The sequence below is a fragment of the Dermacentor andersoni genome, chromosome 4, assembly GCF_023375885.2.
Source record: "Dermacentor andersoni chromosome 4, qqDerAnde1_hic_scaffold, whole genome shotgun sequence".
In the NCBI taxonomy this organism is placed as follows: Eukaryota; Metazoa; Arthropoda; class Arachnida; order Ixodida; family Ixodidae; genus Dermacentor; species Dermacentor andersoni.
In genome coordinates this window covers 147,657,641-147,729,729 of record NC_092817.1, presented here as the reverse complement: position 1 = coordinate 147,729,729, position 72,089 = coordinate 147,657,641, and the positions used below count along the sequence as shown (strand labels likewise).

Here is a 72,089-nt window from a genome sequence, read left to right as displayed (position 1 = left end):
TTAGTGCCGGCTTAGAGTCAAGCATTTGAATGGGCCACTGGGACAATAACGCGTATGCAGTACTGTCCTGCGGTCTGTTTTCATCATAACTCGTCATAATTCATTTTTCGGACTCTTTCCATTCCCTCTGCAGATGTGCCAAACAGGCTACAGGACCCCTCTGCGTTTGCTCCTTAAATTCTCCTCTCTCTCTCTCTCTCTCTCTCTCTCTCTCTCTCTCTAATTAAAGCTTCGCTTCACATTGAGTCCAGTCAGCCTTCCTAGCCATACGATGCTCAATACACTGGTTCTTGCCCCAGCATAGGTGTTGGATCTGCATATTGTCTTTGTAATTATTAACTACCTCCGGTCTGAAGAAAAACACGTAACCTTACCATTCCGCTTATCATAGGTGCTGAGCTTTCTTACAAAATAAATTTTATGCAGCTTTGCCCTCATTATTCTTGGGGTAAGCGAATCAAGTCAGACCGGTTAGAGCCGATTTGAACTTGACTTTTTCGCTGCGGAGTTCAACCGGAACAGACCCGCTTTCGCCAAGCCGGAGCGAAAAGCTAGCGAAAACCAGAAGACACTGCTCGTTTCTTATTTTTTATCTCATAGTTTGCAGTAAAAACTGAAGGGATCATGTACAAAGGTCGAACAAAGATTGTGTACAAAAGAGCCAGAGTTAGTGCTGTACATTCGCAGCGTTGCTCCTGATTTTAATAAAGTCGCAATGAGGTACGATGTACCAGGGTCCCCTTCGTCTAGTGTTACGGTTGGCGTGTAGCACCCCGTGCAAAAAGGATGCTCGACCACCAAGCCTCATCGAAACGAACGGCGAATTCACAATTTGTTCTGGTTGTCTCGAGGGGTTGCCGGTCTGGCTGGCGCCCCGCAGTGCTTACAGGTCCCTTTGTGTGTGCGACTTTATAGGACTCTTTCCACGAACTGTCAAGCTCTACAGGAGAACCTTTAAAAATACGAAGATCTTAAAAATACCGAAGAGCTCTAAAGAAATCGTACAGACTGCATAGTAGCCGCAGTCGTATGTACTTGCAGCCAGTATTTTTTTACACACGAAGTATCACTTAATTACTTTTAATTAGTGAACTTCTTAATTATTGCTTTAATCGCCAACATATCAACTACAAAGATGTAGTGCGCCTTAAATAACCTCCGAATAAAGCATTTATTTCATGCTGAAGTTGGCCTGGTTGTTTTTTGTTTTTTTTCCGAACAGACACAGCCCGCGGAATACGAAACAGATGCGCACTAGCACGCCGCTACTCAAGCGCCTTCAAGCAAACCATTGAAAGATGTAGGACTGCATTCTCTTATCGCCACATCGTACAAGGCTCCGCTGCGCTTATCAATGCGTCAGCGGCATGTTCTCTTCATGCCGCGACCATCACATAGCGTGAAGCCCTGTATTGAGCTGCCGCCGCTAGCTAGCAAAGCCGCGCATCCGTAGCTATTAGCTTGGGAGCGCTTGAGTAGCGGCGCGCGAGCGCGTATCTATTTCGTATTGTCACGTGGTCGTGACGTCAAAGAACACAGTAGCAATACTGTGAAAGGCAAAAACTAGCTTTTGTTGGGCTAACCTGTGCCCACAAAACAGGCTACACTTAAAGCACAACGAGAGCGGCGAACACAGTCGGCGATCGTCGGAAATCTGATCAGCGGGTCAAGCGCGTCGGCTTTTATAGAGCAGTCGTCGAATGTTCCAGACTAATCGTTCGGACCCGCGTGCCTTCCACAAAGTTCACCATTCGCGTCAGGTGATGAAATCAGATAACATAAGGTTCGGCGACAACAGACAGCGGATAGAAGCATCGATAACTTTCCGGAAACTTCGAGTACATGCAGGCGCGTCCAACGCTGTGCGATTACATTTGTTAGGCGGCGAAACGTGGTTGCCCGATAAAGATAAGTACACGTGTCAGTATTATGAGTGTTTCGCGCGCTTTTGTTTTTTTTTTGTGGAAAAACCAACGAGGCAAAGCTGAGCACTAAACAAATGCTTGATTCGGAGGTTATTTGAGGTGCCCTACAACTTTGTGATTTCTATGCTTCCGATTCAAGCAATAAATAAAAAGTTCAATAATTAAAAGTATTTAATTAAGTAATACTTCGTGATGAAAGAAATACTGGACATAAGTACATACCATTACGGCTACTATGCAGTCGGTACGATTTCTCTAGAGCTCTGGGGTATTTTTAAAGTCTTGGTCCAAGTTAGCTGGGACACCATGTATATATTGGTTAAAACGACAGCAGCACTTTTGGGAAGACAGTGAAGACTGTTTCTGCATTGTCGTACATGCTAATAACGAGTTTTTTTATTAATATTGTTAGAAGGAAGAAGAAAACGATGTACGTGATCGTGAACACATCAAAAATGTATTCGTTTCAAACGTGATTCATTTGGAAATTACACATTGGTCACCGTACGGCTCTCAGAACCAATTTGTATCCAGCAAAATAAAAAAATAACCCAATCAAATAAACAAGAAATAAACGACGCGTCTAAGTCACGCGTAAATCCGCGCGAAAGGTCTGTTTTAAGCGACGGTAACTATTCAGTGTCACTAATGAACTCTCTTGTGTACGGCATTACAAAGCCGAGCTCTTTCTCAAAGGTCAGAAAGTAAGAACACAGTTTGAATGTTTGTGACTCCCGCCGGCTGCGTACTACTTTCAAGTACGGCTGGGCGGAGTGATCGGCCCAGACTACCCATGCTGCCATCTAACGGAAAGCCGAGGCAATTGGAGAGCCAGCGCGTATTACCCGGCGCATGGCAGGAGCGGCGCCGTTTGGCTACCTCTCCTATTTTACCACCGTGGTCGTGCTTTAGATTTTCGATTTCGCAACTTTGTTGGTTTACTGTTGCTATAAACTTTTGACGCCAAAGGTGCGTTAACTTTTCTAAAGTAGTACATCGGACCATACAACGAGACAAGCCTAATCAACACACTATCAGACAAGTTGACAAAGCACGCAGCGAGGTCCGATGAGGTGAAGCGTTCTGGTGGTTTATTTGTGCCGTCATGTCACAGACAAGAATATCAAAATTTTTTGCACCGGCGCCTAAGCATCCATATCAAGACACTATAGCCAGCAAAGGTACCTACGTTCTTATTTATTTTTCTACTTTGACTTTTATTCGCGAGGACAGATTGAGCCTCTTCAATTTTGTTGTTCTCACTACCCGCGGGCTGCCAGAGCTAGCCAGAGGGCATGTGTTTTTCTCGTGTTGCTCCGACCACCGCGCGGAGCACTTCGGTGCGCGTTCGTTTTTGTCTGGCCGACTGGATTTTCGCCTGGCAGAGTTTTCGATGCATTCTAGCCAGCAGAAGAGTAAATAAACAATGGTCGCTCGCCGCCATCGCCGCGGGGACCCGCCGGATTGCAACGCGTTCACTAGAGCGCAAGCTCTCCGGAATGTCACGCCGGTGTAGGATACGGAGCAAAATGAGTATGGTTCTCGGTGGACTAAGCGTCTCACGTTTTCTTCGATATTCCTTCGTTAGCAACATTAGGTGCCCAAGTAGGCATTCGATTGTGGCCAGCATGCTTTCCGTCACGGGTTTCTCTTTTTAAATTTTGGTGCTCCGGCCCCACAAAAGAAAAAAAAAAGACATTGTTGCGTCGCAGCGAATTGCCGCATGGTGAACGTTCGATTTCGTTATTTCTTTTGCGGAAAGTAAAAGGCCACGGGACGCTTCAGTTGCCGGATACTCTTATTATATTATTGGGATAGCAAGTATGTGGACACTCTAGGCGCATTCCTGCCGTCGCCGTCATGTTCCGTGTAAAATCCGAGGGCGATAACATCGTGACCGCGCGCCGCATGCTGTATGTGCAAGTGAAAGCGTAGGGGAGGGGGGGTGGCATGGGTGAGCCGACGATGGTGGCTCGGTCTTATGTGCGCAAGGTAGAAACGCGGGGAGGGAGCGCGGCGCCTTCCGTCGCGCGCGATACATCGGGGGGAGTGAAGGGATGGGGAGGGGGGCGGGTCTAGGATTCTGCGATCTGCGAATATGCGATTGCCCGACATACTTATTTGACTTGTTTGACGCATTATATACAGTGACTGTTTCTTAGATATGTAGATTTACTGGAGACTAATACGTACATTTAAATATATTGTTGCGAGGTTTTGTGTATACGTGCAGTGAACTTTGTCTCCAGTGGCACGTTTTTGCCCTTTATCAAGGTGTATCTTCGCATATGTATATTCGATCGTATCTTCGCATGTCTAATGTGCAAGGGCGAGTGAAATGAAACTGAGCCAACTCACCCTGCGCAATAATGGTTCCGTTCATTATGTGCGAGGCATGCGCGTAGCACACAGGCATCTCTCATTTAGAAAAATGACACGCAGGTGTGAGGACAAATGTTCTTGAATGCTCTCATACACTGGGTTGAACATGATTGCGTGACATAATGGACGCTCCGAAAGTTGAACAGCGTGGTGTCGTGAGGTTTTTGTCAGTTTGAAGGTGTTTCCAGAAAAGAAATTAGTCGACGTATGGCTGCCGTGTATTTTCATTGCATTTTCATTGCATTTCATTGGCCACTGTCATGCATTGGAGCAAACGCTTCAAAGAAAGACGTGAAAGTTGCGAAGGCGATCCAAGACCTGGCCAAAGCTACCATGCTATCACCCTGTTACGTTTCGCCTACGACGCGCGGTATAGCCGGCGCGGATGCAACGGACGCCGGGGCTTCGTTCAAAGCGGCGGACATTTTGGCCCGTTCAGCGCTGCCGCAACGCCTCCCCACCAAGCGCGTCCAGGCATGTTTCAATGCCATGTGTATTCGTGTGTGCGTGTGTGTGTGTGTGCATGTTGGTGCCCACGCTTGTCAAGGCGCGGCAGCCGGGGAGAGGAGCTCCCCAAGTGTGAAGCGAGGAGGTCTGACCGGCGCCGGCCCGGCGATGCGTCACCTTCTAGTCTCAACGTGCCCAAGCGCCGCCGTCACGTGGCCTCACCCAGAGACGTTCCTTCTTGCCCCCGACTCCGAGAGTATAAAAGCAGCTGCCCCCGGACGCCAAGAGAGAGGCTCCGATTTCTTCCGTCGAGTTACGTGCTCTCCTGTCTCTCCACTTCGGTCGGCCTGACCGGCCGCTCTTCTGCGATGCTAGAATAAACAAGTTGTTCTGTTAGCAGTCGACTCATGCTTTGCCAGGACCTTCGGATGCTTCCAGTTGTGCCCCAGGCCGCCAGGCCAACGCTACCCTTGGGGCTTGCGACCCAGATGCAACAACCCCCAACGCAATTGCAAAGGTTGATGAGCTGGTTAGACAAGAACGGAGGATAAGCATCCATGAACTGGCAGAGCGTATGAACGTCAGTCACGGCTCCGTTCACACCATAATTCATTAAGATCTCGGTTATTGGCTCTTATGTGCGCAATAGCTGCCCAAGATTTTGAACCACCACAAGAAGATGGAGAGGTTCGGCGCTGCCTTGACTTATCTGATCCGGTATCACAATGGGGTGACGACTTCTTGTTTGCAATTGTCACCGGGGACGATTTATGGTGCCACTACTACGAGCCTAAAACACGACGGCAATGCTTACAGGGGAAACATTCGAATTCACCACCTCCAAAGAAAGCAGAGGCCGCCATTTCCGCCGGAAAGGTTTTGTCAACTTTTTTTCGATCGTCAGGGGCCATTACTGATCGAATTTGCTAAACCAGGAGAGACTATCAATCGTTTCCGATGTTGTAAAACGCCGGATAGGCTGCGTGTCGCAATCAAGAACAAATAACATGGAAAATTGACGAATGGGTTCATCTGACTCCACGACTCTGTCGCCACGTCATTGATGTGGTTAATACAAAACTGGCAAAGTTCAAGTGGGAAACGCTGCGACATCCGTAATACAGCCCAGAGCTGTCGCCTTGCGACTTCCACAATTTGGGGCACTTGAATAAACAGTTCAACGGAACCAGATTCGTGTAGACGATGACGTGAAAGAGTCAGTGACAGACTTTTTGAAGCAGCAACCCAAGGAGATTTACAAGACGGAAATCACGCGACACGTTAGCCAGTAGGACAAATGTCTCAATGCACATGGAGACTACCTTTAAATCAAGTGCGCTCTTTGTCATATATTCCCATTGACTCACTTTCATTTAACTCGCACTCGTACATTTTGCAACACTCCTGCTTTTTATATGTGCTCTCCGTTGCGACTATAATTTCGATGCAAATACAATACACGACCGGTGACAGCTGCTCCAGCGCAATACACTGGAACAAAGGACAGCGTCACTGACACTTTTCCCTGACCGTTGTATATGTACAAACGATGTAAGGAAGGTCATTGAATGACAAAGTTTCATTAAAATATTTGACCTCGTCTTCTTCATTTCACGGCTTTGATATTTTTCATTTCAGCAGCATGCACTGCTTTGCTGGTTTCGAACTGATATATTTCTAAAGTTCGTGTGATATGTTCTTTACTATTGGATAGACAAAAAACATGGAAGCATTGATATCAGTTATTTCGGGCACCATTTTTAGGACATACGAGTACATTCCTTTATGAAAAAAAAATACATATTTTCCTTGTCTTGACAGTGCGTAGCGTTCAAAAATTAGTTTGCAGCATATTTGGCAACTTGCGATGCAGGTACTATTCATGTATCTGATCGCTCGACAAATTCTATAAGGAGGAGACCGAGCTGCAAGCCCTCCGAATGAAATTTCTAGCTACGCCACTGCGGAAGCCCAGTCCTAAACAGTCAAGAACAGCAAGCATGCAGAAAGTGCACATGTTCTTGTACTGCACCCAAAAGTTCTATAGTTCATACAGCACGGGCAGTTGTCCAACGTAGCGTCACGACTTCATTCGTGGTGAATTCAAGCATGAACACTCTGCCCAGTGTCATTCGTAAAACTGTCCGTATATGAGGCAAACCGCGGACCCCGCGTCTTCTGCCATGAGCAGTTCCTCATCTTCCCAAAGAAACGCCGGGCGTACTTGGTGGTTCTGGTCAGTTTTTACAGCCTAAGTTGTAGGGGCTCAATCCAATGGCGGTTTTGTTTGGCGATGTTCTCCGCCAGTTTCTGTCGTAGCTATCGCGAGGGATGAGCAAATAAATACCCGGTTCCCGTCGGGAACTGGGTATTTCTGAGTGAGCTATTCTACTGAGTCAGCTACTCTACAGGTGCGCCACGACAGCGCCAGCAAGCGCTTGCTTGCTGCTGCGGAAGGATGCCATTTACACAGGCGTCCTAGAGAGCGAGGAGTTGCGCGATGTACTACCGCACGTGCACACTTTGCACGGCAGTTGCGTTGTATGCCACCAGGTGTCACGACATGTAGCAGTAGCCTCCCATCGCGCCACGTGTCAAGGGATGCGACGTGTGCGCCGCCTAGTATGAATGCCTGTGAATTTACTCTTGTGTTCGCGTTATGGCGCCTCCTCGCAAGGTACGAACCGCTGTTGACGAAGCGAATCGTAAACCTACGCGCGCGGCTCCAACCAGGCAACGTCGCGTTCAGCAGGCCGCTTTTCAGACAGCAGCACAAGCCGCAGGTCGCCGTCTACGCCGAGCGGACAGTTCAGTTTGTTCTCGTGGAAACGACGCAAATATAGACTTCGCCGCGATCTGCGTACTACCGAAAATGCGTCTTGATTTACATGTTGTGTGCAAGAAGACCTCGGCGTGTTATTTCCGTCCGATACACAATACAGCTCTTCGCGCACTGTGTCTTGTTTGGACATTTTATTTATAAAGAACAAGATATCTGCAGTGCGACCTACTTTTCTGATTATAAAGCATACCTGAGTGTTTCATTGAACGTGTGCAGATAAAAACACTACCTGCAAACCCAGTACTTACAGTTACTATGTTCAAGCAGCTTACGACGGTCTCCTATGGAGCCACTCCTCCAGCGTAAAATGTGACTGTTGAGAGTGTAGCTCTGCCTAAATTTATCGTTATTTTCGTTATTTTCTGGTAATATTACTGGTCAGAACGGTTCAAGACGTCTGTCGACTCGAAAAGGTACCTCCGTATCGGAGACCGATGGGTGCTGCGCCACCCGCCGCCTCACAAGGTGCTAGAAGGAACCAAGCTGGCACCGACGAGCACCCCGCCATGACCTCCCAAGGGCTGACACCGGGTCAGAAACGCCAGCTGGTTTGAACAAGCCAGCCTGACTGCAAGCGATAAGACACTGGTGAATCTGAAGACGAGTCAACTATCATCGAAGACGACAACGTGGCGAACCCTTCAGACCTGGACATGGACCAGGGTGGTTTCCGAATTTTGCGCCATCGTAAAGACAGGGCAGAGGGCATTCCAGTGTTAATCACTGCAGCATCCGAAAGAGATGATTTAAGGCAAGTAAACCCTATTGTCCTGTATTCTGAGCTTGAAAGGATTCTCGGCGGAGCACCAGTGAAGAGCCACTTCACAGCACAGGGAGCATTGCTCTTAGATGTAGAGACAGAAGGACAAGCCAACGTCCTTCTAGAGACCAAGAATATCGGAAGCATAGTCATATTTGCCCGTGTCCCACACAGTTATATGAAAAACACGTGCATTGTTAGAGGAGTCCCTAAATGGTATTCGGATGAAGAGCTGCTCACCTACCTGAGACCTCAGGGAGTATACCATGCAAGAAGAATCATCCGTCGGGTCCAAACCTCGTCATCTGAATGGGAGTCAAGGCGTACTAACTCGGTGGTTCTCACACTTGCTCCAAATTCTGAACGCCCGGAGAAGATCAACCTTGGTTTCACCAGACACGAGTTTGTCGACTACGTGGAGACACCACCACGCTGTTTTAAGTGTCAGCGCTTCAGACATATCGCTAAGTACTGTCGTGGGGAACAAAGGTGCAAGCGCTGTGGGGACCTCATGACTTTAAGACGTGTGCAAGTAAAGACAACTTTGTGTGTGCAAATTGCGGCGGTGACCATCCTGCTAGCTACGGTCGATGTCCTGCGCGGACAGCTGCTCAGCGAAGAAATAAGTTGTTTGTTCTGGGTCCAAAGAGTGCAAGCGCACCATCGAACACGAAGAAGACGTCCAGAGTGCCACAACTAACTGGTTTGGAAACAGAGTACGCATCTCATTTCCCGCGTCTCACACCGATAAACGAAGCTATTGAGCCAACGCAAACGGTCACAGCCACTGAGAAACCTGAGTCCGAAAAACGCACCTATGCGGCCGCAGTAAACCGACCTCAAGTAGCACTTGAAAACAGTCAGCAGGAAAACTGCCAGCATGTTATACGTGCTTTGTTCACGGCACTACGTTCCCACGTTGCGAAGATGCCTGCTAGTTCAACGAAGGATATGCTGGAAGCAGTGCTGGCTCTCGAGTCAGTAATACTCTGCTCTACTTTCACATACCCTCAGTAGCATAATGGCAATTTCTCGCCCACTTGGTCCATTCCGTCGTCCAAAAGTGCCCTTAATAATGCAATGGAACTGCGCCGGTATTCTACAGCGTCTTTCTGAACTCAGCCTTTTCCTTCGAGACATACCTATACCAATTCTAGCCCTCTCGGAGGCCGGTCTCCCAAATGGAAGTACGATCCCAGGGTACATCAGACATGGAAATCCGAGTATACCGTCATTTGCAAATGGAAGTGCGATGATATACATCAGGCGACAAATACCTCACGTCACCTTACCAGTGCAAGACCTTTGTTCTACCTCCTTGGAAGTCACCGCTGTGCTAGTGTGCCTAGGAAAACGAAAACTCAGTGTGGTGTCGGTGTATATAAGTCCGCGCAGGAAGGTCTCCATGGAGGCGTTTATAAAGGACCTTTGCATTCGTTGCCCCTCTCCTAGAATAATGTGTGGCGACTTTAACGCACATCATTCGCTTTGGGGAGATAAGACTGCAGATTCCTGAGGCAGGGAACTTGTCGCAGCCGCGGATGCTGCTGACTTATGTATCGCGAACGATGGCAAACCGACTTTCTTCAGACCACCAGAAACGATGGCAAACCGACTTTCTTCAGACCACCAGATTCATGGAGTGCCATAGACCTCGTGATCCATTCTACAGACCTTGTCGTATCGTCAACAACGGCCCCAGACAGGATGGGCAATGACCACTTTCCCATCTTCACCAACATCACCGGATTTCACACTGCTGGGCGACAATTCTGTGCTGTGACACGCTGGGACTCATACAGAGAAGCGTTGGATGAGTTCCCTGGTGAGCTGTCCGCAGATATGCTGCGGAGCAAAAGAGTGGCTACCTCAATGTTAAAACTGCGAGATCATTTCCCTACTCCTAATTTGAAACTAAAGAACCTTTGCGCAGCGCGTAGTAGAGCAGAGCGAAAGCTAATGAGAAAAACGGGAAATCCATCTGCGAGAACTGAATACAACAGGATAAACGCTGTCATCCGTCGTCACACAAAAAGATTAAGACGAGTTCAATGGGCTGCTTTCTGTGAGAGCTTATCGGCGTTTACTCCCATGACAAGGATATGGGGAGTAATGAATAGCCTATCCGGAAAGATTCGCCTACACAGGCCATTCGAAGCACTTGCTTTAAAGCAAGGAAAAGATTTGCAAACCCTTGCAGAAGATTTTGCAGACGTATACACATCTGGCAGATCAGCAGGAGTATCGAACCCTCTGTTGTCTGAAGCATTCCATACCATGGATACACCGCTCACCTTTCGTGAGTTGGATTTGGCGCTTAGGAAATTAAGAAGACGCTGTGCTGTGGGTCCCGATTCGATCAGCAATCAAATGCTGACAAATCTGCCATATGAACGAAAACGAGCCCTTCTGGACATATTTAATCACGTCTGGAGCACAGGAGAGATCCCAGTAGCGTGAAAGACAGCATTGGTGGTGCCAGTGCTCAAGTCCGGAAAGGATCCTGCAAACCTCACCTCATATCGGCCAGTATCGCTAACATCATGCGTATCAAAGTTCATGGAAAGACTAATATGTACGAGGTTAACATGGTATCTTGAGCAAGGAAATAGACTGCCATCTTGTATGACCGGATTTCGTCCACGGTTGAGTGCCCAGGACAGTGTCTTGGATCTACTAAGCCATATCGAGCACCATCGCCCAGACGGCCTTTCCACATTCGCCATATTTATGGACGTTGCCAAGGCATGCGACTGTGTGCTTCATACAGGCATCATCAACGGACTCCGAGCCATGGACGTCTCGGGAAATGCTCTTCGATTCGTCTATGAATTTCTCAGTGATCGGTGTGTCCAAGTTAAGCTCGGAAGTATAATGAGTGACAAGTGACGAATTTCCCTCGGCATCCCACAAGATAGTGTCCTATCTCCCTTGCTTTTAACGTTGCCATGGCCAGCCTTCCAGATGCCCTGAAAACAGGTCGGACGGCACATAAAAGGTCCATCTACGCAGATGACATCTGCATTTGGATCTCGGGGTGCCAACACAAATGTTTGGCCCGGATAGCCCAGGCCGCAATCTCCACTATCGATCGCCACTTATCGACGCTTCGCCTATCTTTATCAGCCGAAAAATCTGCCTTCATGCTTTTCCCGGGCGTGAGACGCAAGTCAATACGTCTGACGCTGAATATCAGAGGGCATTCAATTCTTCGTGCAACTAGTGTTCGATTCCTGGGCGACACCATCGACAACAAGCTACTATAGCGTGGTGCGGTCGAAAGTGTTGTAGCTGCATCAGTGCAAAGAGTCAACGCACTTCGTCGATTGGCAGGTGTACGTTGGGGAAACAATCCTATATCCATGCTTAAACTGAACGCTGCATTGATAACAAGCCGCATTCTCTATCAGCTCCCTCTGATATCACCGTCATCGAGTCAATTCGAGCGGTTGGAGGCAGTGCACAGAAAGGGACTTCGCTTGGCGATGGGAGTTCCAATGGCGACTTCAAACAAGAAAGTCACTAATGAGGCAGAGTCTCTTCCACTCCGCCTCTTGGCATCTCAGGCCTTGCTGACGCAGCTATTAGGGCTGGGCGAGTCACGCGCAGGCACGGCGCTTCTCCGGCGGCTAAGAGCAAGAACTCGCTCACATTTCCATGCGGCGCTGAACACCTTCCGATTTGTAGGACTGGAATGGCCTAAACGAAGTCGCCTTGACCCGCCATGGTCCTTTTCGGACGTTACCTGCAACCTCAATGTACCCCACCTACCGACGAAACGCACCATTTCAACTGTCGAAGGAAAGTTTATTGTGCTGGACCACTTGAGCACTGTCTTTCAAAGCCATCTACAAGTGTACACAGACGGTTCGGTGTGCGCACAAACAGACAGCTGTGCAGCGGCATTCTGCATACCATCCCTTGATGTGTCATGGTCTGGCCGACTGGATCGCGTAGTTTCCTCTACAACAGTTGAAAGCGCCGCAGTCACCGCGGCTTTGCGAAAACTATGGGCCTTTTCGGCACGAGATGTCGTGGTGCTGACGGATTCCAAGTCAGCATTACAGAGATTACATCGGGGCCTACCTTTAGACAAATTTACAAGGCAGTCTCTGGCACTGTTTACCGACCTAACGAGCAAAGGATTTAACATAAGGTTTCAATGGATTCCATCACACGCAGGAATTGATGGAAACGAGAAAGCTGGCGCCCTTTACGCCTAGCCCCGACATGTGTCCCAAAAGTGAAAGCTCCAAAAGATTTTCAAAACCCTAAGGGTGCAATCCGCCTTCACTTTAGAGAGATGCACAAGAATCCACACGAATCCTGTGTGACTCATGGATTTACACGCGAACAAGCGACGCTTTTATACCGCATCAGGACCGACTCCGCGTACACCCCAGCTTGGATATTCAAGACTGGGCTTCGCGCTTCCCCACTGTGTGTTTTCTGTGGTGACATTGGCGGCATCGAACATTCCATTTGGCTCTGCCCGCAGTTTGACACAGAAAGAAAAGCGATGGTCGACAACCTACAAAAGAGCGGTCTTACGCACAGGACCTTTGAAGACTTTGTTTTCCCCGGAGGGCCCACGGCACTCAGGAAAAGAGCGCAATGACTGCTGATAGCCTTCCTGCGAGACGCGGGGCTCATCGACACCTGGTGACACACCCGTGTTCTCAACTCGAAGGAGGATCAGGCGGAACAATTGCCGGCTATGTATGCCAGGCTAACCCCGCCTGCTTCAACATAACCACCACCACCACCAACAAGGCATGTGACCCTTTTACTTGCGAAAATTTATGTCCAGACGTCTGCCCCGTCAGACTCGTCGCTGTTATCGTTAGAGCTGAGGTTGAACAGCGCGAATAAAACAAGGACACGAGGAAACAAATACCACTGACAGCGCTCGTCTCTGGTATTTGCTTGCTCGTGTCATTCTTTTATTCGCGCTGTTCAACCTCAGTTCTAGATATGAACCAACTAGCCCTCATCAAGATCTTTCTACTGTAATCGTTGGTCGACGCAGTTCTTACTGTCCGCGTCTTTACACTTGCTGTTCATCTCGTAGCCTTTACGCCTACTTGTGCGCTTTGAACTTCGTGGCCAGGTCCCCCACTGCTCACAACAGAAGCGGCGTACATTTTTCCTTCGGCAGGCATTATTACCGAGCTTCCGCATCGTCTGCAAGTCGCGAGCACGTTTGCGACGTACCTCAGTCGTGGTCATGTTGAGATGATTAACGACTCCCAGCTCGCATTTTGAGCACTGCTGGCAGCAGTTGTGGCCTCAAAACATGGCTCGTGCCCCCCAGAGAGATTGGCCACACTGGACAGACTGAAACAGACACCCAGCAACATTCCAAAAGGTTTAAAGGCGAACATTTAAAACGAATCTTTTGGCATTTAACTGGTAACACAGATTTTGAGAGTATCTATACATTAACTAAGTAAATAACAATAAAATTAAACTGACAACTAAAGAAGACGAAGAAAATAAATTGTTCCATGGTCGGTACCCTAGCAGTGAAACCTTCCGGATGCTTCAATGAACTTGCGCAGAGCACTAATCGTCGAACCATGGCTTGTGCCTCATTGACAGGCACGAGAAGACAAAATGTTTGGTGTTGTAAGTGCTAAACCTAGCTTACTACTTGTAAATGTGAGAGACAGTCTGGGCTCACATCTTCTTCATCCTTGTCAGCTAGCAGTAATTTTTTTTAGAAAATTAGTTGTGCGCATTCCTAAAGTTGCAGTTATCGTTTCTGCCCCGCATTTCGACCAGAAATGTTCTCATGAACTCGCCTTCCTGTTGGCGACGCTTGTAGCCCTCTGCTGTCTATTGGCACTTCCGGTCGTAGTACTCGGTTTGAGCTGCGAGTGCTTCGCCATATGTGAGGGAATTCGTTCTTCTAGGTGCAATTACTCCCACTAGCACTTGAACCATCTGCCTGCTGAGTGCTGCAAGGAACCGAGCTCATTGATTTTTCGGGTCAGTAATGCTGATGGCTTCGAGTATGCTTTTGTCCTAATGAGTTGTGGTCTATACTTAAGTCTAGCTTCATGGAACACTGGTAGCTGGAAGCTGGCCATGGCTCTCTTCGATGCTTGACGTTGCAGTAGAACACCGTTCTCAACTAACACCGCTTGGTCGATATCCATGATCGTCCTCAGCGCAATAAACCACTACGCCCAGTGCGGTAGGATGAACGACTGGCTGGCTGATGCCGAACAATAACTTTATTTTAGGGCCGCCGCTGTTATAGTTTACGGGGCGCTGAGAAGTTCCAGGCAAAGCGAGAGGCAACAACCACCTAATCGCTCAGGAAGCAGGGGCTGCGCACGCAGCATGCAGTTGGTCCTCAAACAACGAACCAAATACAACATAACCAAACAAAGCTGGCTGATTACCCAGTTGGTACAATTTGGTTTGTGAGGAGTGACGCGCGTAAGTAATTTGGTCGGTAAAACCTTTTATTGAGTGTCCTGCAGATTGATGGCCCGGGCTCAGGTCACCCAAGTCGGGACCTCCAGGCCTTTCCTGGTCAACGTTTCGCGGGCCAGCTGAACGGCTCAGACTTGGTCAGTGAGCGTGGAGCTGTGCAGGGCATCGGCCCACCGCGCCGAGAGAACATCGGGATTAATGCCTTTACTCTTTGCCTCACCTTCTCGGGGCATGTGTTTTAGTATAGCCGGTTCTAAACCACAGACCTTGCAGGTGCTGCAATGATAGATCTCAGGGAAGAATCTATGATATGCTGGCGAGTTTGGATAAGCATCAGTCTGTAATTGCTGCCAGGCGGTCGCTTGGGCTCTGCATAGCTTGTTGTTAGGTGGAGAGAAACTTCATCGCGCCAGATAGAAAGCCTTAGTTTTTTCATTGTAGCTCGTTAGCCTGTCCTTGCCTGCGTCAACCTCGACGGCTTTTCCGTGACGGTCAATTATGTCGTGTGTAGCGGAGTGTGCCGTCTCGTTAATGTTGGTAAGTTTAGGACAGATTGCATATATGTGGGCGAGGAACCAGACCACGGTGATCGGAGTTTCCAGAGCTTCAGTTGTGCTTTGGACAATTCTGAAAGCTTCCGGCGAAATTCTTCCCTTGGCCTAATTTTGGACAACTGTGCGCGAGTCACTCAGGATAACTTGGGTTTCTATGTCAGTCATAGCAATGGCAATGGCCACTGCCTCAGCCGTTTCGGGTTGTTTGGTCTCGATACTGGCTATGTGCGTAGCTTTGCCGTCGGTGTTGACGACTGCCGCTGCGAATTGTCGGTCATGCGGATAGCCAGCTGCGTCTGTGAATCTTGCCTCTTTGTCATTGTGATATTCCGTATCAGTGTTATTGCCGTGGCCTTTCTGCGTCCCTGATTGTAAGATGGATGCATGTTCCTTGGTATCGAGGTGACTTGGATCTCGACTCGTATCGTTTTTGGCATATCGACTTTGTCGCCGTGTGGAAGTTTAGCGTTTATAAAATGTGTCTTCCTCAGGTGGTAGTGAGTCTTTCGTGGTGCGAGATCATCCGTACTTTTGCCGCCTCATATGGGGCATCTAAGCTGTAGTAGTTTCTCAGTGCTGGTGGCCACTGGGAGTTCAAGTGCAGTCTTGTATACCCTGCGGATGATTATATTAATCTTATCCCTCTCACATCTGTAGCAGTTGTACAAAGTTGTCACTTATGCAATAGGGCAAATGACGAAGGAGTGGATCCCCCTAATAAGGTTGTCTTCCCTCATGCCACTCCTCTTGTGAGTAACTCGTTTAAGGAGTCTAACAGCGTTAGTAGTTTTATGCATAGCTCTTTTAACGGTCTGTCCGTTCATCCCGTTTTTTCGATCAGCATGCCGAGAACTCGAATGTAATTGACAATGGGGATAGTGCCGCCGTTATGCGTAAATAATGCGTGCAGTATTTATTCTATGGTATATTATGTTTCAATAAAAAAATCGTCGCAAGAGGAAGGAAATCTGGGAGAGCGCTGCAGCGAATAGTGTGAAAAGCTTAGATTAAGAAATGCGCAGGCATATAGACTGGGCAGATCAGACTCGGGGCTGTTGCAACTGCTGATCACTGGCAGACACATTTGTCCTACAATAGACATAAAAGGGGCTCCCGATATTTATTGGGACTCATCTTGTAGTTTTTTCAGACTAATGAAAACATAATAATGCTGAAGAGGAGTTACAATCGCCTTACTGGTCAGAATGTCAGCCCAAAGTGCATTTATTATAAGAAGACCACTGTAAATAAGGAAGTTATTAGGACTACTGAATCTTACACGCATGGCCAGTATATGTAAGTATATTCTGATGCACGCATTTCTGTAACTGTAGTATGTAAGGTAGATTCGTTCTACAAAGGTAACAATTGTCTTTGTAAATCGCAAATGTTTATTCACTCTGAATTGTCTTGCTCTGTCACCCTAAACTCAGGTGAAAACGTCTGTATAAGAGAGTTCGCTAACAAGACACAAAGCGGAACAACGATATTTTTACGTATCTGTCGTCAAGTGTAGGCTTGTAGGCTTGTGCGCATCTTAGTATCCTACTCTACTAATATTTTGGTATTTCACAGACACGTTTGCAAAACAGAATTTACTAGTGTAAGTTAAACACTTATCTGTTGTGTTTTGTGCTCTTACTTAAGATACATTCAAGGCTCTTCTACAACAGCTAGCCTTGACCGGTTGGTTGCAGGTGCAGATGTAAATTACCTCGACAAATACTTGACTCATGACGTGTACTGGCATTTTTCTAAACGTCAACATCACGGTCGCCATTGTGCAAGATCCTGGCACCTATTTTTGTGTCTCCTGTTTTTGACAGAATTGGGCCACAGAATGTCAGATAGCGACAATTTCCTAACCCTGAGCTAGCGAGGGCCTGCCCGCTATAGGAGAGTATAAATAAAATTTATTTTAAAGCAAAACCTTCTTTGTCTACAACGCCAGGATTTGGCGTGTCACCACCGTGTGTCGAAGATTTAAGGTTAGCCCTATAGGGAATATCCAAATACACGCCCCAGTGACGGTTGCCTCTTAGTAACAGAAATATATATCGAAGACTGTGCTTTTCCAGACATCACGCGCCGAAAGCGATAGCGAAGCCACAATTTAGGCACCGCTTATTCTAGAGACAGTGCAATTGCAAACTGGGCCGATGTGGGGGGTTTTGTGATAAAGTGTAATAACCTAGTAGGTCGATTACTACAGCAGTACACGATACTTGTCTTCGCAATGGTTTAGTGCGACTTGTAACTCGGTTCAATCCTGGAGGCATTGCCGTCAAATTCGTGAGTCGGGCAATCCTCGAAATTCTATTGCATTACAGTCGCTCAGACGTAACCGTCTGGACCTAGCTTCTTTCCTTCTTTTTGTGGGTTGCGCGTGGAGGTCCCGGCGTGTGGACGTAGCACGGGATCTCTCACACAGCTGTGTTACTGAGATGGAAAGCACAAAGAACATATGCGGCGTTAGCATGGAGGAATTCTGAGAGGAAGCATTTGCGTAGTGGCGCTGGTTTATGCGTCACAAACGGCGGTCGAATTGCAACCCCATTGCAACCCCATTGCAACCATAAGCGGCATTTATCAACGTTTCTATTTGGAGGTACAGGAAATCCAACATTTCTCCCTCTAAACGCTGTCTTCTCATATGGGAAGTGCGAGCACAGAAGGATTCCGAGATTTATTCCTAGAATTTTATGTCCTCGTAGTTATCTCACTGTTGGCGCATTATAAAAATATAATCAAGTTTCCTAGGAGCATGTTATAAGTCCCTGGTGTCCAACTCGTCTCCAGCCGGGCGCAGGCTACCACCCTGCGTCTGCTAGAAACAAACACGTACCCTTCACCCGCCCGCCTCCACCTTATATTCCCAGACGTTTACACTACCCCCAACTGCCGGTGCTATGAACATTCACCCGGCTACGCTTCCGCATATGCTGTGGTAGTGCCCAGCGCAGTGCACACACATTCACACCACGATCCTCTCGTCGAGGTTGCATGAGGCTCTGCGGAGCTCCGCCCTCGACGACCAAACCTGGGCGACCCAGCATGCCCGCGAGGCGGCGGCGAGGCAAGCCCTCGACGTCCCTTCGCGGGAGGCTTAGGCCCGGCCATCATAAAGTGCTGGTTCTACAATAAAAGTTTATCCCCCCCCCCCCCCCCTCCTAGGAGCATGTATGGTTACGCATTATCAGAATGAACGTTTGAAAGACAGTCTTATTAGCCCATTAGAAGTTCTGCATACATTCCATACTACAATGGCAATGGACGTCGACGGCAGCAGAGAAAAAGCACTTATTTCCTAGTTATATTGTCGCTTGATATCGTGCAAGATTATATCAAATAATGTTTCTTACGAGTGTATTGAGAGGTAAACTCAAGCAAATACAGTTTCAGCATTCATGAATAGTACCAAACAATACATATTGCCCAATGTCGTGTTTGAGCACAATATCAGTGTGAATGTGTGCGGTTTAACTCGAATAGTCTGACTCCCGTAACGACAGAGTCTGCTCACGTGAATTCGAGAATTCGTTGCGTCCACTGTGGCAGCGGTGTAGTTTGCTGCTTCTTTGCTTCAGTTACATCATTGATTGTCCACAGCCGGCCATGTGAAGCAATCGAAAACTATTGAAAAAACATTCGCATTTGCTAGTAGTCACTATATTGATTCGAGGACTGAATTAGGTAGGATAATATTGGATTCATTATTTGAATATTCTGAATATTTGCACATCCGTTTACCACCTCCGAACCCCAGTGAGTGGAAAGTTGAGCGCGATTCGGTGACCCTAAAAGCGGGCCTATTTAACGGGCACAATAATTTCTTCTATTATTCTGTTGACTGGAGTTTCTTTTCAAAAACAGCCTTACTAGCGCATGCGAAGCGTCTTTCTTACAGTGGGTCCGAGTGTCAGGACTCTGCAAGGCCTGTACACGCATTAAACAGCAAGCATTATGCTTCGTACTTCTCACAGACCTGCACCTGCAGTTCTACACTCACTGCGAGGCCAGCAGTGTCTCGGTATTCACAGTGCGACGGCAGCCGTCGAGAAATCTTACGTCTTGAGACCTGCTTTGAGATCCCTGAAACATTTTCTTGCTGCCACAACTCACCGGCAGGAAACAGTGAAAGTACCGATACACGATAATCGTGCGACTACAGTATGTCAGTGCCGCGCAATATACCACATCAGCATATACCACAACGGCCGCCTATCGTGGCATTTTCTCACGCATAACACTGTTGCGCTGTGGAGCACACGTACAGCGGCTTTTAAGCGTCGGCAGTGATATATATAAAAATTTAAAAACAAGGGCAGCCTGCCTGACGCATTATAAAATGCAGTGCTTTTCGAGGCTCAACAAACATTTTTTGGTTAACTCAGACTCTTGCGTTGTTTTGCGCAACAAAGGGCTACAGTGTGGCAGAGCTTTGTTTTGTTTGGGCCATTTTTGTAGTGTCTAAGTAGTAACATCCTGAAATAACGAGATACTTTTCTCAGTATATTGTGCTCTATCTCAGATGTGTTCATTTTTTCGTATTTAGTACGCAAACCGTAAATTTGTGCGTAGTACGTCACCATGTCACATGTTTATTTCGTATCTCGTACGCGTCTAAGTATAGCGTGAAGTCACCTTGAATTTTTTTTTCATTTATTCCTTGCTAAGCGACTGCAAATGTCTTTTGTACCTTGTGCATATATCAGTATAACGTGATGTGACCCTGAATTTTTATTTTTATTTCTTGCTAAGCATTTGCAAATTGCTCGGAAAACAATTTGCCATTCCAGCAATAGCAACGAGTGGATGTCAAACCGACTAAGCTAGTGAGCCAGCAGCCACTAGAGCTGTAAAGTGTGGATTGCATTATCATTAAACAAGCCAGTAACTCTGGCTCTGGACCCGGACGTGCTGGGGCCCGTTTATCTTTTCTTACTGTTGCCTTTCGAAGCCTTGCGAGTTTTTGCACTGCGTCTTTGCTGATCGGCCACATAGCGTCCTGAAGATATCCGTTAACCACTACGGCGCCTCTGTGCTCTGGATCATATGATGCGTACAGAGGCATTCTAGATAACGGATGTGGGACTTATAAAGCTACACACGTCAGAGGTTAGGGAGATGTAATTCGGCTTATTTACAACATCACAAGTTTGCCCCAGGCGAGGGCGACACAGCCATAAAATAAGCGATCCCGAGCTGTATAGCCTCGCGGATATATGGCCAGCACTTTGGCTAGCGTCTTCTTCGTCACTGGTACATTGGCTTCCAGGGAAAAGCGGAAACATGCCGGTGCCTCAAGGCTTAGTGTGAATTGGTCGTAGTATGGCTCGATGTGGCAGACGTGGACGACCTCTCGACCACGACGAGTTCCCTCTTGGGACTGTGTCAGAGGCCCGCAATTGGCGAGACAGGTATGGGCAATGGTGCAGTAGGGTCAGCGATATCCGGTTAGCTGTCGGAATCAGGACAGAAGCGGTATGAGCAACCAAAGGTAATGAGAGCACCCGTTGAAAAAGCAGAAGCTCGTTCACCATCATGTCGCAGTTTTCGGAGACCTTCACCATTTGTGTCCAATGAACAGGTCAGTTCTCGACAGTCCTCAGCACATTTTGCGAAAACTTTATTGCGCATTCATTCAGTTGAATGTATGTACAGAAAAGAAAAAGAAAGTGAGAAGGTGGTGGTGAAGTGCGCAGCAGTTTTGTATGCGTATGTTACTAAAGGGAGGACGATGTCGCAGTTTGTCTTGGCAGTTGTTATGTACAGTACAAATGTTATAAATACCGGCTAAACTTTTTATAACTTTTACAGCATCTTTAAAAATCAGGTGTGGCAGGCTGCATAATGATATTCCTTGAGCTGGAATATTAAATCAGGCGGGCATTAGTTGAATGAAAAATCAAAACATATATTCAACGTATTCAAGGAAACTTACTTATTAACCCGTTAATTATTTATTTGTGGCACATATTGCAATTCAATAATTGTAGCCGGTGATTCCGCAAGGCGTATCCACTTAGAATGAACTTTCAAGATGACATAAGTTTTGATATTACCAAAGTGTGCGACGAAATACATGGGCGTTCCAGTAACATTTGCTTTTCGCGTATAAAAGAGCGTCTTGTTAAAAAAAAAAGTAAGTGCCACAACCATGCACATTTACCGCGAATTTGATGACGTGTACCTCGAAAGCCGTGCCACCCTCAAAATTTTGTTCCTAGTTGATATGCTTTGCAAGCAAACAGGTTATAAATCGTAAATTGCGATATGTGCCGTAAAGTAATAAGAATTCATTTCGTGAATTTTCGTCAATTAGTTGGTTATGCTAGAAAATAATTGTAAGACTTTGTTGCACATACAAACTAGAGCTTCACGCACTGACAGGGTAATTCGTCGCCATCACTGCGATGATTACTAGTATGTTAATTAGTACGCTACATCTTCAGTTTATGTTGCATGCCAACTGATTTTGGTTCCAGACAGCCCAAGAAGCCTGAAAAAGCTAAATTTCTTCTGCTGTCTTAAGGGCAGGTTTTGGACACGTGTTGGACACGTTTTAACGACACTTGCATTGTAATTTCTTCTGTTAACATTAATTTAAGAGTGTGCTTGGCAAATGCGCAATATCAAACTTGTGTATCCGCAGGAGTGCGTACAGTGTCAATATTCAGATATCAAAGGGACCCCATCTTGATGATAAACCTACCCTGAAGGCCACACAGAATCAAGGTAATTAAGATGCAACAGTTCGGGTGCATGAAGGTGTGTGGCAGCTTGGAGTGCTCGAGGTGGTGGTTCATCCTGAGGAACGGCTGCAACGAAAAGTCGAGAAAGCACAGAGTGGGCGATTCAGTTTCCGGAATGAGTGAGCGTCTGTTATTCAGTAGCTTTCGGCACCAGCTGTGCTGTACAGAAAAAATATTTTAATGTGAAAGGTGGGAAAGGAAGAATACCACAGAGTGTGGACGTGCTTCGGGTCGGTTCCGCTAATTTTCTATGTTCTTGGCGGATTTTGGCTTCAAGGACTTTTGGCTTCACGGACACCAAGTTTTGTCAGGTGGGCCCATTTTCTGGCCGATTATCAGCGCCTGTTTCCCCTCCACGCAGGCGGGGCAAGCTAAGCCCGGCATCTCCACGTACGCCACTATCGCCCGGCCGCCGCGGCAGCGGGGCGCGCCAAGCCTAACGAATCACCGGACCTCATTGGAACTCCCTATCTCTGACGGCAACGTGCCAGGCCTTTCGCGGCGTTAAATGGAAGTCGTCCAGGTAGAAGGAGCAGATATTAAACCGGAAGATTTCGGCGAGGGAGCGGGATGGTGCGATGTCAAGAGGAAGAAACAGACCGACGGTGCGACCGAGTCAGCGCAATACCAGCAGTTGCACATGCAGCGACGGACGGTAGCCACGTCGACTGCGGGAATCACAACAGGGCAGTGCAAAAGGAAATACGCCCGTCAAGTGCAGCAGCTTGCCATAGCACGCCGAATGCCAGAGTTACCGCCGGACGATTACAAGATCGTCGTACGCCCCCGAGGCGGTTTCAACGTGCGCGATTACGGGACGGATCGCTACAGCTGCCTACGTAACGTGACGGGTGCAGGTAGAAAAAAGGCCGGGGAAGAGAGCATCTTCCTCAACGTTAAAGAACGTCGGGGTGCTCAGCACGCCGTCTGAAGACACAGCCAAACGTTACGGAGCCATTAGCAAGTCTTGCATCAAAGACCGAGAGTTCAAGGCGAACGCCTATTAAGCCGCCCCTGAGAACACTTCGAAGGGCCTGATTAGAAATATTTACAAGACCGAGAGCCCGGCAGGCGTCGTCACTAATTTAGTGACGCAGAAAACCCCAGAGTGTTGCACGCCAAGCGTATAGGCAACATGGCCAAGCAGAAGAAGTATTTTAATGATTGGAAGATGTAGAGAGGTCGGCCGGATAATGGAGCATCTGGCCTGCTACTCTACGTAAGGGAAGGGGAAGAGGGGAAGAAAATGGGTCACAATGGGGGATGATAATGGGAGGAACGAGGTGAAGGACATATTACACAACTGGTATCACAGGCGTGAGTCCAGGCCCGTGTCACCTAGGAAACGTGAAAGTGCACGCATTATCTCTGTCGTCTGCCAACTCTGTGGCCATGCGCCTAGCAAGAGGTCCTCCGAAAGTGGTCCATTGTGTAAATGTCTCAATGTATCTGCCATTGCCAGTCTTTCGCGCGCATACTCAGGGCACACCACGAGCACATGTTCTATAGTCTCTACAGCGCCACACACTGAACAGTCCGGGTAGTCTGTCCGTCCAATAATGTGCAAATATTTTCGCGTGAAGGTGACGCCTAATCGCAGTCTTTGTATCAGGCATGTATGAGGGCGTAGAATTCCATGCAGAATAGGAAATTTCATATCGGGATCCAACCTTTTAAGGCGGACGTGACGAGCGTCTGGCTGGGCCCAGTATCTTCTCGTCGCACTCCTCATTAATTCCGACAAGAGGCAAGTGATGTCCGGTCTGGAGAATGGCACTACGGTTCGCAGGCCATTGCTGAGGGCGCGCCTTGCTGCAGCATCGGCCATCTCATTACCGTTGAGCCCACAGCCCTATGGATCCCGGAACATGGCCAACATAATCGTTTTGTTAGACGGATTCCACGTACCAAGATGCATATACTACGGACCTATGCTTCTCAGATGCTCCCTCTACAGGGAGCAGATCGACGTGTACTACGAGTGCGGGAGGCTGGGACACCGCGCCAACGTGTGCCCCAATCCCAACGACAAGATTTGCCGTGGATGCGGAGGCAACAACTTGAACTTGAGTTATTGGGTATGTGCCGCTGTTTATGTTCCACTCTTCAGTGAACCTCTTTGACGCCAACCTGAATCACTGGTTATGTGCCGCGGGTCGAGCGCGCCAGCATGTTCGATTCTCGCGCTACATGCACGTGAGCCACCTTCTTCTTCACCTGCTCTGGAAGGTGGTGGTGGTAACAACTTTATTGAGACTCTGCTCAGTTATGACCTGGCAGGCCCGAGTCCTAGAATGGCCCCTCACGAGGAGCGACCCTTTCGGCCCAGGCAACGAGGGCTTTTTGTAGTTTTTCATCCGGCGTTCTGAGCAGCTCCTCCCACGTCTGTTGTGAGGGAGCTGGCAGGAACGACCTGGGAGGGGGTAAGCCCTCGCACCCCCAAAGAATGTGATTTTGGGTAGCCAATGTTTGATTTGTGCAGTTTTGACATATTGGGTTCCATTGCCCGTTGGTAATTATGGCTAGCCAATGTGGGCTGGCGAACGATTTAGTTTGGATTCGACGCAGGATCGAGGCTTGCGCTGGCGTGAGGCTTGCGTTTGGAGGCGAGTAGATTCGCCTTTTTTGCTTGTAGTAGTTTGTTATTTCGTGGTATGTCGTCGGTGCCTCATCCATGGGATTTGAGTCTGAGGGGCACACCTCCCAGTTGATTAGATCTCGGAGCGATAGTCACGCCGCTACGCGCAGTTTCTAGCAGAGCAAGTAAGAAACAGCCATTGGAGGCAGCCTCATCGCCTTTTTTCCAGGGTGACCGCTGTTCGCACGTTCACCTTCATGTGTATTTATACGTGTTGCAAAGTTGTTCGTTTACAAGGTACGGAAGACGAGAAAAGTCCTACTCGTTGCGGAGGTGTTTATCCTGCGAGGTGCCAGGACCGGCCTGTACGTATAAAACGCTGCTGATGCGCCTGGCTGAGCGGCACTTCTTCCTGGATAAATTCATAGCGCTGGTGAGACGCCTGTCCTGACGGTGGTTCCTCTTCGTTACATGGTGAACGTGATCTCACTCTTGATGCGTTCGTCCACCCCACTTAAGGCCATGGCGACTCATGTGGCGCATCTTTTGGCCGCTGGTGTCACGTAGTACGTGATTTTCAGGAGTAAGCAGCTGGCTAATAAACTTACCTGAGTCAAGCCTTTCTCATTCTAATTAATCAGAAGAAGGGGAACCGAAGTACCCGATGTTGGTTAGCCAAAACCAAAGCCAGATAATATATTGTAACATTAAATTTGTCATGAGGGTTGTTAGCTTCAATTCAAGTATAGAACATATAAAGTAACGATAACTGAAAGTGATTGAAAAAAATTTTCTTCCGGTTGGAAGCTAGCGCACATTATCGTCATAGTACGTATATGCGACTATGTGGTGTTTTGAGTTCCAAACCCTAAACAAATGGGCGCATTACGCATTTGCCTGCCAGAAAAGCTTTGAGAAACAAGCATGATCGCATGAGGGATGGTCGCACTGGAACTAATCATGTTATGCCCGCGCCCTGGTTTCTCGTCCTGTTAAGCATATACATATGAAGCTCAAATTATTCTTTTCAAGAACAAGTATATTTGCACATGAAAGGAAGTAATACTTACCGCATATATGAATATGCGGAGAGGAATATGCGAATATGAACAGGTGCCGCGTTGGAGACCATATATGCAAAAATTAACAGTAGTAAATGTTCCTGATGCGGCTTATACCTGTTGTGTTGGTTACTAATCAGGGAACGTTGAATCACCAACGGCATGTCTCTTTTTTTTCCAAGGTGCAAAGAAAAACACACGTCTATATTACCTCCAATACTTCGATCAAGACGCCAAGTGCGCTGTGATAACATTTGATGATGGACCAGGTAAGCACGAATCCAAGTTTACTCCATTTGCTCACGGTTTCCATAATGGTTTACTCGTGCAGTGTACAGGAGTAATAACCTGTAATTAGGGACATAAATAACCAGCGTCTGTGCCGGCGGCAAGCTGGAAACGGGCGCGTCTTTTATGGGAAAGTTCCTGTTTTCATCAAATAACTGTTATTAAATATCTACATAAAAAGTACACACTACGTGGCTATGTCAACGTGACGCGTTGGTGGCACTGTGTTTCACTTTTCAAAATGGGTTCCCAATAAATTAATAGGGGTATGATGTAGGAGACTATAGAGCCATTTGAAATAATCAGCTTTCCTTCTTTATGAAAACTAGTTTCCCAGCAAACTGCGGTTTGCAGTGGGATGCGTTTTACAAACTTCAAACATTTAGTTTTCAGCGTTCCATATCGCTGTGTTAAATGTTCTCTTCATGGCGCAGTAACAGAGTTAAACACATAGTCACACACGTTTGCCTTATGAGCCAGTGTGCTCTGTACATTGTTCGCAATTGGAAGTTATGCACCTAAGATTTAAATCATCCATATAACGCCCTACCCTCAGTAAATTTTGTCATAAGCCAGTGGGAAGTGCAAGCGCCAATGTGTTTTAATGCGAAAGACTTATATGCCCCGTTACGCGAAAATCCGTCGTAGTCGTCGGCGAGACCGAATGATGGTACCCAAGATGATGACACCATTCCGCCTAATTACATAGTCTAAAAAAATTAATCTGCTTCTCAAATATTATAATTAGATGAAAAGTGTAAATCAGAAAATTGTAGAGCAGCATGCAAAACGCCCGATACAGCTTTCTGTTGCTGAATCCGTGCTACATAAAAGTATTTTTCGGAGCGTAAGAGAAGCCCGCGAATACATGCAATATTGCCTGTCGCGACTGGCGGCTCCAGGCACTTTGCGTGCATCCGTAGTACATCCGTAGTGCAACCAGGCGTAGTGCAACCACGCCTTGTCTATCAGGCCCAGTTCCAGGATTTGACGAGGGTACAATGGGATCGCCTTGAAGCTGTTAATCGCGAGGCAATGATGGTCATCACTTGCCTTCCCCGCATCACCCCAATCGTGGCTCTCCAAGAAAATGCACAGCTGAACACAGTAGATGAGCTGGTGCAGAAGTGACGTGATGCTCGCCGGCTTAAGACCAGCCTTTCACACGCAACGTGTGCTCTCAGGGCTTACGCTTTCTCGTACTCCATTCTACCACCACCATCGCCAGTTCTTCCTCCCTGGAGTTTTTTACAGCTGAGCGATAACAAGCCAACTGATATACGCCGCCCGACAACAACTCACACGGAGGCGTCACTTCGTGACCGAATTATAGCTCAAGATGCCCACCTGCCGGTTGGCTCCATCGTGCTTTACGTTGATGCAAGCATTCAGGACTGTGAAACGACCACTGTAATTTATTGCCCTTGCGCACCTGCCCTTAATAAGACGACCCGGTTGCAAATCCAAGAGCCTCCTTCCTCCTTTTGCGCTGAGCTCCTTGCTGTTCGAGAAGCGTTGTGCTCCGTGGCCGCCTTTCCCATGGTCCCCACAACCTGCATCGTCATCCGCACTGATGCCCTCCAGGTGACGCGGCTTCTGCGACGCGTCAGTCGCAGCCCTGAAATGTGTCAACAGATCCATCTTCTGGCGGCACGCATCCTGCAGCCAATATCTATCGAGTGGATCCCACGCGACCTTCTGAGCTTCCAAAGCCGTGCGGATTCTGCAACCCGTCTAGCGACTTCTCCGTGGTGACTGCCTCAGCTCTTTCACCTAGATGATGCCAGCCTCTTTTCAGCAAGAAAGGAGCACCTCCAGCGCCACACACGTGATCTCAGACCTCCGTGTGCGCTAAACTTCCCCCGCGGTCTTACCCATGCAGAGGAGGTTGCGCTTCAGAGGATCCGAGTCGGGGTTGCCCTCACTCCTGCCGTGACTCGGAAGTGGCCGCACTTTCGCCGGTTATATCCTCGCCCTGAGTGTCCACTCTGCGAGTCGCGAAATGCTGAAGCCGACATCCACCACCTGCTGCGGGTTTGCCCTGCACTGAAACCGACGAGGCTCCGGCATCTTGCAGTAGCGGGACTTTCGCAGCATAATCCGAGCGATTGCAATGCGTGGACGCAGGGACCACTTTTTCGATCCCTCTTGGACTTATTAGATCAGCAAATCTTTTTTTCATTCACTTAATCATCCTTACTCACCCCCATCCCATACCCCTGTATGCCCTGAGACATTTACCCCCGTATTAAAAAAGAAGCTCCACTGCCTTTGCTTCTGAAGAACCAGAAGAAACTCTAAATTAACGTTATAAAACTCTATATACTGAAATAGGCCATGAAGGGTCTTAAGTTTCATTATTAATGACCTCCTTTAAATTTCATGGTGGTCTGGGGAGTGCAAATTGAGTATTTTCATTACCATTCCTGTTTTCAGTACCTATTCATGTCTCTCATAGATTTTTTCATTAACTGAACCCACATTGCTTAAAAATGGCTATGAAATTAAACGCTTTTAGTAAAGTTGGGACTGTATCTTTTATCTGAGCAATACTAATATTTCATAACGTAACTTCACATAAAGTGCTCAGAGGTGTTTGTCATTACCAGAAGCAAGGTGGGCATAGTTTATCAAATGAGATATGCTGCTGTTATTTGCGCAGAACAAAGTCGGCAAGACATTGATGAATATTTTTCAGTGCGATAATGAGGTTATCTTTAACGAAACACAGCCATATAAATTTTTTATTTCTGTTCTCGTCCAGGGTCAACAAAATGCCAGCTTTACGCATGGGAAAGCCAAATTACTCAAGCCAATACTTCGTTGAATTGCATGAGGGAGTACGACTACTTGTGTGGCGGTCGAGAGCAGTACAATGTTCATGATGAGAGTTGCGTATATAATGGTTAATAAAAGATGCGTTATATAAATAAAGGCTTGCATTCCTTCCGCATATTCATTGTAATTATCGGCGTAGCAGTAAAGCTAACCTTGACAGATTTGCGTTTAGTTTGGAAGCGGTAACAGTTTCATTGTCACATGAAAAAAAAAAACAGATTCCAACCATGTAGGGGGAGGGCTCAACCGGCAACTCAGTATTCCACATGACAATGCGTACGTGCCTGTCGGCATGCGAGGTGTTTTGTATGTGCGTGATTGTGTAATAGTTCTCAGGTCTAGTTATTGAATTATATGCAGTGGAAACCACAACCTCATTTTCCTCGAGCCGTTCAACCATACGGTACCGGTTCCAATACAGCTCACACATGTGCGAGCGTTCGCATCGCTGATGAACTTAAATGCCGTTGTGAATAAAAATTTCAATAATCAAGAGCAGAGTCAGCTGCGTTGTTCGCGTAAATTGGGCGTCTTTCTTCAAAAGGCAGGTATATCGGCAAATATGCGATGCCATAAAGTTTAATAAAGTTGCCGAAAAATAAATAAAGACCCAGAAATTTACAAATCTCCTTCCCAAACGACAGTAGACACTACCGTTCAGTGGCTACGGTTTTCTGGGGGTCAGGGCGGATGCCATTGTTATTTGTCAAGAAGTTCACCAGACGCAAAATTCTGGACGTCACTGAAATCGCCTTTGTTTCAGTTCACTGCTAGACAGATGGTTTTGATGCACTTCAGGACAATATCACTATATCAGTTGTGCCTACTAAGGGCCCGTGCACCGATGGCATGGTCGATGTAGCATATGTATGTGTGCCTCTTGTATCCGTGCAGAATTGTAGGGATGGGTCTCTGAAAAAGTTGCTGAAGGGTTGCACAGGCCACAAGGACTAAACATTTAAACACCTTTATCAATGTACAAAGAGCGCGTGGTTGTCCTATGGCCGACACCCTCAAGTTTAGTGGGTAAGATATGGAATCGTTGGTAAGGGCAAATTAAGTTCTTTTTTTTGCGGACTTATTTTGGCAAGTAAGGATGATGATAGATGCGACAGACGAAACTAAGATTCCAATAAATAAGCTTTCACAGCTGATTGCAATCGAATTCTCTTGCCAGCAATATATCTGCGTACCAGGTGATCAGGATTATTGCGCAGCTTGAACCGCGCATTTTAGCACCACAGGTGTAGTCAGAACTCGCATTCATGTGGAATAAAGCTTTTATTACCTTGAAGCTAAGGGCTTTACGAGTGTAGGTCTACGGCATAAAAGTAAAAAGCCTAAAGAAGGCAATATATCGCGTCATCAATATGTGGCACGTGGTTTATATCATCTCCAAGCCACAGTAGATACAGTCGGCGATGGTCCAGATCCTGAGGTTCTTAGCACCCTCAGTCTCGTTGCAGTTGTGACGGTCGTCTTGGTCACGTGCACCACAGCCGCCGGGGACTGAGGCCCATCAGTAAATTGGAAAAGTGATGAGGTAGCGGCCGAATGCTGCACCAGGGAGGGAAATTCCAGTTCTGGTGACTTTACATGTACATTCGAAAGCACGTGCGCCGCAGTATGGTGCTTGCTACCGTTGAGCAACTAATTTTTCTTTTATAGAAGCATTGTTTTGAAAGGGCAGATGTCAACACGTGATTTACGCAAATTGGCAGGACAGTATGGCTCCAGACAAACACGTGTCTTTTCTGCAGAGAGCGGGTTTCAATTCGATAAAAGTAAGAATTTGTTCCGCTACACTGTTTACCTTAGATTATCTAGCGCGCTAATGCAGACTGAAGCACTAATGAGACATCGCTCCGAGTGTCCTTCGTACGTATGCAGTATACATTGAAGTGTATCGTTTCCACGAAATCAAACCATAGGAAACGGCGCACATACAGTCGCCTGGAACACACCTAGGGGATGATGCAGCCCCAACAGTATCTGAAGGACACAATAAGCAGTTCCTTCACTAAACTAGTCCTTCAAGCTTTATGACAAGATGCGGGAACTAACGTACAATTTTCACGTGCGCCAGTCAACGGCCGCACCACGTAGCTGCTAAAAAGTGATTCCCAGAACGATAATCAGTTCATCAGGTCATTACTTTCAGCACTGTAGCATAAAATAAAACAGAAAAGGCTTCGTAAAGCCAATAACGCCAAACAGTGACACGATAGCTTCATTCTGAGCGCCTTGTTACACTAAATAATTATTTCAACTTTATTCCACCTTCTATCACTAGGAAGTTCTCATAATCTTAACCTCATCCCTTTCTTTTGCCGAGCGGAGATGTTCAAGCACAGCTTCTTTCCACTGGCCATTGAACTCTGGAATTCACTACCTGGAAGCATCCGCTCCTTACCTATGCAAGAATTTTTGAAAACCATTGCACTTACTTGATATTCATATTTTTTGTGCCTTTATTTTGTTTTCTCGCTTCCTCTTTTCTTTTCACTCCCTCACTGCCCACTCCTGCAATAGCCTCACCGAGGCTGCAGTATGTGTAAATAAAAAACTAAAATGTAGCTGCACAACCATTTGTTTCTTGCGTTATCGGTTAGCGGAAACATTCGCATATGCTCGCGACCACTTTCCTTTGGATGAGAGGTCTCCACACTAAGGCGCGCAGAGGCTTCACGACCGGTCCGCGACTGATGCCGGTCCGGCCGATGACGGCCGACCCACAGGTGGGCCTCTCCTCTTCGCAAAGCACTCGCCTGAGAGCGGAGCTTTCCAAAGAAACCTTGAGCTGTCGGGCTTCTTTTTGACAGCTGGGAGTTCGGTTAGTGCGACGATCGCGTTACGAGGAAGTGATGCCTCGACTGGGTGGTCCTAACCACCTAGTCGGCAGGGGCACCGAAGCTTTCTTGAGTCTACGCAATGGCGCTGCGTCCAGAGATCTTGCACCAGCTTTTCTCCGGCGAACGTACGCGTCATGGAAATAGCTATATATGTATGTAGCTCCTTTCTTCAGTTCAGGGCCATTTCCGCAAATTTCAGAACATGACGGAAGCTGAGCTTGTAGATGTTACGTATCATATGGCAGTGCGATGTCTGAGCTACAGAAAAGATTTCTCTAGTTTCTTTACCCTTAGGTAACAAAAAAAGTTCCTTGCACAGAAGGATCGCCCCTGTCTACTACCGTGAACCACTTGCGATTGGCTGAATAGATTGCCTTCTTACGTCGACTTTACCAAGCAGACTAATGACCTCATTGTGAAGCTGCAAGCAGAGGCCCTCTTAAAGGGACTTACTTATATGATTTTGACATATTATGGGGACAAAAGACTTCAGGGCAAAACTGCACTTCTTGAGAAGTAGTCGCAAAATCGGAAGCGGGAGCGTTTCTGCTGCTCTTCAAGTAACTGCGCGGAGATTAATACTGTATTTAATTCCCTACATGCGACAGGAGTCCTTGGGCATCTGCAAACACAATTATGTGAGCGATTTTCTCATCTTGATACCTGGGAGGAGGAAGTACAAGTGTTCAAAATCCATTTAGCAGTAATCAGAAAGCAATGCCAGGTTCCATTAATTAGATGTAATTTAACTACAGTCAAATGACATCGAAGAGACAAGTACAAAGAAGAAAAGCTAATCATTACCTATAAAAATATTTAGTCATTAACGGTCCTCCTTTCTGAACCAAAAAGTCTTGTTTTCTGTCTTCCCAGATCGAGAGACTAGATCGAGAGGGAGATTGTCCAAGCATTTGATATCATAAAATCTGCCGATGAGTGTGTCAGTACGCAGTCTGTGTCGCTTTTACGGGAATAAATTCCTTTTCTGGAAGCCACTTGTAAATATTGGTAACCTTCAGGCGCGGTTTGCTTGCTTTTTTTTGCCACGAATGCAATCGCATGCGAGTTCAGGCTGAGCTTCATCAATTTTACCGTGTTTTATTACTCTCCCCTCATGCTATTTTTCAGAAACTTTCAGGTTATTTAATATTGTCACCTTCGCCTTTACTTCTGTTGGTTGCTGTTTTATCACTCTGACATCTTCGTATTGTTATGGCGGATAAAGAGAACAAGGTTGTCGACGGTGAAGACGACGAAGTGGCAACAGCCTCTCGGTATTCTGAGCTGCTGTTTATATGCGCATCGTGTAAATACATCGTGTAAATAGTTTTATACCCGTGACATTTTGGTGGAGGTGCGGGGTACGCGTCTTCGCTACGGAGCTTCGCAGTCAACGTCTCACCCAGCCTGGGACCATGCTTCCAGTGGAAGGCACAGAGTCTGCAGCTGCAGTGGCGACTACGCATACCCAGTACGTTTCTCTACCTCAGCCACAAGACCCCGGAAAGTTGACCGGCCTCGAAGGTGTTGACGTAGAAGAATGGTTGAAGATGTGTGAGCGCGTCAGCAAGGTGAGCAGGTGGGATCCGACCATTATGCTGGCCAATGTCGTGTTCTACCTCGACGGAACACCGTGAACGTGGTTTTAAACACACGAAGAAGAACTATCCAACTGGGACTTCTTCAAAGAAAAGCTGTCCGACGTCTTTGGCAATCCGACCGTTCGAGAACTAGCCGCCAAGCAACAACTCGCCACGCGTGCCCAAACTGCTACCGAGTCGTATGTCTCCTACATTCAGGACGCCCTAGCCCTCTGTCATAAAATCGACACGTCTATGCCAGAGGCGCACAAGGTTGGACACATTATTAAAGGCATCGCGGACGACGCATTCAACCTTCTGGTGTTTAGAAACTTATCGACTGTCGACGCGATCGTGAAGGAATGCCGCCGTTTCGAGCAGGCGAAGAGTCGCCATATGTACAATCGGCTCCCAAATACTGCAGCGACCTCGTCATGTACAGAACCCACTGACCACTCTAGCTCGCCACCACCAAGCGAAAACGTGACCCGAATTGTACGCCGCCAACTCGAAGCAGAGTTTCCTGCCTCGCCTGAACAACATGGTACAACATTGTTGAGACGATATCGCTGATCCAATCCATGGTTCGCCAGGAAATCGCTAATATGGGTCTTCCCAGCGCCTGCTCCTTGAGTCGCCCTGACACCCGCCCTGCTCCTATGTCTCGATCCGATCGCAGTCCACCTCACAGTGTCCGTTATCCCTACACTACCAGGAATCCATCGGACTGGCGTACACCTGACGACAGGCCAATCTGTTTGTGCTACGGCCGAATCGGTCACGTTTCCCATCACTGCTGGAGCCGTAGGCCGTCCCCTCCCCGAAACACTTTCCGGAATTCAAGTTGGCCCTGAAGTTCCTCACCCCGTTGCTTCTACGACACTTCCGACGCCACTACCTCGACTCACCGCTATGCTCGCTCACCCTCGCCTCAACGTCGCCAGCCACGTCCGCCGCAGCTTCACTGCTCGCCATCGCCGACCTAACCAGGACCGTCCCAGCAGAAAAACTAGGAAATGCGGCACCTCGAGGTGGTGCTGCAATGTCGCATTCGCCGCTAAATTCTCCTTTGACGCTGTCTTGACGTCCAAGTTGATGGCACACCCGTCAGAGCACTCATAGATACCGGAGCACACATATCGATTATGACCAGCCGCCTACGCCGCCTACTGATTCATTGTTACGGTGGTTCGTCCTCAACGACAGGATATTGTACCGACGCGGTTTTCATCCTGACGGTGCTCCCCTTCTCCTTGTCGTTCCTCAACACCTCCGCTCAACTGTGCTTCAGGAGCTTCATGACGTCCCAACTGCCGGACAAGTTGGATTTGCTTGCACTTACGACCGCGTGCGCCGCCACTTCTACTGGCCCGGCCTCGCACGCTCCGTACGGCGCTATGTAGCTGCTTGCAAGCCCTGTCAACATCACAAAAAGCCAGCAATGCCTCTTGCCGGGTACTTACAGCCGATTGAATTCAACCTGAGCCATTCTTTCGCGTGGGTTTGGATCTCCTTGGCCCTTTCCCTGAGTCCAGCTCCAGCAACAGGTGGACCGCTGTCACCACTGATTACGCGACGCGCTATGCCATCACTGGGGCACTTCCCACGAGCTGCGCAACTGACGCCGCAGATTTCCTACCCCGGGATATCATTTTAGTACGTGGCGCCCCGCGACAGCTCCTTACTGACCGCGGACGCACTTTCCTCTCCCAAGTCATCGCCGATATCCTACACTCATGATCTACCGAGCACAAACAGGTTACCTCCTATCATCCCCAGACCAACGGCCTTACTGAGCGACTTAATCGGACCATTACTGACATGCTATCGAAATACGTTTCACCTGACCACAAGAATTGAATTGGGATGTGGCTCTCCATTATGTCACGTTCACCTATAATTCATCACGCCACGATACTGCTGGGTATTCCTCATTTTACTTACTCTTCGATCGTGACCCTGTATTACCATTCGACACTTGACTCCCCTTGATACAGGATTCGAGGACCAAGTACGCCTGCGACGCCATCGCCCACGCTGACCATGCGCGCCATCGTGCCCGTACTCGTCTGTTGGCATCGCAGGAATCTCAACATCGCGCTTATAATCGCAGCCATCGTGACATATATTTTTCACCAGGCTCTCTCGTGCTACTTAGTCCCCTTGCCGCCGAGTGGGGCTCTCCGAGAAACTCTTTCCGTGCTACAAAGGCCGTTACCGTGTTCTACGTCAAGTGACCAATGTCACTTACGAAATAATTCCCGTGACCTCCGTCATGCCACCAGGTTTCACATCACCTGACGTCGTACACGTCTCTCGGCTTAAGCCTTACTATGCCCTTACTGACGGCCTCGTCCCGGCACTTTTTCTACCGGAGGTCATGTTGCGGTGGAAAAAGGTGACAAGGTTGTCAACGGTGAAGACGACGAAGTGGCAACAGCCCCTCGGGATTCTGGGCTGCTGTTTATACACGCATCGTGTAACTACATCTTGTAAATACTTTTATACCCGTGACAGCATTCTTTCGTCCCCTTTATTCGTCACTCGTGTTTACTTAGCTTTAACCATGTTTTATAGGCACCATCGCGCTTTTTCATTTCGTCACTTATCGCCTGCACTTCGGTTACTCTTAAGATACATGAACCGTCCTCAGTTCTTTCGTTCGTTCAGAGTTTTTTTTTTTTTCGTAGCATCGATTGGTTCACGTTTACCCTGATGTTTGTTCTGTGCAAGCAGTGTTACACAGTCTGCAGAAGTCTCTCTTATCGGCAAAATGTGTGAGTGACGATGTGGTCACAGTGCCTCAGGTCTCGCTCGATATAACCTATGCTTTGAATACCTAAAATAAATAGTTGCCAGTCTGCGCTCGTGGCACATTTTGTGTTCCTTCCACTTCTCCTCGTTTTTTTTTGCGCAGTTTTAACCTTCCCTCAACTATGAACCAATTAGCCAGCAAGAACATACTACTAAATTAGTCATTAGCCCGGAACACGGAATTGCAGGATGTAGTTTTAAATATTTCTTTATCCACGCCGTTTCTTGTGCAGGCGATGACGCAATCAGAGTTTCTTATTAGACAGATTTAGTTTATTAGAAATATAGTAAAATGGCGTGTCGTCTGCTACGGGACTTCCGGTTTGAAAGCTGCTTCTTCGGTGCTACAAGTCCTGCTGTTTGGTGTAATCGCGGAGGAAAGACGTTTGCTTCTTCGATGCGAATGTGACCTGCAGATCAACGATCGCATGTTTGAGTTCCTCTATGAATAAATAAAAAGTATTTCGCATTTCACAAAACAAAATGCGCAAAAGAAAATGTGCAGTTTCCGTGTACGAGTGACGGGAAACAAGTTGAGCGTCCCGAGCCTAGCAGACTGCTTATAAAGATTCTTGGCTGCGAGATCGATTAGCGTCACCGTCTGGCAAGCCCTGGCTGAACCACGCATGATGTGGATTGCGCCACAGGTCGTCTGCTACGCCCTACGTACTTACATGTGCGAGTACGGCGTGCTTATTCTTAAACACCGTCTCATCTGTGATTGCAGCACGGCCGTAAATGCTGGTCGGCATTTTTGACAACGTACTCAAGTATGTGGACTTGCGTTGTTGCCTTTGCGCTGCGGTGACATCAGTGACTGCACTTGTCCAGTGCATGATCCGTGACCGTCGCATCGTTCGTTCGCCAGAATCATGCCAATTTGATTGTCGCTTTGCGTTTTCAGTAAACCAGAGGAGGCATTATGTCTCGTTTAAAAGGAATTAGGTTTTTTAGTGATGTGCATATGCCGCGCTTAAACGACTTGTCGTGATCTGTTGATCCTTCCGCAATTTCTGTGATCCTTCTCAGCAGTAAAAAAAATAATAATCGTTAGCAAGCACTAATTAGGCCTTCATACACTTTAGAATACGGCAGACAACATGACAACTGCGATGATTGCATGACACTAATATAGTGCTTACGCGGCGGCCTGAGGTGCTACGTTAATAAGTGGCTCTGTGACCACGAGGGTGAATTTATTTTGCTTTGCAAGTAAACCATCAACTTTTGTCTTTTGACTAGCTGCTGCGGTATGAAAACAAATATAGTTTATTATAGTATATAGGATCATATGTGACACGGCAGTCTGCAAAGGCCGGGCGTCATAACACTGAGTTTAAGGACTGGTGCGATAACTTCCTTTCGCTCTTCATTGTGGGGTTGTTAGCTGGATGAAAAACAATGGTCATTATTAGCTGAAACAAAACAACCTTAAGATTTTAGCCTCTCAAGTAACTTCAACTTGGCGCGTAAGCAGGTAGTAGCAGCTTTGTACATAAATTACGCGTTTTTAGTATTACTTCAGCAAAAATATTCTCTCAATCAACCTGGCAATTCTGCTAGCGTGTTCTCACTCACAGTGGCCTAGCTTGCTTAATTGAACTCCTTAACTTTTGGCGTCCAGCAGCGAATTAAAAATGGAGGTTGCTACTTAATGTCGGTGATGTAAAGTGCGCATTACCTCACTGCTTTAAGCTTGTTGTAAAGAGATCCTGACATTTTTTTTTATACCCAGGGCAAGATTCACACAGGATGCGGTAATAGTTAAGTTGCACAGAAATTTTAGCAGAGCAGACTGAACGCCAGCAAATCATGCACAAAAAGCGCCAAGAAACTGCCGAAACACGTTGTTTGCCTGACTGCCAGTCCCTGGTTGAATTAAGGAAGCCACTAGCGAAAGCGCAAATGTGGCAATGCAGGGCCTCTTTTAAAGCCACAGAAACGCAGAGAAAAATTACTTTTGACACAAATGAAAATAAATGGGTGGATAAAGCGCAGAACACAAGTATCTGTACCTGAAAAGCCCGGACACAGAATGGAGCAAAAGGTCAAGATAGTTGCAAACCAAGTACAGAGTAAATGAAAGTGTAAATAGACAATCGGCAGTCATCAAAACGAATGTGGAAGAAACAAACACAGTAAATAGGATACAAATAATTGCAACAAAAAAGACCATTGAGATTTAGAAGCGTCGGAAAAAAAGAAATTAAAAGGATGGCACTTCTACCATAACACAAAAAGCAGTGCCTTGCTATTTCAGGATCGAACTGTTGCCTACGGACCGAAACATACCCAAGCCAATATTCGTAGTAAGATGAGGGACGTGTCTGCAGCACCAAAATTCTGGAGACCACTCAGCACATCCTAATTGAATGCGAAAGTATTCACCCAGTGAGACCCGCAGGTAACGTACACCTTTCGAAACGCTTGGATTTAAAGCGGTGGGGAGCATCAACCAATCTGCAGTCGGTTGACGCTTCCCGATCTGCAACCGATCTGCAGCGGCAGCGCAGGCGGTTGTCGGCGGCGAGCGATAGGGGAGCGTGCACTTTCTTGCGGCTCGCGAGGACGGACTCGCAAGTAGGCCCCTGCGGAGGAAGCGCGCGCCGCTGCGGTTTAGTGAGGAGGTCGTCCTTGTGCCACACGTGTACTTCCCGTAGCGCCTCGATATGTCTTGCAAGAGGCCTAGCCTAGATTGTATAACTTAACACATTACCCATATGTCGTATAGCCTTGTCTCACGGAAGCCTTAACCGCAGTTATACCCAACCGCAGCAGCCTGACGTAACCCATGCAGTTACCGTAAACCGGACTGCGGCGCTGCTACGCGTTTTCACGTACAGCAGTAAGGACGATCAGCTTGAAGAAGGGCAAGACGGGCCTGTATCTCATTAATAGGAGATGTTATATTGACGCATGGTACTCTATGCAGACGACAACAATGGGGGCATTAGCGTACTCCGTCTAGTGGGTCAGTGAGGTTTGGCGAGGACGAAGAAGACGTGTATCTGTTCTGTTTTGAACAGGTTGTCCTGCTGTCCTTGAAGAACGTCTTTCTGTCTTCTGTCCGCGTCGTACCACGACACTGGTGGAGGTGCAAGGAGGTGACTGCGCCTGATGCTCCGGAGTCCTTCTGGGAGTCGTTCGTCTAGCCCGGACGCATTGTCACCAGTTACGACACCTGTGCATCGCTTTAGTCATCGACTGCTATGTCTTGCCCCGAAGTTCTCCCTTCTTCAATAACCTCTCTCCAGGAGCTTCACACATCTCGCAATGGCCGAAACGAACCCACCGCAAGCACCCCAAAGCAGCCGGTTCCCCAGTCCACAACAGGTAACCGTTCTGCATCGGCTGGTTCCCGATCGTTATCGCAGTGCAGTCTTTGAAGACATTGAATACTGGCTTGACGAATATAAACGCATCGCACAGATAACCAGTGGACTGATCAGCAAAAGCCCTCCCATGTCTATTTCGCTCTTGACGACAGTGGCTGTACAAAAACCGCGAAGCTTGCCTAACGACATGGCATGCCTTCCGGCAGAAGATCACAGATACATTTGCGAGTACCGGCCGGCGCTGCTGAATTGATGATACCTACTGGAAGATGCACTGCCACAATTAACATAGGAGATTCTTCTTTCGTTACCGCTTTCATCGTTCTTCCTGTGTGCTATAAAGATTTGTTTATTGGAATGGATTTCCTAAAAAGAATATCGGGCCTTAATTAACGTCCCGGACCGCATTGTAACGTTTTATAAAAGCCCTGGTTCAGTCTGTTGGGCATCGCCGCAACACAACTCCTTTCGTCTAACAGAAGATGACATCATCATCCCACCTCGATCATGTACCCTTGTTTCGGTAGCATGTGACGTACCGTTTCATTGCGAAGGAGTTGCCGACCAAAACACCACGTTGTTGTTTACTCATGGTATCTCGGTCGCACGAGGAATCGTAACTGTCGCCGACGGGCGCACGTACCTGTTGCTAACAAACTTCAGCACAGTGTGACGGCACCTTCCAAAGGGCACGGTTGTGGCTTATTTTGACGGCGTCGCGCATGTTCGCGGCTGCTTTTCACTACTCGAAGAAGCGCCTACGCAAGACCCAGCTCCTGTACTTGACGTCAACACTGCTTTGTCAACACACGCTAATGGCCAAGTTCAATGACTGCTTTACGCCGACGTCCAGCGTCGGTCGGACACCTCTAACAAAGCACCGAATAATTACAGAGGATACGATAAGACCAATCCACCAAAATCCTTATCGTGTGGCTCCCGGAGAACGTGAAGCCATACAACAAGTGACAAAAATGCTTGAAGACGGCGTGATCCAACCATCAACGAGTCCTTGGGCATCTCCTGTAGTTCTAGTCACGAAAAAATACGGCAGCTTGCGTTTATGTGCGGAAAACTAACTCAGGTAAGAAAGAATGGCGTGTGCCCGCTCTCCCGTATAGACGATTCACTCGACAGGCTTAAACACGTGCGTTACTTCTCTTCAATGGACCTAAGTAGCGTATACTGACAACTGGAGGTGGACCCTAGACATCGTGAAGAAAGCGCTTTTCTTACGCCATATGGCCTATACGAACTTAAAGTACTGCCTTTCGTCTTGTGCTCTGTCCCTGCTACATTCCAACGCCTCATGTGTACTGTGCTTTCGCGTCTCAAGTGGAAAACCTGCTTAGCGTACCTCGACGACGTCATCGTGTTCTCCGCAACGTATGAAAAACACTTCAAACGGCTCGAAACGGTTCTGCAGTCCATACGGTCCGCCGACTTCACCCTGAAGCTGGAGAAGTGCCACTCTGGTTTTGCGGAACTACAGTTTCTTGGTCACTTCGTCAACCACGCAGATGTCAGCCCGAATCCTAAAAAAATTGCCGCCAGCGTTTCCCGTACCATCCTATAAAAAGGCCGTCAGGCGCTTCCTCGGCCTCTGTGCCGATTACAGGCGGTATATTACAGACTTTGCTAGCATTGCGTCGCCGTTAACTCACCTCACGAGAGACGATGCTGCATTTGTACGGGGCGCCGAAAAGCAAGGTGCATTCAGCGACTTGCGGCAACGTCTCCAGACACCTCCACTGCTTGCTCACTTTGATGAGACCGCTCCTACATTGCTCCACACTGATTCCGGCAATGTTGGCTTGGGAGCTGTTCTTGTGCAGTGGAAGGAGGACACAGAAGGAGTGCTTGCCTATGCAAGTAAAACGCACTCACGCACAGAGACTAAATACTCGAGAACTGAGAAAGAATGCCTAGCCGTGGTATGGGTGGTTATGAAATTTCGCCCATATTTGTATGGCCGTCACTTCAAAGTTATCAGCGACCACCATTTCCTGTGTTGGTTGACGTGCCTTACTTATCCTGCTGGACGATTGGTGCGTTGGAGCCTAATGCTGCAAGAGTTTGACGTGAGTGTCATGTATAAGTCGGGGAAATGACATACGGATTCTTACTGCCTGTCATATAGCCGATAGAGTGGCCTGCTCAACCCTTAGAAGACTCAGCATTTCTTTGTGTTCTAGGCACATCCACCATCGCGCAACAACAGGGTGACCCTGAGTTGCTTGAACTAATCACTTACTTAGAGGGAAGATCTGCGAAACCGCCTAGAGTTTTCGCAAGAGGATTGTTATCGTTTCGTTTACGGGCCAAGGTCCTTCACAAAAAAAAAAGTTTCTTTGACCGGGTCCCCTATCTGCTCGTCATTCCTGCAGCTCTTCGTACGCAAGTACTTCAAGCCTGTCCCAACGAGGTGACTTCTGGTCACTTAGCCTACACGCGAACATTGCGCAGAGTGCAGCAAAGGTACTAGTGGCCGAGACTTACCACCGCCGTGAAACATCACGTTCGCACTTGTCTCGACTGTGCGAAGCGCAAATAGCCTCCGACGAAACCAGCCGGCATCTTATAGCCCGTCCAGGTTCCTCGAAGACCATTTGATCAAATCGCAACGGATATTTTGGGCCCACTTCCTACTTCTACTGCAGGGAATCGTTTGTTATCGTCGTGACCGACTATATCACACGTTACGCTGAAACTAAGGTATTCCAGAGCGGTACAGCAGCCGAGGCGACGCGCTTCTTATTGAGCATGTTGTGTTGCGACACGGCACACCAACCGTCGTAATAACAGACCGAGAAATCGCTTTCACGGCTGCGTTTTTGGATCACGCCTTGCTGCTAAGTGGAACGGCTCATCGGAAGTTAATCGCCTACCATTCACAAACCAATGAATTGACAGAGCGCCTAAACAAAACAAGTGAAGACATGCTTTCAATGCACGTGGATGTTGAACATAAAAGTTGGGAGGACATCCTACCTTATATCCCTTTTGCGTATAACACAGCGAAACAAGAGACGACGCATTTGGCTCCGATCACCCTTGTTCACGGACGGGAGGTACGAACAATGTTGGATGCGATGCTTCCACACGACTTTGACGACACTGATACGGACGCCGATGTGTTTACGCCATGCGTAGGACAGGCTCGGCAGCTCGCGCTCTTGTTGGTCTGCCAGCAGCAAGACTACGACGGAGGCCGCTATGATCTTCACCGTAGAACAGTAACATATGAAGTCGGCGACCAAGTGTGGTTTCTTTTTATATTTACATACCTCAGCCCATTTAGGGCTATGACACTGTTTGTACACCCATATGGAAACGAGGCCTCTCCGAGAAGCTGTTAAGGTGATACTTCGGACCATATCGAGTATTGCGGCGACTCAGTGATGTCACATACGAGGTCGTTCCCGACAGTCCCAATTGTACGCGGCGCGCCCGCACCCTCCTGAACTTGTGTACGTTGTACGCGTGACGCCGTATCTGAATGAATGACAATGCGAGCGACCCTTACTTCCGTAAGTGACATTCCTCGTCAAGCATCGGGGCGGTGCTCTCTTAGGGAAGGACAAATAACGCGTGTACTCTATGCAGACGACAATGACGATGGGGGAATTAACGGATTCCATCAAGTTATATTTGGCAAGAACGAAGAAGACGTGTCTCTGTTCTGTTTGTTTTGAACAGGTTGTCCTACTGTCTACTGTCCTGTCATCTCTCCACGTCGTACCGCGACAATATGTACCTGTCAGGCAGTCAGGTAAAGTTAAGGAAATGCCACATTTCGTAAATAAATGTCAACGCACATGAAATATATATACACGATCTTTCGGCGCCCCTAATCTACTTGCACGCGTGTCACGAGTGCAGTTCTAACTTAAGTCAGCTAAACGCGAGCCGTCGCTAAAGCAATGAAACAGCCCCGCGGCGTTGAAAATTCATAAAGTCATTAGTAACAAATGATCCCGCAAGGTCAAGAACAGTGCTTTCCGCCGAAAGTTATCCCAGATAATTGCATATTTTTCATTGTTTCCAATTTGGCGCCGCAGCGGTGTGAATGCGAAGGCCTATCATACGGTTCCGCGCTAGTGCTTACACGTCACAGAAATTGCCGACATAATTCATCGTTCACGGGTATTGTTTTTCAGATTCCCAAGCTCCTGACGAACGTGCTTAACCTTCTTCCGCCGGTAGGCCGGAGTTGAGAGTCCCCACCATGACGGTATATATGACGTGTGTTTGAAGGCAGAGCGGTTAGTCTGTCCTCCCAAATGCGTGTCATGGCCTCCGTCATCGCGACAGCCCAGGTGACACGCTTTTCGGAGCATGTTTCGCTGCGAGCCGAGCTGCAGGCTTCCGAGCTGGGGGCCACCATTTTGTCAGTTAGGGCTTTGACGGAGGTGGCCAGCCTCAGTTTGCGACAACTATGGTTGGCGAAATAAACACGGTTAAGTTTATCGGGTGACTGGATGTAACTGCAGTTAGCCACAACTGCCATCTAACTGCGGTTGTACTACCCGTGTGATAAGGGTAGTACAAAGAACTGTAACACAGCGATTGTATAACTTTGTGTTACCAGATGTGCAGCAGGCTTTCGCTTTCTTCTGTTACAAGATTGTAACACTTGCCGAGCTTCATTTTTTTTAGAGCGCAGCTCCTAGACACCCGTCTTTGCGGCGAGCGTCGGCGTCGGCGTCCCTCGTAACCGAGCGAACTAGAACAGCGAATGATGAAAGAGCCAACGCGGAGCACAACGGGAGATGAAAAATGGCGATAGTGAAGAGAGCGCGAGGAGGAAAGCGGGGAAGGAGAGTATGGCGAAAGGGTGGGAAGAAAAGTGTAGTGCCTAAAGCCCCTTAAACTTCGTAATGTAGCGACACTCTCCTTCTCCGCCTTCTCTCCTCCTCGTTTCTCCTCTCTTTTATGCTCCCTCCTCGACCGTGGCGCCACCTACACTGCTCGAGCGTAGCAACGGCGCCGACATGCCCTCCTCGCCACTCCGTAGACGCTTCTCGAACAAAAATGGCGCTGAAGCAAAGCGCAAGGGCCCACGTGATGATATTAGGCCAATAGCGACACCGCGTCGGCCTCGGCCAGAGCGCACGAGGAGGAGGCGGCATTCTTCAAGACGTGTCGCTACTTTACGAAGTTTAAGGGGCTTTAGTAGTGCCGCACAAGACGGGCTCGGCGGCGACGATGACTACGAGACGATGTCAGAGTAGCGCGCGTCGTCACTTCCCTGATCAGGCCACCTATATTATATATGGAAACAAGGCGCTGCATGAGCGGAGGTCTGCCTGCGCCGGCTGCTCTCAATCGCGCCCACGCGTTGCCCGCGCGCTGCCTCTCACGATCTCCCAATTAGCGAGGCAGTCGCGCCACACTTCACTCCGTTTGCAACGTGCCGCACGAGGCAGATTGTCCGCGCGAACCAATTTATCGCGAAACGAGAACGTATAGAGCTGAGTTCAAATTTCGCATTAGGTAGTATCACAATTGTTGGTGAGCTTTTTGTCTACTCACAGTTTTAATGACCCTGGTAACGATCCTGGCGGTTCTGTTAATTGTCCTCTACGAAGATTTTAGGATTAAGAACGGCACTACTTCTTAATTAAAATATGACGCTGTTGCCAATCTCGAGACAATAAATTATTACCTTGCCGGTTGCTTCTACTTACGATCAAGGCAGGTGCTGCTAGCAACCAGACTTATTGCACAAAGCTTTGACATTTGACAGCTGTCAAATCAAATGTCAAAATTAAATATCACATGTCAAAATCAAATATCAAAAATCAAAAGACGCAGAGCCTAGAATTTTCTTCAGCCAGTTCAATGACATCGTTTATTCATAATTGTGGCGAAGCGTATATCGGTAGGAATAATTATTACTAGAGAAATTCTAACAAGCAAGAAGACATCTGTGTGAAAGATATATTATGTAGCGCGCGGATCCAAGCGGCATTGTACGTTTCTCTTCGTGTCAAAACACAAGGCTTAAGGATGCGCTTAATCACTATAATTTGCGTTCTTCAATTGGCTGCATCAAGTTTCGATTACAGAGGCAGGGCTTCGCTACAAGATGTGAAGTCGGTAAGTTCTTTGTCTTCATAACCAAAGCGCTACCAGACGAAAATTTAATAACACCGGTTAACCATTGCTATTACTGCGCATCTGAAGTTACTTTTCAGTGTTCAACATATGTCTTGGTATCGTCTGTGCGCAAATGCATAAGCAGGGAACCAACAGTGAGGCAAGCCCTCTCGCAACGCGTCACATAAGTCTTAGAAGCATTTAGCAATGACATTGTGACCCGTTTGACCCATAAAAGTTCTATTTAGTTTCCACGGAAAGTCTTTGGTGCCTCAACACTTGCAGAGAATGCGTTGTTGTAACCTGTATCTTTAAGGACGATTTGAGCAATAAATAAGACGAAGCAGCACAGAGACCGGAGTGTGCGGACGAATTCGGCTCTTGTTCCTACCAATGTTTTCGTGGCGTTTTTCACGATTTCACGGGAATATTTGTGCACGACGGCTTCGTGAAGTTGCACGGTCTCTGTGGACACTTTCCTGAACACTGTGAGTGTTTATCTCTACCTTCTACAGCGTTTCTCTACCTTCTCTAGCCGCCTGGTTAGCTCAGATGGTAGAGCGGCTGCCCCAGAAAGGCGGTGGTGCCGGGTTCGAGTCCTGGACCAGGACGAATTTTTCTTCAACATTGAGGCTTTTCTTTCGAGGAACCCGTTGGGTTTCCTTTGTAGCAATTGCTACGAACGGGTGGATGTCTTATTTTCCATTTATTCATTACTTCTCTCCGCCTTGCGGGTTTCCGCAGAACTACTACGTCTACAGTGTTTTTACCATCGTTGCTCGGCCGCTGCCTCGCTATATAGCCCTAACGAGGGGAGCCTCTAATCCGACGTGGTGAGCGCAGGCTAGCGCGGCGCCGCTTCTGGCGCGTTGCTCTCTCTTCCACGTCGTCGCCGCCGCCGCTTGGGCTGCAATTTTTGTGCTCAGATATGGAATACCAAGTGGCCGGGGAGGACATTGCCGTGGAGGAAATCACCCCGGATCAAGGCTGGCAGACTGCCATGTCTCTCCACGCCGCAGCCAAACCTGAGAGCGTTAACCCTACTCCACCATATGGGGTGTTGAAACATGGAGGAACTGAAACCCGCGGCTGTGAAAACGTTAGAAACACCATTATCCGCGCGAGCGGAATGCCGCCACTGCCAGAAAACGACATCTGTATTATTATTATAAGGCTTTTAGGGGGGGCTTAACATAGAAAGGTTGGCCCTGCGGTGGTTGCCGACGCCATTGCCGCCTCGGCCGGCCTCAGCCTGGCACAACAACACTCGTACGCGCTATGCCCCAACAACAAACAGAATATCTAAGTGGCAAACACTCCGCTCAGAGAAAATGCTAACCGCTTCGTGCGACTAAAGCAAATTTGCATCCAAGGCGTTACCCACGAGATCAGCGCCCACGAAGCTGCACGACAGTCCACTTGCAATGGAGTCATTCGCGGGGTCCCCGTGCAAGACGGGCCGACGGACATCGACTCGAAAATTGTCAATGACAGAAATCCACTGGCATGGGCCACCAAGCGCATAGACACCACCACCGCAGTAATCGTGGCATTCGACGGCCATCGTGTGCCCAATTTCGTGCGCTACGGATCGCTTATCATGCACTGTACGCTATACCGCAGGCAGGTCGATATATGTTACGCCTGCGGTCGGCTCGGCCACCGTGCGGACGTGTGCCCAAGCCCCGGGGATGTTATCTGCCGAGGCTGTGGTGCCCCAAACCCTACTCGGGAGCACCACTGTGCACCAAAACGTAAGCTAGGCGGTGGCCCCCATCTCGCCGCCGACAAAGTCTGCAAGGAACGCTACCACATTCCATACGTGGTACGACGACGGCGATGGAAGAGAGCACGCTGGACGAGGAACGGCGATGACTGTACTACAATGCCCAAATAGGCCATCGCTACCACCGCAGACGACTACCCGCACCCTGGAGGTGCCCGGGCCGCTGACAACAACCGATCCCAGTCCAGATCCAGGGGCCAATCTCGGAACGGCTCCAGGCGGGCATCGACATCCCGGAGCCGACCCAGGGCCCGCTCCCGTGGTGCGCCGCGCGGCGCATCTCGAACCACTCCGTTTCTCGCTCCAAGTCCGGGCCCGGGTCCCGTTCCGGCTCCCGTTCTGCATCCCGCTCCGGGCCCCCCTGTCAACGATTGTCAAGCTCGCCGGCACCACTAACGAGCAACAAGAAAGGAGGTACCCTCGCCTGGGCGGACGTCGTCCGCGGAAGAAGAAACGACACCACATCACAGGTAGGGTCTGCTGGTGCTCACTCTCAGAGCACGTTACAGACACTAACAAATTCGAGATAGCGTTACTCAAACGCGAAAACTCCGCTATGAAAGAGACAATCCCCAAACTTACGGCCGCGATTGCCGAACTACAAAACAACAGGGCGCTAGCGCAGCCATTATGCCCGCCGCTGAGAACGCCGCCAAGGCAGTAGCCCTGTCACCACCGCCGCAACCTGTTAGAGCTGGTAGCGCCGACGGCGAGAACGCGCCCAAGAAACGCGCCGTCGCTCATGCTCTACCAGAACTTAAACCCGAGTTAGAAGAGATTAAAAGTACGCTGTCGGGCATTAAAGAGAGCCTCCGCTTTCTCGGAGAGAATATGGCCCGCGTATAGTCCACCCTCACGGCCCACGGTGATCGGTTGGGGACATTCGAACATTATCTCGAAAATGACGTAGCCCCCGCCATTGCCGCTGGTACGCCGGTCTCGCCACAACACCCTACGCCCAATCCAGCCACACACGCGGCCCCCTTCCAACTGTCAGGCGCCCGGGCCAACCCCAACAAGCATCAAAATGGCCAGGCGAGATGAAGCGTTCCGCATCTGGCAGTGGAACTGCACGCGTTTCGCTGGGCCTCCCTGCAGCAATACATACGCAGCCACGACGCCAAGCCCCACGTAATCCTACTGCAAGAAACTCTAACACACACCGCCACGTTCACCGATTACCAGTGGTTACCAGGCCTCGCGGGAGAACGTGGTTCTCCAAAGCGACGCGCCCCGACAAAGTGTGTACATCCTCAACGTGTACAACAGCCCCAGACAAAAGAGTCAACGTTTCCGACGTCTGTTCCAGAGAGTCATCCGTCTTGCAGGCTCAAACCCGCTCGTGATAGCTGGCGACTTTAACGCTGCGCATCGCGCCTGGGGTTACGTATATGACACCCCCAAGGGCACCGCGCTGTGGCAGCCTGCGAACGAGCTGGATCTTACCCTAATGACAGACAAGACGTTCCCTACCGCATCGGCACGTCCACGCACAGAGACACCACTCCGGACCTCTGCTTCGTGAAGAATACAGCCGATGCCCACTGGTCCAATCTTGCGGAGGATTTTCGCAGCGACCATCTCATACTAGCCGTGCGCTTACCCAGTATCTTCAGTATGCCCAAGTCGTACATGTGGGTCGACTGGGAGCTCTCTCGCAAGACTCGCGCCTCACGATTCCCTCTCCGACACTGCCCCAAACCTCGAGACGTGGACGGCTCAGTTCAAGGCCGACGTCGCTAAGGCCACGAAAATATTTAGCATGGATATGCCAACCGAGAGGATGGATAGCCGCCTCGCTCACTTGCTCGAAGCCAAACAGTCTCTACTGACACGATGGAAAAGCCAGCGTCTCAACCGCAGGCTCCGCAAACGCATTGCAGAACTGAACAAGATCAAAATGGAACACTGCAACACCCTATCTAAACAGCAATGGGACGAGGTGTGTAACTCAGTCGACGGTCAGGTCCACAACGGGAAAACGTGTAACATCCTCAAACACCTGCTCAACGACACCAACACCCGCACGAACCAGCGCCACTCGCTCACCAAAGTCCTTCACCAGGCCAAAGGCACCGCTTCGCCGGATGACATCATCAAGACCCTTGTGCCTGCCGATAAGTACCTGCCGATACCCAAAGGCCCGCCAACCCTACATCCCGATTACACGGGTACCGACAACACCCTCCTCGACGCCGAATTTTCCGTCGGAGAGGTACGCCGGAATCTCCATGAACTAAACGGCCGTTCCGCCCCGGGCCCCGATGGCATAGCCAACAAGCTCCTGCGAAACTCAGACCACCCCTCGGTCGTGTACCTCACGGGCGCCATCAATGGCGTGTGGGGGCGGGGCGAGATACCTGATGCCTGGAAACTCGCCCAGACGATCCTCATTCCAAAACCGGGCAAGGCGCCTGGCGTCTATAACCTTCGCCCCATCTCGCTCACGTCGTGCGTGAGTCGTACTCAACAGAGTCGGCCGGCATCTCGAAGACCAGGACTGTTTCACACACCACATGATCGGCTTCCGACTCGGGCTCTCGACGCAGGATACGATGCTTCTCCTGAAATACCAGATCATAGACGCCGTGGCCACTTGGGGCACCCGCGCCATACTCGGCCTCCACCTGGAGAAGGCGTTCGACAACCTCGAGCACTCGGCAATACATAAGGCGATCGCGGACCTAGGGCTCCGGCGCCGGTTCTACGAGTTCGTCCGCTCCTTCCTAACCCGTCGCAAGGCCGTGCTCGGTGCCGGAGACCTCACGTCGGAAGAAGTCGAGCTCGCACAGCGTGGCACCCCCCAAGGGCTCCGTCCTCTCTTCGACGCTGTTTAACCTGGTGATGATTGGGCTCTCCGAACGCCTCTCGAAGATACAAGGCCTCAACCATATGGTATACGCGGACGACATCACCATCTGGAGCTCTGCCGGGTCGGACGGCTTTATCGAATCCGCTCTGCAGGAGGCAGTCGAAACCGCCGAGTCCTACCTCGACCACAAGGGCCTCAAGTGCTCCTCCGCCAAATCGGAGCTGTCGTTGTACTGCCCAAAACAACAATGTAAAAGGCCTAAGGGATGGAAACCCCCGACCGAGCGCAACATCACCGTCCGCACCAGAGATATACTACGCGCTATTTCATTCCCGGTTATGTTACTGTTTCTTAGTATGGTCAACAACGACTAAGACCAACCTAGACAGTCTTTTTTGTTTGCAAAAGCGAGCGGTGCGTGCAATAGGAAATTTAGAACTTTCTGAAGACACTACACCCTTTTTTAAATCTAATAAAATACTGCCTATTCATAAATTGTATAAATACAACTTGGCCCTGGAAATATTGCATCAGCACCAAGCAACACCTATTCAAACCAAATATCAAGTGAAACCTGGTCCGTACTGCCTACGAAAGAATTTAATACCCAGGCCACGCTCTCGTACAAAATATGGCGATCAAAAACTAAGCTTTATGATACCAGACCTTCTCAATGAATATCCGGAAATTGCTGAAGCGCTCGTTACAGCTCCCTCAGCGCACATTTTCAGAAAAATGCTCAAAAATTTTTTCCTTAACACAGACTAAAAATCGTGCTGGACTGATCCCAGTTGGTTTCCTCTTACTGTGTCTTGGCTTTTCATTGTGAAAGTCCGATATATTTCTGTACTAGGACGATAGTTCGCGACATACCTGTACAGTGTATCTAATTATATGTGTATTTATGTTATTGATGTGTATGTGTATTTATGTTATTATGTTATTGATAAGGAACACTTATTGATGTTTAAGTTCTACCGTGTTCGAAATTGAGCCTATTGTAGTCAATACTTTTGTTATTATTGTTCTTGTGTGACTGCTGCTGCCAAGGGTGGCGAGGCCCAGTCAGGCACGTTCAGTGCCTTTTGTCGCGTCCCCCAAGGCATTTCTGTAAGGAATGTCTTGAATAAATGAATAAAGAAAGAAAGAAAGATGGTGGCCCAATCCCCAGGGTCGACTCCACCCGAGTACTGGGAATGATTATCGAGGCGGATGAATCAAACATCCAAACGGTCCACAAGCTGTCGAAAAAGACGGACAACGCGATACGACTCGTACGCAGAGTAGCCAACCGTCATTACGGGTTCAAAGAAGGCAACCTTACTACGTCTCGTACACGCGTTCGTCCTATGTCACTTTACCAACGTAGCAGCAATGCACAAGTGGAAACAATCGGAGCGTGACAAGCTCAATACACTAATACAAAGGGTAGTGAAGCGGGCCCTTGGGCTCCCGATCACCACGTTGATGTATCGACTCCTCGAGTTCGGGGTGCACAATACCGACGAAGAGATCACTGAGCCTCAGGAGAGAGCGCAGATGATATGACTGACGATGACCAAGACCGGCCGTCACATCTTGCGCGAGCTCGGCTACTTCCCTCCGATTACCCAGGATCCACCGGAGTTTACGCTGGCTCCCCGCGAGCTCCGCGACCTGATCACGATCGCACCCATTCCGCGAAACGTACGTCCGGAACACAATCGAGGCAGGCGCCTAGCCCCGGCCACCGCATTCCTCAAACCCATAAACAAGAAAGCGGACGACGTCGTTTTCGTGGACGCCGCCGCCTACCGATGCAACTGAGCCTTCGCCGTGGTAGCGGTCTCGCCCTTGCAATGGACTTTAAACACGGGCACTGCACGCACACGTGACCCCGAGGTGGCGGAGCAAGTGGCCATAGCCCTGGCAATGCTCGACGATAAGCGGACGACAATATTCAGCGACTCGAGACCGGCCATCAAAGCGTTCGAGAGAGGAGTCATCTCCGACCAGGCGTTACGCGTCCTCCGCGGCACTGATCCGAGCAACCTCATACACGACACCGTCATCTGGTTTCCCGCCCATCTGGGTTGGAACACGGGCGCCCCGCCCAACCTCAACGAGACAGCCCACGGCGCTGCGCGCGCGCTTACCGACCGCGTCGTCACGCCCGGGCAACAACGTCTCGATGAGTTGGAGACGAACAGGGACGCCCCAGTAACGTACAATGAAATCACCAAACACTTTTACTTGGGACGACGTCTCTTTCCGCCCCCGCACCCCAAACTAAACAGGCCGCAGGCGCTAACGCTACGCTTGTTACAGACAGATACCTATCCAAACCCCGCCACCTTACACATCATCTACCCGGACGTCTACCCCGACGATGCGTGCCCCTCGTACGGGGTCACGGCGACACTCGCACACGTGCTCTGGGAGTGCAGAAACGCTCCGCCCGACTCTACTTGAGACAAGTGGGAAAAGACCATACGAAGCCCGCTCGTACAAGACCAGCAATGGGCCGTCCAGCAGGCTCGCGCAGCGGCAGCCAGGTACTCCCTGTCGGTCCCTGCGTGGGAGACGCCCACTACTTGGTGACGTGCGTCCTGCAGGACTTTTATTAAAGTTTTTCCAATCCAATCCAACAGCAGCGTTTGTAATTGCAATCCTGAATGTGCACCAATAAGCTCCACTGTGTTTTGTCATTGACAGTATGTAAAGGTGTGACTAATGGAAATTTGAGCAAACCTGAACACAGCACAGCGTGTTCAGGTTTGCTCAAGCACAGCACAGCCTGTAGTGCTTGCGGGCGAAGCGCACTCTGCTGTTACAGTAAGCATTACCACTAGACAAGTGCGCACAAAGGTCGCCAGACATTGTCAGAGAACTGACCATTCCCATATTTAGTATATCATTTCCGCGGTTTAGGTCGCATACAATATGCGTAGCGTGCGAAGATGCGTATTGTATTCTTTTTGCGAAGCTTTTGAAGTTAAGCAAAGAAGGAAGGCTTTTACAGACACACAGCGTAGTCTCCAGAAACATCTTGTCATTGCTGTTCAGTCTATGTGGTAACCACCTCTCAAGCATTGTGTCGCCAAGTGACAATGACGGCGAGAGGATTGCATGTCGCATCGCCTGCGCACGGGGTCAGCTCGTACTGAGGCATCACTGCGCACGACCGAACTCGCCGCGCCACCGCAATGCAGAACTCACGGTCTTGTTGAATAATAAATGTGTGACTGTACTGGAATCACTAACACGCGCCAATGTATATTTCAGTCACACAACCATTGACGTGGTCCTACATATGTGTAGACGACATAATTTTTGTGCGAAGACACTGAACACCCAAAATGAGATGCCCCTCTCCTTCCAAAGTTCTTATGTTATGCGGACTTTACGTGTAATGGCAGCAAACAGCAGACCCATTTTAGGATGTTCGGTGGAGAGGGTTGGCCGGCCCGCGCGTTATAGTTCACTGATTGGCTCAAGACTGCTCGCTAGCGTCCTATTCAGCCTCGCTATGCGCAACGCCTTATTGGCCTATTTCTCGCTGAGTTCCACTCAACGTTGGATAAATTTAAGCGATCTTCTAATGACGTTGGCGTTCTTCGCACTTTTCCAATTTATCTATCTTTTATCTATCTATGTCTGTGCCCAACCATTTTACTGGTTACCTCGGAAACTGGGTAGTCAATGGTCGAATCGGTAGCGCATCGGGCTCATGTGCTGAGTAAACAGGGTTCGAAACAAACGGTTGTACCAACTTGTGTCACAGGGTATGTAGCTCTATCCACATATGTGCCGCTCTTCAACGTACCTCTTTCAGCCCGACATGGCTCACTGTAGATGCTCGACTGGGTAGGTACCGATGCTCAGCGAAGCTCTTTGACGCCAGCTTGAAGCCCTTGGAATGTGCCACTCGGTATGTGCTGGCCTTCAATGAACCTATTTGATGCCTACTTGGGACTCTGGATACGTACCGGTCGGTGCGCGCAGCTTATGAATGAACGCCTTTGACGCCAACTTGGCTAACTAGGTATATGCCGCTGGGAATGGACGGCTTTACAGTGACAAAAAAAAATTCAGCAGAACTCATCTCTGGATGACTGGCGACGGTAACGCGTTAGCGTTGATTCAACACAGCGACGCAGCGTATTGCCACAGTCGAAACCGGCTATGTATGGGGCGCGTACTGCAGCGGGACTCCGATTTCGTACTTACCTAAGAACACTTGGCCCCATCTCGCGGCACCGCCACGAAGCCTGCGCATGGTCTCCAAAATGTCACGGCGGTGTGTGCGAACGCTGAGCAATTCGTCATGCGGCAACTGGGCTCCTCGCTCGCGCTTATTTCTGGATAAGCTGCGAAATCTAGTGGCACTGCAGAGAAGCCCGTGCATGGCCTGCAAATGCTGAAAAATTTTCCCTGTCTTTGTCACACGCCTACTGGCACATACCAATGACCTAGGTAGGCATCAAATAGGTTCATTGGAGACCAGTTCAGATCGAGTGGCACATACCCAGTACTGCAAGTCGGCGCCAAATATTTTTTTTTCGAAAAGCGGTAACTGCCCAGTCACGCGTCTACACTGACCCGTGTCGGCGTGAAAGCAGTTCGTTCAAGACCGGCACGTATACACTCATCGCCACATATTCAGTGACCTAAGTTGGGTCATCGGCTGGTTTCGAACCCTGTTCCCTCAGCACAGCAGCCCGACGTGCTACCGCTTCGACCACGGACTACTCAGTGACCCATGCGGGTGGGAACACGGTTATATACAAATATTAATTAGACAGATAGCCCCTGAAAAGTGCTTGAGATACCCTAAAATTGCTGACACATTAAAAGGTTACTTCAAGTTTATACGATGCTGGGTGGAATCGAGGCCACGTCACAAGGCTTCTTCAAGGACAGCAACCTGAAGCTTCAGCAGGCTGCGGCACAAATACGCCGCTTTTCATGGTACGTCTTCCACGCCAATGCTTAAACGAGCTGCGCCATGAATTCACTGGAAATGTGCCGTTTTCCAATTAACATCTCCGCAACTTGGGTCACTGATCCCATGTACGACAGGTTGTGCGGCAAGCGAGAAAGCCATTATCAGCTTTCGCAGGCACGAGTGCGCCGTGCTTCTTGTCTCGGAAGCTGCGCATAAACTTCTTGGCAGCGCCATGAGATGACGCAGGGTGTGCAGAAAGAAGCGCGAGAGAGCAGTCTGGTTGACGCATTACGCGTTTCTCAGCGCTCGCACGCACCGGCGTGCCATGCATTTCGGAGGCCATACGCAGGCTTCGCGGTAGCTCCGCTAGCTGGCGCCAAGTTTTCTTCTGGAAGCGTAAAAGAGGAGTCCCGCTGCAGTACATACACCACATATAGAACAATTCGACAGTGGCAATACGTTGTGGCGCTTTATTGACTCAACGCTAAACATATCACCGTCGACAGTCATCGTGAGATGTATTCAGCCGATTTCTTTCGTCATGATAAAGCGGCGCATTCCCGGTGCCACATGCCTAGTTACCCAATTTGGCGTCGAAGACTTTCACTGAAAAGCGGCACACATCTACCGTGAAAGAGTTTCATTGAACAGTGGTGCCGACCCAGTCCCGCATCTACTGTGAGCCATGTTGGCGTGAAGGAGGCTCATTGAAGAGCGGCACATATGTACGTATTTCCACATACTCGGTGGCCCAAGTTGTTCCAACGGCTGGTTTGGAACCGTGTTCCCTCAGCGCATCTGCGCGATAGGCTACCCATTTCACCATGGACTACCCAATGGGATAGGCAGGTGGGGAAACGGTTAGACAGAAACGTAGGTACAAACACAATTACCCGAAAGTGCGTGAATTACACTAAGAATGCTAACGCATCATTACCCAGTTAAAAACATTCGATACACATCTGTTAAGACTCTTGAAAGTCAGTTTAACTGTTATTGCACCGGTTATGTGTTCAAATTTAACATTGGAGTGTGGGTACAACCCAAGACTAAACAGCATTACAGGCTCGACCGAATAGCAGTGGGAGGATCAGCGACGCCTGGTAGACTGGGCCAAGCTGGCAGCATGATTCCACGCGTTCCTAGACTACGGAATCCGCACCCCTCGGGAGAACTACCGGCTGAAATTATTGAACTCCCTGTCCCTAAAACACTTCGTAAACAAAGCATTCTTAGACTTAATAGTGCTGCGAAAAACCTGCGAGGTGGACGGAAGTAATTAATAAAGGGAGAAGGAGACATCCACCCAATAACACCAACTGCTACAAAGAAACCCATACGGCTACCTCGGAAGCCTCGCAGTTGAAAAAAAGTTCGTCCTGGTCGAGGACTCGAACCCGGGGCCACCGCCTTTCCGTGGCAGCCGCTCTACCATCTGAGCTAGCCAGACGGCTAACAGATGGCAGAGTGAAATTGAACTTATCAACAACTCGGAGCAAATGCAGGAGTTGTTGAACGAGGAACCCGTATGGGTTTCCTTTGTAGCAATTGCTACGATTGGGTGAATGTCTCATTCTCCCTTTATTAAAGCATTCTCAGTTATTTCTTTTTCTCTTTTTTATGGCATAGGAGGTTACCCTGCTGAGCCTACATTTTGTTAACTCGAAATGGTTTGACAACGGAGCAGGCAAATGGTTTTCAGTGGGCCCGTCTCCGTGTCGCGAAGTCAGGCGCTGTACAATTATCACGATGCGGCGCGTTCGAGTTGATTTTATTGAATTTTCCTCGAGGACTAGCGCATGACCCCCATGGGAGATCCTAAAAAAATGGAATGGTACGAAGTTATAGCAACTTGCAAAGGGGCTCGTTCCCCATACTGTCTCGAGTTTCCTGTCGGCACATTGTTGGCCATGCCGGCCACACGTACGTGTCTGCTGCTGCTGCAAGGTTACTGAATGATGCAACAAGTGCGAGCCTCTAGGCCTTGTGTAGGAGTGTTCAAGGGCTTGTCAAACTTAGGACATATTTAACTCCACCACTGATAGAGAATTTCGTCCTGCAGGGGACTTACTTTGGGGGATCATACTATTTACCAATCACTCTTTTGCAGTTCTTCGACCATGATCACCATATAGTGATGCTGCACCGAAGTTACAATCGCTATATTTCCGGCAACCAACCAGAATGCATTTACTATAAGCGTAGTTCTGTATTAGGCGATGTTATTCAGCTTACTCAATCTTTTGTCTATGGATCGTTCATGTGAGTATATTGTTATGCACATTTTATTGAAGTGACACTATACAGCCTTTTTTTATTCAGGCAAGAATTATTTTTTGAAAATTGTGAATGCTTATGCAATCTGAACAGTCTTAACACTTCACGCTGGACCTGTGTGAACTTGTGCGCAAGCGTCTGTATACAGGAAGGTTCATTTTGTGCATTTCAATAATACTGAACAGCTCATCCTAAAAGAATAAAAGAAAGCTGGCTAAATGCGTAAATTCCACCAACAGTGTTCGAGAACTCACGGAACAAATGTTAGATCACGCCATGAGCTCGCGAGAGTTTCGAATTATTAAAAGCAAGAATTCGTGGTCGTCTTCTTAAGTTTGAAGATTGCTGGATGTGAGAAAAATCAACAGGTTGGCGTTTATTTTCAATTCAATACGTTGTTGTGACACTTCCTTAATTTAAGTTAATTATGGGGTTATACGTGCCAAAACCACTTTCTGATTATGAGGCACGCCGTAGTGGAGGACTCCGAAAATTTTGACCACCTGGGGTTCTTCAATGTGCACCCAAATCTATTTACACGGGTGTTTTCGCATTTCGCCCCCATCGAAATGCGGCCGCCGTGGCCGGAATTCAATCCCGCGAACTCGTGCTCAGGGCGACACTTCTTTAGTTGCTTATTTCACAACTTCGGCATACATAGGATTAGCAATGTTCAGATGATCGTAAAACAGAGGAGTGCAGTATCTTGCCCCACTGACACTTATTTTTTGAGTTATAAAAAAGTCTACCGCACGCTATCATTCCTTTTTTTTATTTGTGTGTGGGGGGAGGGGCGGAAATATTGAGATCAGAAAGATTTGTTGGGCATCTTGATCAGACATATTAACTTTATTTTACGAAATGATGAACCTCGCATTATGCATATTGGCAACATGTCATTTCACTGAAAAATATTTGCTGACGTAGTCCAGCAATAACGCTTTCTAAATGTCACCCAAAATACGCTAGCTCACGTGTGAATGAAACGCTGCGCCCATTATTTTGACAGCGCTGTTATACGCTAGGTTATGGCGGTTTGTGTGCGTAGGCAAAAAATATGGCGGCCACCCCAAAGCTAAAATAGCTACAGCATAAAGCAAAAGCTTATCGCCGGGTACGCCCCAGCTGCGTTTAATTGCGAGAAGTGTCAAAACTTATTGTGATAGAAAATACTGCGCAAAAATTTAAACCGGAACAGACACGGTTTAGTATGGATTGCGATTAGGCGTCACGGGCTCTGTAGGCAAACCACGTAACTTTATCTCAGTTCGCTTTCACGCGTGCTGGCCAAGAGAGCCTTGGCCAGCTCCGACCTCGAGGATCAGCAATGACTGACTGCGAGGGCCCAGGACGCGGCCCGAGCTCAAGGCATTCTGGAATGAGGACGTCTCTGCACAGCTGCATTTACCTAATAAAAGTGTTTATCCTCGCTCTCTCTCCACCAGTGCAATGGGTATTCCGCGTGTGCTGAGGACTGCGGCAAAACAGCGCGCCTACAAAGAATGGCGCCGTGAACAGAAACGGGAATGTGCGCGGCGATAGCGGGCGGCCCGTAAGACGAACGAAAATCGTGCCGCAAACGCCAAGTGTACGCACCTTTGGTTGAATCACTCCTACCTACTCCACTTCCATCGTAATTGTGGGTGATTTCAACGTAGGCGTGTCTCGGCCAGACGGAAAATGGTCAGCGGCGTTTCTCTTCGAAAGTTTCGCTTTCAATGCCAAACAAACATCAGTGTGCTCGCGACGCGTCATCGGTCGTGTACAGACCTCAGATTAGCCAACACCTTTCCAGTGTTGCAAAGAGCCACTGGCCGTATATCGCAGCGATCATAAAGCAATAGCCAGCTCAGTGACCAAACAATAAATCCAGAAAAGCAAACAAAAGAACGGTAAAAATAAAAAAAAAGTATTGAGTACGCAATTTAATAAAACAACAAGAAAAATCGTGAAAAAACTAAATTCATTGTGGTATGTGTGTTTTATTTTCAATCAACGTATTTATCACCATATATACAGCTCCCCTGGTCATCCACCTTCACAGAGTAGAATGGCAGATTTTTTCTGTCTTGCACGCACATGGCAAACACTCATATTGATGGGTAGTTGAGGCTTGCTTAAATACATAGTAGGAGGAGGACGAAGATGACGGATATCAGCCTAGCTGCTCTTGCTCGGCCAGTTTCTGAGTAATTTTAGTTACTACAGTCTGCCCTTTAAACCTTCGATATTAACCATGGACTGCTGATGGCCTCAGGATCGCCAACAGGCGAGTTGGGCGATCCCCACAGGTGAAGCGGGTGTGGTACACGAAACCAGCTTCGAGTCGGGCCGCCGCCATCTACTGCACTCCATGCAGCCCTCATCAGCCCATGAGAAACGAGAAACGTCCGCAATGTGAAGAAGAAAATTTGAAGAAGAGACCACGACAGGATGAGATGAACACAAGCTTATCGGCAGACGATGTTGCCGAAGAAATGGACCAGGCAAGTTCTACAGCTGCCGCGTAAAGAAACAGCGACAAGTTGTAATTGCGGTTATCTTCCAGCCAGCGCAACCTGAGCGTACGCTGTGGAAAGTAAACCCGAACGTTCTAGCATCATCGATCGTGTCGACAGCACAAGAAAAAGTCCTCAGTCATCGCCTCAATAAGGATGGCAGCCTCATGGTGAAAGTGTCGCCGCACACCACCGCTAATCGCCTGCTCATTGCCACTACTAAGAGGTCGTGCAAGCTCGCGTCCCATCTTCGTACTTTGTCACTTATGGACGTATTCAAGGAGTCCCTGTTGAGTACTCTGACAAAGAGTTACAGTAATACCTCTCGGGACCTCGTAGGCAAGTTCCCTACCTCCCTAACGAGGAAGGAACCGCTACAGAAGCACGTCGAAGATCAGTGGCTCTATAATTAGCCAAGGGTTCTCCCGTGCCGAAACGTGTTTTACTTGGATTCAGAAGCTACCCTGTGAAAGAGTACATGGGATTTACAACGCAATGTTACAACTGCCAAAGGCATGGTCATATTGCAAAATATTGCAAAGGTACTATCCGCTGCAGTGTATGGTGCTGGACCCCATTCGCACAAAGATTGCGCTTCTCGGGCACAACCGCGGTGTGCTAACTGCGGTGGACCTCATCCGGCGTCGTACGGACGATACCCGAAGAAAAGGGAAGCTACACTTGCACATGCAGTCCAACAAAAACAAGGAAAACCCCTGTCGTTGCGAGAGCCCCCACCGAATCCAGAGCTGGTATTTACCAGCCCGATGTCTGTCGACCGCAACGCGTCCCACCACGGATCGACACCGAAAAAGAGCCTTGTCGATTCTGCCACACCACAACGTGGACAAACGCCAAAAAAGACTTATGCTTCTTCTGTTCGGGTATCACGAGACCCATGCCAAGTCACTGCACAAGACATCACGAGACCCGACATCTAGTCAACCTATTACCACACTCCAGAACACCAGGGAAATTCACACACATGCCTCGCTTTCGACAATTGAAACTAATATCGCATATTTGATTGTACCTATGCTATTCGGTGGAATCAAAGCTCTTCTTCGCGCTAATCATGCAGTTAGTAATCTCCTGGAGGCTGAGGCTGTCATGGCTCTTGAGCCACTAGTTACAGCTTGTAAGACGTCAAACCGCATTTCCTCGTTGAACCAACAATAATTTCGTCGGGTTCCTCAAGGCCAGCAGTTACCACAAGCAGTCATCTAAAATCGTTTACTACTTTTGAATGGAATGCCCGAGGTCTGCGTTCAAAGCTCTCTGTGTTTCAGTACCTTATACGTAATTACAAATTTCCTTTTGTGGTAATATCTGAGTCCCGTGTAGACCAGACTTTCCGGAAAAGTGGTTGTCATTTCCTGCATTCGCAGCGGACGAATCGTATCAGCCGACTACTGTTTGGTTTTCGCAACGACGTTCTTGTAGCCAAGACTGTTGCCTCTTCACATAGCACGAATGAATACATCTGCGCAAAGACAATGATTGGCAAGCAGACGCTTACTCTAATAGCTGCCTGCTTGGAGCCAGGGGCAGTATTTGATGTGTCGACACCGAGAAATTTATTCTCAACACCTGGCCCACGCATTATCAGTGGGATTTTAACGCCCACAGCATAATTTGGGGCCGTACGCGCACCTGTGGGCGAGAATATAGGCTGGCTAATTTCTCTGGGACAATCGCATTGAACCATTGAAGAATAGTACCATTACTTTCAAGAAGGGGCCACGAGTCATCAGCTGCATTGATCTATCCTTTATGTCAATGTATCTTGTTCAATGGTTTAGCTGGTGCACGGACTTCAAGACAAGGGGCAGTGAACCCTACCCAATTCTGATATCGGCTTCTGGTTTAAAAATGCCTTCACTAAAAGTAAAAATAAAATACACAGACTGGGATGCTCTTAGAGATACCTCTAGTCGAGGTATTACAGCTGCAACTCGAGAAAGTGAACTTGTACCGACAATAGTCCGTTGCCTGAAGAAAACATCGCGTACTACATTCCGGCACCCTGATGTTCCTGCTAATGATGAAGAGTGTCAGCACCTTCGCGATATGCAAAGACGTGCGGAGCGAAAAGCACAGCCCACTAAGGATCTTGGAGATCTGCGTGCTTCTGGACGAGCACAGCGTCTAATAAGACGCTATCTCACAAAATTGTGTCGGCAACGGTGGAGAGATTTCTGCGCGACGGTGTATGTACCTAAACCCGTGGCTATTATCTGGCGTGCAATCAGACGATTGCGGATGCCAGCCTAGCAGTTATACCTTATCATCGCTCCCTCATTACATGAAAGACTAACCGCGAAAGAAACTGCAGAGGAATACTGTAGGCTTATTTCTGGATCAGGGCATCGCGGTACATGCAGCGTATCTTCGGGTGGCACACAACCTCCGCGAACATCTATGGATGCAATGGACCTCCCCTTCACCATGAAAGAACTTTCAGCGGCTATAGTTGATGCCAACAAAAAGTATTCTCCCGGCCTCGACGAAGTCAGCTATCAAGCTATAGCGCACCTTTCCCGCCACTGCCGTATCCTGGAAAAAATTATTCATAAACGAATGACATGGCTCCTTCAAACGCGAGGAATCTATCCCAAAGAAATGAATTGCTTTCGGCAGAATAGATCAGCACCGGACAATATAATATCCCTGAATTTCTCGGTAGGAGAGCATCTAACTACTGGACATATTCAAATCATCTTCATTGACATCAAAGCCGCCTTCGATTCCGTTTTTGCATCACTCAGTTTTTGAGGCTCTTGAAGCTGTAGGCCTTTGAGGACGCCTTTATACATGGCTATCCAACTATATCGAATGACGGCAGCTTTGTATAATAACTACAGAAGGTCTGACACCTTGCTAGGCTGTTGAAAAGGGAGTTCTACAAGGGGCAGTCCTTAGCCACTTACTATTTAACATCACTCTCGTTCACTCGAAAAAGAGCCTACCAACTGAGGCACATATAACGCTGTACGCTGATGACATTTGTACATGGATTGGGTCTTATGTTACATTGCGGGGGCTACATCTATCACCAGATAACAGCGTTGCTATGACCTTTACTCGCAAGCGAATGGATACCCACGCATACTTGGTGGTCAAGCCCTTCCCTATACGTACGGAAACATCGCTTTCTCAGCGTCTTGATCAATCGTAACCTCTCCTGGACACCGGAACTTAAAATGTTACGGGGGAGAAACTCCGGTGGATCCCAAATTATTAGTTTTCTTGCCGGACCCCGGTGGGTTAGCGACTGCCGGTCGATGGTGACGCTGCATAATGCTTATATTGATGGCCTCCTGCGCTATAGCCTTCCTATCCTGCAGCGGCTGTCCCCAACTAATAAGAGTATCTTAGAAGCGGCATGTAACAATAACCAGCATGTTTGTCTCGGTCTTCCGAAGGGGTCTTCTTGTATAGAGACAGTAGCCGATGCCAACTGTTTAAGTCTTGACCTGCTACGAATTCAGGAAACCATCCGAACACATATAAGGCACGTCGTCGAAACCAAGAATTATTTTTAAGTACTATCAAAATGCAAAACAATTCCGGATTAGGGCAAGCTGTTAGCGAAATTATACTCACTATCCCCTAGTAGGCACCACAGATCATGCCACTACAGTTCCCTCCATGGATGCTGTCTCTATAGACATTCGAAAATACATCCTTGGAATAGAATCCAAGAAGAACATGCCTCAAGCCGCTGTTTTGCAGACAGCACTGGCCTACATGAGCGACAAGTGCTCCTCTACGAAGCACACATTTACTGACGGCTCCTCTACGCAGCATAGCTCTCCCTGTGGTATATTCGCCCCTTTCACAGACCAGACAATTTCGTGGCGTTTAGAGCGAGTGACGTCATCAACATTGTCTGAGCTGCACCCGATGAAACAGGCGCTAAAATACGTACTACGGCAACTTCAACAACAATGGACAATCTTCGCAGACTCGAAAGCAGCATTGTAAAGCCTTTGCACGAAAATCACTAAATCAAGCAATTACATTTCGGTGCAGGACATAGCATACCTACACCATTTGGCATCTAACGCTGGGCTTGTGCTAGCACTTCAGTGGCTTCCGGGGCATTGCGGTCCCGGAAGGTGGTTGAGGCAGAACGCAAAGGACATGATGACATAAAATTTATAAAAGTGATTTTTACTACAAGTGAAGCTTCAGCTTTGGTGGAGCGATATGTACTGAGTGAACGGCGTAGAAGATGGTCTTGACCTTCAGGCAATTACGAGTTTTTATGGAACATCAACTCACAACTCCAATCAAGGCTACCACAATACCTACCACGCCATCTGCAGACCCGCTGTCACCGGCTTCGGCTGAACGTTACATACACGAACAATCATCTTTTCCGCAATGGACAGGCTACAAAGCCATGTTGTGGTAACCATGGCGCGGTAGGATCTGTAGAACACATCTTGCTCGAGTGCCTAGCTTACAAAGAAGAACGAAATCGATATAAGATAAACATGAAACGCTCGACCAAGGCCCGTTGAAGTTGACACGGATGCTGGATCCCTGGCCTTGCCTATCGAAACAGCGCGAAGCCCTGGACTTCTTGTTCCTGTATATTGAGTCAATTGGTTTGCGGTCTAAACTATGACACGCACGACGTCTCATTAAGACTGTGATTTTATTTTATTTTGCATTTACCGTCTACATGCGTCGCACCGGACACTTACCCTACACTGATAACATCACATGGCCTGCATTTTTTTCTTTCATTTTCCGTTTCTCTTCTGCACACCTTCTTCTAAGGTCTTTCTTCTCTTTCGTCTCATTCCCTGTAGGAGAAAATACGCTGGCTAAACACTGTGCGTTTTCAATAACGAGCTTTCTCTCTCTAAAGACGTAATAAGGCGACGCCACACAACCTCAATGATAAACGCACAGGCACCAGTCATAAGCGCAACACAAACGCGTGTAGCGATATAGCGATGGCAAAAGTGCAGAGAACACGTTAATCAAGCTATGTTTACCAAAATCCCACTACCTCGCATTGTACCCGAAAAACAGCTTTAAGTGAAAATAGCAAGGCAGCTTTGCTGCGACCCGTTGTTAGTGCACACACAAAGGAATGGCTCCTTGAACGACTCTTTCGCAGATAAAGAAGTATCAGTTTCGCCCGAAAGGCGAAGCATCCACTGCAAAAGCAAATTCTTAGACGGCTATACAAAGTAAGCGTACCAGTTTTACACTTTGTAACATTAGCTTACTAACTGAATTAACTAGTATGGTGTCACTCGAGCAGAGGCAAACGTCAACACATCTCACTCGATGACCGCCGACAATCGCTGTCAAAACGCTGGCGTGAGGAGGCGCGGCATCAGCAACGAGCCAAGTGATCTTCGTGCTGCCGCTCGCTTCAGCACAAACTAAGCGTCGAGAACACAGCGCACACGAAGCTATCAGTTCTCGGTACAACAAGACTCTGTCCCCGTCGTAGATCGCTCTCAAGATAGGGCTCGCGCGGCCGCGGTAAGCCGCTCCATGGAACACGATAGCCAGAGAAATATAATACGCAGTCAGCAGTCAGTATTCTGAAGCTATCGTTGACTCGGAGCTCTTCCTTCACTTCACCGAGTAGGGTACCTTGATGAGCGCGCTCTCCACTTAACGTGATGACAACTGCGTCGTCTGCTACGGCAGCCACCATTATAATGTCCACGGCTCTCAGCGAGAAGCGCAGCGTTCTTAGCGCGCCGAAGCTGTCGCTTGCGCAACACGTCTGCATCCAAGACAAAAGAGAAGTGCTCGGCTGCATCCTGCATTGATTAAAAATACCTAAACGAAGTATAAAGACTTTTACATTGCATAAGAAATAGACAAAACCTCTGATAACTATACGCGAGCTTTGTTTTAGGTAAACACAGCATTATGCATTTCAGCATTACGCAGTCAGAGCTCTTCAAATCTCAATGGCTTTGTTTGATCATGCCTTTGCCACTGCTTTCCTTAATCTACATAAATTATTTTCTGGTTGACATTTCTTCTAACATTTGTCTTTATGCCGATAGCTGTGTTCTATGTGAAGCGTTTAACTGCTGTAATGGTCATTACCGCTTCCAAGAATCATTTGCTAGGTTGTGCAGTTGGTGCAACACTTTGCAAATTAACGTTATTTTGATAAAACCCTTTTGATGTCCTTCTGTAACAAATCTTCTCGTTCGTTTTCTTTTTCATTACTCCTTCAATAACCCTGCCGTAGCTAGGGTATCTTAATATAAGTATCGCGGTGTCATTATTGCGCATAGCATATCATAGCCTAAGCACATTGATTACAGATATAATGAAGCATTAAAGAATATGGTTACCTAGATCGTACACTATCCAACTCTCCAAAAGGTGCTAAGCTACAAATATATAGATCGCTATAATCCCTCCTGGTGTCGCCTACGTATCTGTCGTATGAATCCCTTATAAGCAGTGTGAGATTAACAGGCTAGAAGCAATTCAGAAAAAAAGCTGTAAGATTTATATGTCACCCGTTAGAATCTCGACTTTCACCCTCTTCTACACTTCGCTCCTTGAATTTAACTTTGCTCTATTGAAGTCATTAAATTTCTTGCACAGGATCGTCAACTCTACGGTTACACTTTCGAAGAACTATACACCTCGCGCCAGAGTCATCGACAAGACCACATCACAAATTAAACTTGATGTCCTACTATGCAACCGCTAACGGATAAATTCACCTGTTGCCCTGGTTCCATAGAATACTAGAATTCCATATCTATGTCTATTCGCACATGCCCATCCCGAAGTTTTGTATCCGCCATCCAAGATGTATGGTCTTAGCAAATCATCCTTATCACTGTGTGTTATTTTGCTGTTTATATTTCCCTCTGTTAACCCATCCCGCCTATGACGCTTGTTGCGCTGCAGTAGGTACAAATTAGTTAATTAATTAATAATTACACATAATTTATTATTGGCTCTCCTATGTGCCTGCGAAAACATGGTTTTTGTACCGTGAGCTAAATTTAAGTAGCTAAATGTAACTGTTTGCGTGACACCCAGATTTGTTAAGAACTTGTGAAATAGGTAACATCAAAACTTTTACAAGGTATATAACCCAGCTATAGGCCTTGAAAAACTATCTTTACGCGAGATAAACTTTATGCTTACTCTTTTTCCCCGAATATTTATAAACTTGGCATTGTACCTTACCTGGAATAGAAGAAAGCTACAGGAGCCATACAACGCTGCATTTCGAGGTCAGTTTTCTTTACACCATATGGACATATTTTATGCCGTTACTTATTGTTTTCACACGCAGACCCGGTATTCGCTCACTGACACGAGACCAGCATTGTAGGTCCGAACTATATATTCAAGAAAAATACCTTCTTATCTCTACTCAGTTCAGCGTACGAGGAAAGCCTCAAAAGGATACCGACAACGCATCGCTACAGAATTTGCAAGTTGGGTTGAAACTCGCCGGTGAATCCACCTACCACATCCATCTCAGCACTCGTTCTCCATGTGCCGAAGCGGACGTTTATGGCTTTCTGCGTCCTTTCATTGATAGCGCCTTTTTTTTTTATTTAGTGACCCTTTATGCTGATTCTGATGAGAAATAACTTGAGACAGAATACAAATCCTCCACTATAGGACGTGCGCTTAGAAATCATGTCAAGCCTTGAATAGAAAATGCGCTTTTCTCAACATTCCCTCTATTCTATGCAATTTTTAAAGAAATACAAGTCCTTAGCATGGTTTTCCTAATTCTTTAGCCAAAGCCATGCACCTTCCTTAACAATACGCTCACTACAAGATGGTGCGTCTTTAATGCGCGCCACGCTGTCAAGACTGCGCCGTTAAGTGGGACAATATACTGACACAGAAACCTTAGCAATCGACCAAAACACCAAGTGGGCAAGGAGTCCAAGTCTTCCCTCCAAAAACCGTGGCAATGAAGTCTGCAGGCAAGAATCCAAGACGCTGCCTCCGTTTATAATTTTCAGGGAAACACAGAATCATCTGCGCCCTATCACTTATGCGAAAAAACAAAACCTTAAACCGTGTCTCGTAGCGCACCCCCACACAGTATGAATCCCTAACTGGCCGAAGAGGGTGCGCCATAATAATACACGACCAATCTGAACCAATATTATAGGCAACTGCAAAAGAAGATCTCATGGAGAAGTAATCATTTACGCTAGCACGCTATAGGCATGCGCACATAAAACACGAGGTGTAGGAGGCAACAAGAAGAAAGGGGGCTAACCGAGCGGCCTGATTTTTAGTAATCATATCGTCAGAAGCCAACAAACAAAGACGCCAAGGACAACATAGGGGAAATTACTTGTACTTACTAATTGAATTAAAGAGATAATAAATTAATGGCAATAAAAGGGGACAAAAGAACAATTTGCCGTAGGTGGGGAACGATCCCACGTCTTCGCATTACGCGTGCGATGCTCTAACCAATTGAGCTACGGCGGGGCCGTTTCCCCATCCACTTTCTTGGGTATTTATGTTTTATTGCTACAACTAACCTCGGGAGCGTTAGCCAGCGTCACCACTCACAAACCTTCGTGGCGGATGTGGAACATCCTTTCTGCCGCAGGCATCACGAGTACGTGATCTTTCTGGGTGAAGGCAACGGGTCAATAAACGCATACATGCTGCCTGAAGGCATCAATGTTGCCGGATTCGAGACCCTCGTTATGTAATGAACGAGAAGGGGGTTAACCGAGGGGCCCGATTTTTATACCTCGCGTAATGCGAAGACCTGGGATCGTTCCCCACCTGCGGCAAGTTGTTTTTTCGTCGACTTTCATTGCCGTTTATTTATCATTTCTTTAATTGAATTAGTAAGTACAAGTAATTTCCAGTATGTTGTCCTTGGCGTCCTTGTTTGTTGCCCTCCCATGATAAGATGTAGGAGTATTGTACAGCTAACCTGGCGGAATAAGAATTTCCTCACCTAAGTGTTCTGTTCCACTTACAATGTCGTTTCTTTTGAAATATTGTTTAATCTCGACAATTCCCATCTAGTTTAAGCAGTGATAAGCAATGTGTCAAGTACATACTTACGTTATAGTTGCATTCATAACCCATGAAAAGTCATTTTAGTTCCGCACAGTCCAAATTGCCTAGAAATGCCAACTCATGTTGACTATGCAGCGCATTTTATGCAATAACTATATTGTGATGCTTTCTATTAAATGTCTCTTATTTTAAATCTTCGTTTGACAAGTGTATTGTATCAAACATTTTTTTATGTCTGTAGGGACCTTCTCAACATTCGTATTAAAATATCAAAGGGACAGTATCTCGAGGATGCACCAATCCTGGAGGCGACTACAAATAGGAGTGGTAAGAGGCAGCAGATGGAGCTGCGTATAAATTAAAAGGAGGAGGGAGGGGGGGCTGTGTACGGGATAAAACCCCTTAAACTTCGTAAAGTAGCGACACTCTCCTCCTCCGCCCTCACTCCCCCTCGTTTCTCCTCTCTTTCACGCTCCCTCCTCGACCGTGGCGCCGCCTACACTGCTCGAGCGTAGCAACGGCGCCAACATGCACTCCTCGCCACTCCGTAGACGCTTCTCGAGCAAAAATGGCGCTGATGCATGGCGCGAGGGCCCACGTGATGCGATTAGGCCAATAGCGACGCGGCGTCGGCCTCGGCCAGAGCGCGCGAGGAGGAGGCGGCATTCTTCAAAGCGTGGCACTACTTTACGAAGTTTAAGGGGTTTTAGTACGGGAGGTTGGAAGCCTGCAAAAACCTTTAATGGAAATTCGATAACCCGTACAGTGACCTTTTTTTAGTTATCACCTGTTATTCAGTAGCTTAGAACTAAAAACATAAGCAATGCCGAAGAGTGTTTTAGTGTGTTTAGTTTACTCATTTCCTCCATAATAATAACAGAGATAGGATTTAATGTATTGCCCTATGAGTTATGGGAACTCCGGCACCGGAGCCAGCAGTCGAGGAAGTGGAGGACAAAGGGACTCGGGAGCGCGAGCAGTGGTTCGAGACTCGGCTGGGCGCTCTTGGGTGCGGCCGGCCAGGACTGGGGCCTGCTGACGTGGACTGAGGGATAACGCCGTTCCTGTAGAGGTTGATAGTAAAAGCCCGCGACGTACGTCTGCCTAGTCTATACCATCTTCTCAAAACTGAAAGTAATAAACACGTCGTAAGAAGCTGGTCAAAGATACCAATTAAACGGCAGTGAAAGTGGGATAACATCAATACTTTGGCAGTTCGTTTGTGAAAGCACGCTTCGTTTAGACGTTCGGACAAGCTCATCTGTGCTTGAAATGCGCAATTCACCTGAAACAAACACAGTGTGGTTACCAAGTAGTGTTTCTTTATTTAGCGGTTCTCTTTTTCCGGCCTTCTCAAATCATCATTTTCCTCGTGTATTGTGGCTTGTAGGCATACACACGCCGGCACGCCCCTAGGCCCATCAATAATAGTTCAATAAGGCTGCAAAATAACCGGCAACTGGGCGAGTGGGCACATCTCGTGAGCCTCGTAGTACCACACAAGAGGGGAACGACGATAGTTCCGGCCCCTATGTTGCAGCTTCCACCGTTATTCATCTTTCGTGCTCTGCTACTAATAGGTTCTCAATAAAACTGTCCGATCTTCCACTACGCTGGGTGATTTCTTCAAACGAATATCTACCAATACCGCATATGCAAGTTCTCTTTTTATGCGCTGAGCGACGTCGAGCGACGGTTGCTGTTTCTCGTGTGATCAGCAATCGCCCTCAGCATTCTTCACTTTTCCCCGGTTCACTTGCGCGGTGTCGTCTTCGTCAGAAACCACGGTCCAAGTATGTTTTGTCCAAAGCGGACTAATTTAATTTTTTTAACCCTAACTTCTCTATTTCGAATTCTGCGTGGCGCAACCTTTGGGCGTGCATGAAGCTAATTACGAGCCCCCTTTTTCCAACTTAAAGTGTTCTCGTTGCCTCAAGCCTAGAATATCTGCAATTAGCGAGCCTGCTCTTTCATGCCAGTTGATCCACAGTTTACGCGCTCATCTGCGATAGTAGCCAGTGTGCGTAATGTACCAAATGTCCTTCTCGAAAATATGGTGTCCTTCAACGTGATTCAGATGCTTGCTTCGACCGATTATACACTGTCTCCAGCGTGGATGACGTTCATTATGAGGTCGGTGAGGACATCGACGCATTGCCATGGTGCCTAGACACTCAAAGTGCAGTCCGGCTCTAAGATTGCATGTCTACATCATGGAAGTATGGAGTTATTGTACCGCTACCAAAAACAGGTTTTCCTGTTCTCCCGATTATTCAACAACCACTCGCCTTAATTTCCACGTTATTCAAGCTGCTTTCAGCGTATGTTTCCCACGCGCCTGAGCTAGTGGCTCTCGTAATTTGGCCGGTACCGTCGTTCAGAAATGGAGTCATGGCATAAATTCATACCGAAAACCGTTAACAACTGCCCTCGACTGTCTGTCCGTTGACTCTAATCGGCGTGACCGAAGCCGTGCTTTACTGGGCACAGCTCTTGCAGATTGCTTACTCACAGAGCCGTCATATATTGTGTTCCATGTCAGCATGTACCCCTCGGGTTCCCGAGGGTACATGTATCTTCACCAAGGGGCAGGGGACGATCATGAGGCAGCACCTTTCCACACCTAACCCCGCCACACAACATATTCTCTAGCCTCTACGTTTCCTCGTGCCCTCACTTTGAGCAGTTCGCAACGCTTAGCCATAATGACACGTGTACGTATCTTTATAGGGCGACCACGTTTCGCCGCCTAACAAATGTAATCGCACAGCGCGGTACACGCTTGCATGTATCCGAAGTTTCTGGAAAGTTATCGATGCTTCTACCCGGCTGTCTGTTGTTGCCGAACCTTGTGTTATCTGATTTCATCGCGTGACGCGAATGGTGTAGAACTTTGTGGAAGGCACGCGCGTCCGAACGATTAGTCTGGAACATTCGACGACTGTTCTTTAAAAGCCGACGCGCTTGACCCCCTGATCAGATTTTCGACGATCGCCGACCGTGTTCGCCGCTATCGTTGTGCTATAAGTGTAGCCTCTTTTGTGGGCACAGGTTCGCCCAATAAATGTTAGTTTTGTGTTTCACAGTATTGCTACTGTGTTCTTTGACGTCACGACCACGTGACAATATGGTCGTAATCGTAACCTAGTCGACCGTCTAGTGCGGTGACGGCACTAGACGGCCGCGCGTGCTCTGGGGGAAC

The 72,089-nt window shown here is 48.1% G+C and overlaps 1 long non-coding RNA gene across 1 annotated transcript; it reads left to right on the top strand.

Moving 5' to 3' along the window:
• The first annotated feature begins 45,480 nt into the window (after positions 1-45,480).
• LOC129386547 (uncharacterized) lies at positions 45,481-69,210 on the top strand. Its single transcript, XR_011893650.1, has 3 exons — positions 45,481-45,557; positions 57,193-57,344; positions 69,129-69,210. It is a non-coding gene; the product is annotated as an uncharacterized lncRNA (long non-coding RNA).
• Positions 69,211-72,089: the final 2,879 nt, after the last annotated feature.